This window comes from Alosa alosa, chromosome 5 (assembly GCF_017589495.1).
Source record: "Alosa alosa isolate M-15738 ecotype Scorff River chromosome 5, AALO_Geno_1.1, whole genome shotgun sequence".
NCBI lineage: Eukaryota > Metazoa > Chordata > Actinopteri > Clupeiformes > Clupeidae > Alosa > Alosa alosa.
The window spans coordinates 13282280-13354368 of record NC_063193.1 but is presented as its reverse complement, the minus strand read 5'-3'; the positions used below and the strand labels follow the sequence as shown (position 1 = coordinate 13354368).

Below are 72089 nucleotides of genomic sequence, written 5' to 3'. Positions count from 1 at the left end.
GCAAATATGTTATTGCCTAGTCTGGCTTGTCAGGCTATAATTTTAATGTTTATCACAGTGAACTACCACCATTAGCAAGCTGGTGTCTTGCAGATTCACGTGTTGTGCATGTGGCCACTGAGTGAAGGTAATGTAGCCTACTGTAAACAGAGAACGACGTGTGGAGTTGGGTTTGTTAAACAACTGCAGTAGCCTATGTCGTCGGCTTATGACTATTTAGAAAAGGTTTGCCTACTCTGTTTTATGAACTAGGTCTACTAACCTAAGCTATAACATAGTAACCTAAACAGAATATGTTATGAACGTTCAGCCTTAGATTTTCGAAGCTGCCAGGTTATTGAAATGGATGGACCATGACATGGTTAAAACGGGTTTGATAGCCTACTTCATTAAACATGAAACAACTTTAAACATTTTATTCTCTAAGCTGAATACTATTGCATGTTCAGATAGGCTAACTGCCAAGTGACCTTACCTTGCTCCCAAACGTCTCCTGCAGCACTGTGCCTGCGTGCACCTTCTGAGAGTTCACTGAATGTATGACGTCACGGATTGGTGGCCGCAAGGCATTTCAATTAACACAGAAAATTGTTATTTTTGTAAATTTCTAATTTCACAAACTATTAATGAGACATTTTAGTATAATTTTTAGTATAGTATAATATTCACGTTGGAACTAGCGGAAGTATTACAAATTTTAACAAGTAAAAAACGGGTCTTGTCAAAAGGGCACTTGGACATCAAAGGGGCAAAATGGCAGGTGCTAGAGCCCCTGTAGCCCCCCTTCTCTGCGCGTGCCTGCCCTGAAATGACTACAGTGACTTTATGTATTAAATACATACTACACAACACAGGCTACTGACAATTTGCCTTTAGTTTGTGTTAGTTTTGTGTGTATAAAAAAGTAGCTCTAGAAAGTCTGTTATACCTGGTGTATAGTTGAGGAATCTGGCATGTAAAAATTGTCTCTGTGGTAAAGCAAGATGGATGTTCACATATTCTCCATTTGTTTTGCAGGTCATGGAGGAGCCTGTAGCAGGCATTAGCTTGGGGCAAGCGTCTCATCTCCTCAATGTCTCGCAGCAAGCTCTGAGTGAAACGCGCAAGCCCCTGGAGCCAGCAGACGTGCTGTCGCTCATGCAGATCCTGTCTCGTGCAGCTGAAGTGTCCACCGTTGCGAACGAGAGCCAAACAACCATCGAGCAACTGAGTCAACATTTCGTCACAGTGGCGGACAATATCATTAGCTCTGACAATGCCCGTATGTGGAATGTGGTCAAAGAGGTAAACCTCATGATAGAAGGTTCTGGCATAACAGGTGTGAAAGGGATCACAGTGCTATGGCTATCAAAGTAGGCAGATAGCTTTTTGAGGTCATTATAGTTATTTATATTATCTACGTATATGATTTTTGTAGGTGATTCATGGCATGACTCTGTATTGTTTTTATATTACATTCTCAATGCATACAGTATTTGAACCTAGTCAAGTTAATTACATCAAAGACAGAATTACACAGGCCTAGGTCTGATTAAGTTTTTGTTTTATTAATGACAGTGCTTTGAATTATCTTACATTATCTAACTCTTATAACTGTAAATATCTGCATTATTAATCAAAGTGTGATGCCATAGTAAAACACTTCTCTAGGATATTATATAGAATGGTGACAGCGATACATTTGATGCTTGGTGTCCATGTTTGATTTGGCAATTATTGTGCTTCAGGTTGCCAGTGGGCCAATGTCTGTGGTCCGGAGCATAGACCGCATGGTGACCAATCTCAACCCCTTGCTGATAGCTGATAGAGATGTTGTTCAAATCCAAAGCGACAACATCAGTAAGTCAGATCACTGTTCTTACTTCTGTCTGTACAGATTGTTTAAGCTTGTATGTATACAGTTGATCAAAATAGTGTTTTAATTTATTACTGCATGTGCTTCGTTTAGAGCTGCAGGTTCAGCAAAGGAGTCTGGGAGAAGGCACAGAGAGTTCCAACTTTTGTGGTCCACTCTCAGAAAATAACACAGGCCTGGACTGCATCTCCCTGCCATCTCAGCAAATGGAAGAACTCCACAGCAATGGTACATCTAAAACAAGTTGTAATAAAGAGTATGGAGCTGCAAGATCTTTATCTACTGTACACCAATGAATAAAAAAGAAAGTTGACAATTAATAAAAGTCAAACTCTGTTTCACATTTCAAAATGATTTTCTCTTTACTTGTCTTTATTAGCTAAGCAGTGGTATATTAAATACCTCCATATATTCTTGTTTGCAGGGTTCAGGAAGGTCACATTCTTGAACACCTGGTATGGTTCTCTGCAACAGCTCTTTAACACAGAGGAAAACATCACCACATTTCCTGAAATCAGTGATGGAACACAGAGGTAAGCCTGCCTCTATTAGGTTATATTAAGGACTTTTCGGAATTGCACTTGCACAATTTGTAGGCTTCTGATCAGTCAGACCTCAGATGAAGGTTATACTGACCGAAACTTCAGTTCAATAAATTGGATGCACCGTGAAGGATGCAGTGTCACGCTTTTCTATTCCCCTTTTCCTAAGTTGCTTTTGTGAAATTGCTACACCTGCAGTACAACCTATCAAGGTGTGCAGACTCCTCTCTACAATTTTATCTACAAGGCTCATCACAGTTTTAATGATCAAGGGGTAAGTCTACAAGTCACACCAGGGTTAATTCTTCTAAGTCTTATTTATACACCAGGTTCCTGGGCACCATATTAGGCTCATCAGTCATCTCCAGCACTGTTCTAGGGGATGGGCAACCCATCAGTATGCCTGTACGCTTTCAACTACAGCACAGAACACAGGCAAGGACATTATGTGTATTCTTCACCTCAAATACTAGAGAACATCTACTCTCATAGCAACACTTCACCTCAAATACTAGAGAACATCTACTCTCATAGCAACACTTACAACAAGTCTTACTGATCCTAGCACTCACCAGCCGTTAAACTGACAAGTAACTGTTAAAATACAGCACTCACCGACGCACTTATTCTTACTGTACTCTAATGTGTTTTTTTTTTAAACTGTCCTAAAATTGTGAGAATTGTTCTAAAACTTACTGTTTACCATGTTGTTAGTCGCTTTGGTTAAAAAAGCGTCAGCCAAATGTAATGTAATGTAAATGTAAAAATACTGCTGTTGTGTGCCCTAGATGACTGATGATGGTGATATTTGTATTGGCTTAGCCTAGCTTACTTTCCTGCACTGAAACTGAATACTGCACTCTTTTGTTATACAGAATCCCACAGGTTTTGTATATGAACCCATATGTGCATTTTGGGATTTTAACCTCATGTGAGTATGAGAAATAGAAATAGCTTGAATACTGCGGTTGTGTGCTTACTGCTCACGTGCTGAAGATGTTGTTGGTTGACCACCCTCCCAGGCCAGAGGATGGTGGAAGCTGGTCCTCGTATGGCTGTGAAGTCCTCTCCACCCAGGAGGACTCCACTACCTGCTCCTGCAACCACACCACCAATTTTGCCTTGCTTCTGCAGATCTATGAAGTCGAGGTGAACTGTGTGCATCCTCGCAGCCTTTACACACTATATCACAACTCATCTCCTTGATCATTATCATTTCAGATGACTTGACATGGTCTTGTGTGTTACAGAGAAGCCCAGGGGAAGAGAAGACCCTGCAGATGCTGACGTTCACTGGATGTGGCGTGTCCCTGTGTGGCCTTATTCTCACTCTCATCCTCTTCACTGCAGTTGGGTAAGTGTATGGAAAAGTGATCCATCCATGATGTGCTTATTAGCCATTAATATCAGCAGATCTTAATCCACTTAGATAGATTAGAGTCAAATAGCAATCATTAGTACATTACAGTACAGTACTTTGCTTTCTATTATTCTACTGGCCTGGCTTTAAGCTGATGGACACCTTTTTGTTTAGCCTGGGCTCTTTTCAAGGTTAAATTCTATTGAGGGGGAGTTTTACCTGCCACTGACAGTTATTTGCTTGTTTTGGGTTGGTTTGGGCCTTGAACTCTGTAAAATGCCTTGAGCTAACTAAATTGAATTATTTAGATTACTTCCCTTTCATGAGCAGAATTTATCATAACATCTCTTGTTCAGAGTGCCAAAATCAGACCGCACAACAGTCCACAAGAACCTGATAGTGGCTTTGGCAGTGGCACAGCTCCTCCTGATGATAAGTGACTGGGCGTCCACAAACCATGTATGTCTTGAATGTTTGGATTTGCATTACTCTTAAATGTGTGTTTGTAGAGAAACACTTATGTTGTGTTTTATCCTACAAATCAGATCCCACATCTGTGTCAGCAATTCTTGCCATATGGTAGAACTGAGTGTATCCAATAGGATGGGTGACATTATACTTACAAGAGCTTAAAATGAGAGTGAGTATGAGTATCTTTTTGTCCTCATGCACTGTGCTCTGTGGCCACTAGGAGGCGTGCCTGTTGGTGACAGCTCTGCTGCATCTCTTCTTCATGGCTTCATTCAGCTGGATGCTGGTGGAGGGGCTGTTGCTGTGGAGTAAAGTAGTGTCCGTAAACATCAGCGAGGAGAGACGTATGCGCTTCTATTATGCACTGGGCTGGGGTATGAGTTTCCATGTCATGCACTTTGTGGGAGTGATTACTAGCACATTTTCATCAGAATTTTTAAAATGTAAATTCCAAACCTGCAACCTACTAGTAATTTTAATTTGTATATTTTGCTCATATTTACACACAATGTATTTCACAAACGGAGAGAGCAGTGGTGCAAGGGACAGCAGTCATACCAAATTTGAGTGTTAAGAGTTTAAGATTGATTCCTTTCAACCCATGGTCATTTCCTGGTCCCACGCCATCTCTTTCCACTCACTTCCTGCCACGCTTGACTATCCTATCTGCATAAACACAAAAAGCCCCCCAAAATACACTCAAAATAAATTAGTAAAACATTTCCAGACAGATAAGCATTTGTGATCATTTTGTACACAATTGTATTCTCTCAATTATAATTGTTTTCCCGTGTAAAATATGAATGAATCATTTTCTCTACTTCTCTTGTCTCTCCACTTCTAGGTTTACCTGTTGTGATTGTCACTTTGACCTTGACAATATCCCTCAACAAGTACAAAGCAGACAACCACTGTTGGCTCAACATAGAGTCTGATATAATATGGGCCTTTGTGGGACCTGTTCTCTTCGTTTTGACAGTATGTGCTTTTGTGTGTATTTAACAATAACTGTGAACATCTCTTTTCTGTTGAATATAATATATTATAAATTATTTGCAAAAACATATTTATGTCAGAATGAAATATGTCCACATCAGACTTCTCTTTCTCTCTCTCTTATAGGTGAATACTGTTGTGCTTTGCCGTGTTGTCATGGTAACTGTATCCAGCGCTCAACGTAGAGCAAAGATGCTCAGTCCAAGCTCTGTGTCCAAGCTCCACACATTTGACCTCACCTGGTGAGTCTCCATGGCTGTTAGCATATATGTGCCTCTCCGTACTGAGTTTAATGATATCTGTGTGATGCTCTTTACTAACCTGACCCCTGGTGGTCGTTGGCCAGGGCTGCGACTCGTCCTGTTCTGATTTTGCTGCCTGTGTTGGGCCTCACCTGGCTCTGTGGAGTCCTGGTGCACACGTCTGTGGTGGTGGCCTACATTTTCATCATTCTCAATGCCTTTCAGGTTAGGCCATTTTTTTCTCAATGACAATGTGATATGTTATACAAGGGAAGCTGTTTAGCTGAAGAAGGCAGTGTTTCTGTGCATAAATGCACACTGAGGTAGAAGGTAGAATCAACCCCATGTATCTTCATCTTTATTTATGATTTAGTAATAAGATCAGAATTTGTTAATACATTTTAATCCTGGGGTATGTTGTAGGTTCTTGGGACTTTTATTTCCATTACATTTCCATTTATTTCCATTATTTCTTTATATTTAACATTTTAACCTGACATGAAATATTGCATAATACCATAGACTGCTTTGCCTCGGTTCTTTGCCTTTTCCTTGTCCATTAACCCTTAAAGGAGTACCGTCACACCGGTGTGACGGGAATGTTGGGAAATGAACGTTCTAAAGAATATCTGGGTTCATTGAATTCAACATAGAATTTTAGAACCTTCAATTGTTGCGGAACTTAAAATGTTCAAAAACCTACACCTTTAAGGGTTAATTCCGTATTGGGACACGTCAGCGGTTGTTACCCCTTACATATTATATATTCATGGAGTGGTTCTTGGGATTTGATCCAACCCAATTCAGTAAGCAGAACACCTGTGCATCTGTAGTGTTTCTGTGGAAAGCTCTGGGTTTTGAGTTTTGCACTGAGGTGAGAAGAGAAAACTAAAAAAATTAGGGTCAGGGAAGCATTTGAAGGACAAGTCGGGACGGACATGACTTAAGGGCCATTCACACCAAAAACGATAACTAACCATAACGATAAAAGCATCCACACTGACCAACAATAAGCAAAGTCTCTCCTTGTCTTAATGAATGCGATTGCTCAAATGTGATGGGTTTTGATTGGCTATTAGCTTTTTATCGTTCTACAAAATCGCTCTGAAAGTGATCCCCAACGATATCGTTCTTCATGTTGTTATCAATATAGTTTATGTGTGAACGTAGTCATTATAACGAGAACGATATTTGTTTATAGTTATTGTTATAGTTATTGTTCTTGGTGTGAACAGCCCTTTACACTTTGACTCTCCATAAGGCTTCTTTGGTTTTGTCTGGACCTCTGCATTTATGCCTCTGCTCATTTCTCTTTCAGAAAACATGGAAACACACGAAAACCCACACCTACACAAACACACACACACACACACACATGAGAGAGAGAGAGAGAGAGAGAGAGAGAGAGAGAGAAAAATCAGTGCTTAAAAGCTCCCATCTAGTGTTGCTTTAACTAATCATGATGAAATGGCCTTTGATTGACCCGTAGCCAACTGCTCATTATTTCAGATTTACAGTAGACCTATGTGGTCTCAGGAGAGAGGAGGATAGGAAGAGAGAGAGAGAGAGAATGATAGAATGAGAGAAAGAGAATTTATGTCTTTGAAAAATCTTGGTAAAGAAATAAGTCTGATATGATTAGCCTGTGGGAATCCTGGTGTTTAAATCCCATTGGGACCATTCAAAAGTTATCTTTGTACTCAACCACTGGAAAACCTATTTATGTGAACCTTTACCATATCTATCCCCTCTACACAGGGCCTGTATATATTCCTGGTGTATGCCGTTTACAACAGTGAGGTATGTCACAAACTCAATAACTCAAGGAAGGAACCCCAAATAACCTGTAACAGCTTATCCCAACTGCATGCGAGCGTCCGACTGTGGCCTAGCAGTGTTTGCTCTCTGTCCAAACTGAATTCCTTTAAACATTCTGTTTTATTGTGTCATATTTCTCGTTCAAAATAGAACAATGCAAGTGGCAGACATAAAATAGAAACAGGGCAACGACAAAAGTTCTGCTCAAAACGTTGCGCAATGCATCTAGTTCGGACATTCCTTTTGAAAACAATGTAGTCTAACTGATTTTCACTCGCATCACATGCAGCTAGGGCATGATGTAACACTCATTGATGTTAATAGGTGTTTCTATCAACTGTTTTGTGTGTGTGTGTGTGTGTGTGTGTAATAATGTAATAATAATAATAATAATAATAATAATAATAATAATACATTTAATTTGTATAGCGCTTTTCAAGACACTCAAAGACACTTATTTCAGGTACGAAATGCCATAAAGAGGATTCAGGAGAAGAGGAAGGCGTTGTCCTTCACGGTGAGCACCAAAGTTGTAACCAAAGAAATTTTACCCCTTTACTTTTCTTATGAAACATTTCTGAATAAATTAATGTATTAATAACATTGAGTGTGTCATCAAGCTGTCTGCAATATGTTCATAGGACATTCTGGTAATAGTAGACAGACCGAGAACAAGTTGAAAATGTAGTGCAAACTTTGGATATGTTGCTGTAAAAAAATAATAAAATAAATGTACAGCTTTTCAGTTTTTTTTTTAAAGCTTTTTTTCTTCTTAAAAAATAACAAAAAAACAAAAACAAATCATATTTCAATAAACAGACTTCAGCACACGTTAATATTTATATTGTGTGCCCTTTTCCCGAAGAACTGTTCTCAGCCCATCAGCTTCCTCCCGTCCCAGAGGACTCCCACAGCCTTCTGGGCCCAGAGCCTGCCCACCCCGTCCAGCCTGGAGAACAGTGATGCATCAAGCCCTGTCACAAGCACCACCTCCAGCTCACTGGTCTTCAAGAACGGTGGGGGCATAGTGCACACTAAACCTGTTTTTACACATAGCCTGAATGGTTTTCTGTTCACACCTGTAGCACAAAGACAGAGTTTCATTACAGCCAGTGGGAAAGGCGTGTGGGTATGAATAGGCATTTGAGTGATGTATCTTTATTAGGCATTTGCCATGTCTATTGTCGTTTTTGGGGGGCATAAATGCTTAGGAAACTCATACATGGGGTAAACATCATGTGATTGCACACTTTTGACCACCGTTCCTGTAATGGCAAGTGATTAGGAGTCTGTGAAACTTTCATTATTCCAGAGTTGCTTCCATTATTCCAGAGTCTGCTTAGTGCTATTTGGCTCAATAGTCCGGAGTGAACTAACTATCTAACTTTTTCTTTTACAGAGAGTTTCAGAAAGGACAGCTTTGTCAGTTTTTCTCTAAAACCAGCTTCTGGGAATCAGGTGTGTCATCTCCAGCAGCATCATTTTCTCAGCTGTTCATGTTAGTCTTTCATGTCTTACAAAGCTTAAATAAAACAAGACTATAACCCATTTTTATGATTGTTTTAAATAATTGTTTTTTGTTTTTCAGGTGGTTGAACTGACTGCCTTCAAGCCTTCAGGTAATGCAAGTGTTTTGTATTTTATTAATTAATTTTTTTATGTGTGGTGTGTGGAATTCATCTGCCATATAGATGTTAGTCATTGTAGTTGTGCTCCCTCTTCTTTGCCAAGGTTGCTGAGATGAAATTGTGATAGTTGCTAAAGACCTGGACTTCACAGAAATATGGACTTCTTTATGGGATGAAGCAAAGGACACAATTTAGCCAAACATTAAAAACTATGACATGCACACTCTCATTATTTCACACTCTTCCACCCAAACACACACACACACACACACATGCATACGCACGCACACACGCACACACACACACACACACACACACACACACACACACACACACACATCAAGCCAGGAAGCAGCTGGATAGATAGCTGCCTCCCCCACGATGCGCCAGAACTCCTCCACATTTTGCACAGCATTCCCAGGATTCAGTCCAGAGAACACAGAACAAGGTGAATGCCCAAGCCTGTCTACTACAGAGCCAGAACACCAGTATCATGAGCCTCTACCATTGTTTGCCTCAGTATTAAGTGCTGCAATTAGTTAAACATACTTCATCAGACTTGGCATTATTGTAAATACTACCATTGCATTTGTCTGCATAATACAATCTCCAATGAGGCATATGCAGAGACAAAACTGTGAGTTATTGCCTTTCATTTTATATCAGAGTATGTAACGCACAAAATCAAACTAATTAGAGGTAGTATTGTAAAACATTATCAAAACGCATGACCAGACAGCACTGTTGTATTGTCAGTGTACAAATGTAGATTTTGATTGAGGTGGATCTTCCCATCTGTACCGATGCTGTTCTGTAGATTCTGTGCAGAGCTCAATGAATGCACAACGCACAATGAAGTAAGACAACTGTGTAAACCTATCACTAGCTAAACACCTATCACAGCCTCTGTCTGTTTAAAGGGACATCCTACTGGGTGAAAAACATAACGAGCTGCTTTATTTCACAGAATATTCCAGAAACAAAACAATCAAAAAACAGTTGGGTCAGTGTACTGAGTACTGCATTCGGGTTTAGAACTTAAATGTGATTTTAGGGGAGGGTAAAGTTACTGTAGTAACTTTGTTTTGAGATGTTTTTTTTTTGTTGTTCATATTGTCATAGTTCCAGAAAGAAGAGTCTGTGGAAAAGCTTTGTAGGGGCTTGTAATGGGTTTGGTATGTACATAAAATATTTGTTGTGATCTGAACATTGAAAGTTTGAGTGTTTTCTTTTAGTCTCAAGAGTTTCAATTGTCTTGTGATCTAAAACATTTTCAGCTGTTTGCTAAATAATAATAATAAACACAATAATTTATTTATATAACAATTCTAACAATTTATATTACTAATGAAGTGCTCTTACAACAAACAAGCAAATAACACAGTATTATATTTGAAACACTAACTGGTGCCTTTTATTGTTTTATAAATGTAGATATAGATTTATGACATATTTTCAGATAAATAAAGAGATAGGGATTCATCCTTTGTTGCCAGGTTGGAGTACAAACAAAAGCTCTGACTTTTAAGGAGCTACAATGCTCATGTTAGCCAGAGTAAAGTGAAGATCATCATGTCAGAATTGAGGGAATACATCTAAAACATACGTCTATGTGATGAAAATGCAATTAAATAATTCAATGTTTATGGTAATGACTCAAACCTTTATTCGCTATACGTGGCCTATCTTTCAGGGTGATGAGGACAATGCAAAGTATTATAGAATGAAAACAGCTCTCTTATTGTTCATCGATTTTTATTAAAAACGCCTTACAATGATGTTAATAAATAGACAACTCTCATAAATTGTGATGATTACAGTAATGCCTTTTAATTACATTGAATTACAATTATTTAATACACTATTTTTCCAACATGCTGTACATGTAATCCTCAAAAGAAAAAAACAGTCTGCATACCATAAGGCACTTTTTAAAGTATAAAAATTAATTTTGAAAAATGTGCACTACTGTAAAACAGCATATAAAGTAGCATATATGAAAAATAGTACTACCTTTTGTTATATAAATACTTCAGCTTTCATTTACCCTAGGACAAAAATAGTGTTGTAAAAGATGTTTAAAGATATACAATAATTATTTTTTAAATAATACACTATTTTGAAATAACACAAACAATCAAAGTGAGTGAAGGCAGTAGCAGGTAAACATGTTTATGTTGGGGGAACTAACAAGGACTGACCTAAGTAAAAAGAAATCCGCCAAAATACTGCCATGGTAGAAAAGTAAATATATTGGCACAGACCTATGTGCTCACACATACATACATGTAGGCAACATGACATAAAAAGTTAATCTTACAACATAATTAGCTTATCTTGTTCTTACTTTAGTGTCTGTTGCTCAGTGCTCTCTCTCTCTCTCTCTCTCTCTCTCTCTCTCTTCTCTCTCTCACACACACACACACACACACACACGCCTGTGGATCATACCATGGCTCTCTTGGCATGGAGCATTTCTACAAGCAGGTTGTTGCAGGGCACCTCCCCGCTCAGGTGTTTGAAGAGCAGGTAGTCCTCTGCCTGTGTACTCAGGGCACGTAGCTCTGGTAGGCGCAGCAGCAGCTGGCTACAGCGATCCACTGTCTGGGGGTAAGAGCAGAAGGTGTACTCCTTCAGAGCACAGTTCACTTGCTCCTGAACGCTCTCCACAAACGCCTGGTTCTCCAACAGTTTCACACCTGGAGGGAGAGCCATCTCACGTTAGTCATAACAGGTAAATAGAGACTCTAGGCATGCAATGGGTCACTGACAGGAACTTTCCAGATGCTGTGTTATAAGCCTCTCTCTCTAGAAAGTACATGCATAAGAAGGGTGGCAGAGTAATGTAACATTGTACAATTATATTTTGACTCAGTGTTTGGATAAATCAGACTAATGGTGGGCTGTGGACTGAATCTTTTTCTACCTGACTGATTTTCCAGTTCATTTCCACCAGAAGTTGTGGCTTCAAGATCCAACATAAAAATGACAACTCATTCTCCACCTCATCTTGTGTGTCTGTGAGCACAAATTTCTTACTCGGATTGAAGAGGATGAGAAACTTGAAGCAGGCCATCTCTCTTCTGTCCATCTGCAGAGCCTGTAGTCTCTTTACCAACTCCTGGGCCCTCTGTGTAAGGCTGATCAGAGGTGGCCCTGCTTGGCTCAAAATGGAGGACATCTCAAGCTGTAACCAAAATGTAAAGCAAGTCTCAGCTAGTGTTAATTTTGTCACCTATTTTTAATTTAGTCATAGTCTTAGTCTTGTGACGAAATGTCCTTTTTAGTCTTTGTCATATTTAGTCATTCAAATATCATTTTTGTTAGTCAAGTTTTAGTCAATTAAAAGTCTCGTCATTTTAGTCTAGTTTTAGTCAAAAGAAAACTAAAGGTATCTTAGTCTTAGTCAGTTTTAGTCAACACATTTTAGTCTTTTTTTTTTTTAAAACAAATTATTTCTGATTACCATTTGAGTCAAATAGTGTTTCACACATCTCAATTTTCCAACAATATTGTGTGTCCACAGGGCTACTCGTCTGTTATAATTACTCATTCTGATTTTTTGTCAGTCCATTATGTTTACATGCACAGGTAAGTCGAGCTACAGTTATAGCTCGGCTGGGATTTGACCATAGACAGAAAAAGATTTGACTGGACCACTGTCATATTAAGTAGACCAGTGTTTCTCAAAGTGTGGTCCGGGGATCACCAAGTGGTCCTTGAGCAGGCGTGGTAAAATATAATATAGATGAGTTGTTTGCCAAATAACTTGTAGTTAAATCCAAACAGTTCTGCAACACTGTCTATGTAAGATATGCCAGTTTAAATCATACAGAATGAATCCTCTGACACAATAAGCAAAGTGCAAAGACAATAAGCAAGGTGGTTCAGTGAGTAGGCCTATAGACTAATTATAGGCTACTGTTGAAGTAAGTCTAATCTTTTTTTTTTTAGCTAGGGTTAGTTAAGTGGTCCTGAAACTGAAATAGTTTGAGAAACACTGTCAGAGGGCCAATGTATTAATGTTTTACTCCGCTAGATGGCGATATGTGCTCAAACACAACACATTCCCCAAACAGACTCTCCATCTTAGCCATAGCTAACTTGCTAGCTTAACTTTCTATATTAGCTTACTTGCTAGCAAACTTTGCATCATCAGTCTAACTAGATGAATAGTTGACATTACATGCTGAACATTTTCGTATGGACATTCTGGGGGATGTTAATTTGTATGAGAGAAGCGTCAACTTCTGGGTATGTAGCAGTGGCATAAAGCTTAGGTAGTTAGCTTGCCAGTGTTCTTGTTCCATGTAGTTTCGTGTTGCAGCCACAGGGTTGCAGCAGCAGCACGTAGACTAGCCTACAGGAAAGCTGTTGCGTATGAACTCATTCGAATATTTTGAAAAACGTGAACAGCTAGATATTCTGTCTTCTCATTTTGTAGACGAACATGAAGGGAGATTTTATCTTAGTTTTTATTTCATGCAAAACATTTTAGTCTCGTCTTTTTTCGTCAACAATAATACATCTTAAGATAGTCTTAGTCAGTATTTCAGGACATTACTGACGTCTCGTCATCGTCTCGTCTTAGTCATGAAAAAAAAGGTCGTTGACGAACATATTTCCTCTCGTCTCGTCTGACGAAATTAACACTAGTCTCAGCTTAACAGCAGGATAACCTAAACATACCGGACAGGAGCAATTTGATTTGCCAAAATAACAAAACGTGTGTGTGTCTACCAGTTGATCACTGCTAGCGTAGTGCATCTTTATCAAAAGCAAACCAACCTCCTCGCCAGTCACCAGTAGGAGAGTTCCCTCCTTCCCATGGTGCACCTGTCTGCAGATGTGATCCAGCAGCAGCAGCTCACTCCAGCAGTTATGGAGGAGCCTCATCTGATCGCCAACCTACAAAGAATCCAAGATGACAAATTGTGAATATTCCTGCATACACAAATCAGCATCACCATCCTCCACAACCATCCAATCATCCTTTCAATCCAAGGTGGTTTTACAACCAAAGAACTACCTCTATGATGTAGTGTACACCATTAAAACAATCCTTTAATCCAATTTCTTCTTCACTTGCTTCTAGCACCTCTCGTCTGTCCCATGAGTGAAGCCAAGCACACCAAATATACAATCACAAATCCTCTGCTTTAACCCTCTCTGATACAGTATATTCTTGGTAGATCTTAAGGCTGAGCATGTCAGTAATATTGTAGCCAGTATCACACAGTTTGTTGCCACGGCACCCCCATAGTGCTACACTGGTTTGGGAGACGACACTTATCAAGCACAAGGCTGATAGAATTACTGCCGGCTGAATTAAACAATATATATCTGTCTGGAAGGCTCTCCAATCTTCCTCCCTTGGCCATGGAAGCATGCACAAACGTTGAGTCATGGTGTGATGTGAAGGAAGTGTACTATTTGTGTGTGTGTGTCTGTAAGGGAGGTCATAAAAGGAAGTTCAATGCTCACACACGCACACACACACACACACACACACACACACACACACACACACACACATAAACTATTAGTGTATTTTCAAAACAAAGAATCAGAATCCTCTGCTCCAAACACTGTTGCTAACAGTAGTAACAATATCTCAAAGTAGTAACAACCCAAAGGAGTGACATTTTAAGGAGACTTCTAAACTCAAGTTAAGGGCCCAAAAACACATAGAGCATGATGTCATTTAAGCAAAAAAAGTCTCATTGTTTTGGTCCTTCTCTATTACATTCACATTACAGTGACAATAAATAAAGCAAAAAACCTCAAGTGTTATAACTAGCTCACATTCCTGAGTTATCTGCTGTTGGAAAGAATGCAATTCCAAGCGAGAGAAAACGGTTCAGAGTGGGTGAAGCCCGGTGCACTTAGCAACATTTAAGGATCTGGCATTGCCTTGCATATGGTGTTAGACTCACAACTAATGCCTGCTAATCTACTATAGAAATGTCAGGGATGATTATACTACAAGCACACACTGGTTTAAAAATGCAGTTGTTGTGGGAAAAAAAACCCTCTCAATAGGAAGATTGAGAGGTTTGGAATGCGAATAACATTTGGAATACATGTAAGACATGGAATAATGGAGCAAGAGCTCTGAATTGTAATGTACATCTTTGTAGCCTGTATTGCTAGTAACTCAAATTCAAATGACACTTTATAGGTGCAATCAGAGGGCAAACACTATTAAAAGCAAACACTAACATGTAACCAGAGTTAAAGGTTACGATATGTCACGTTGTTTTCTGTTGTATCTTGTCAGAGTGACAATGGTTCCATTGTCTGCATTATCAGCTTATCATTCTCTGTGCATGAAACAGAAACAAAACTATCCCCTACAAACAGTGTTTCAGTAAACATTTAGTCTAGGCATTCATGAAAAATGCCTCAACAACAGTGCCTCTGTGTCATTGTAATCATCTCTAGTTCCCAGTCATCTCACAAACTTGTGATGGCTTATTGTTTTCTTTTTTCAAAGGGATAGTTCTGTCAGATCTAAACTGAAACAAGAAATTTGATAGTAGGATGCCACTTTTTGCTTCACAATAAAAGAGGGAATTTTGAGATTATGATTTGTAACAAAATTAGGCCACAATCTGTTTTTCAAAATTCCCTCTTTTATTGTGAACAGAAAGGGTATAGAGTATTCACAAAACGTTATATCAGTGTGTCAGGAAGCAGCATTTGTACCTGGAGTTCCCTGAAGAAGATGCAGCTTCTGGCCCAGTCCACGATGGAGAACAGTGTCTGGTCGGCCATGACGCAGAACAGCTTGAATGAGCTGAACTTCTCCTGCTTTGCCCGGCCGTTCTGCTCCTGGTGGAGGTACGTCACCACCTTCAGCCGCACCTGAGCTTCATCTAGCTCACAGTGCAACAGGTTCGACACCAGCTGCGGTGGCATGGTGGGGGGCAAGCTGGAGGTTTGTGGGGAGCCCGGCAGACACCCCTCAGAGTAAGTGTACCCGGGCGAGCAGGAGTCGGAAGAGTAGGTGTACTGCTCAAAGTACTCAGACTTGATAGACCTGGAGGGGAATGGGGTGGCAGGGTATTGGTACTGACCGGGAAAGGAGCCACCATGACTTTGAAGGGCAACACCTAGAGAAGGGGGGCAATATGGAGGGACACAGTCACAGTCTGGAGGGGTTAGCGGGGGTAGAAACCCTGAAAGGCCGCCCGGAAAGCTGCTCTCGGTCTGGAGGCCTGGGGCCAGGGAAGGACTTGGCTCCAGTTTGAAGTTGCTTACATGGACCAGGGCTTTTTCTGCTGCTTCAGTGCCCTGTCACGTTTGTACATGGGGCCAAATTTATTCCTTCCCCCTCGCATCCGGTCAGCACGTACCGCTAATGAGAAAGAGAGATGAATGGATTGAAAAATGTCCACAAATTTCTTACATCAACTTGAAGAAAATACATAATGCCATATTAACTTGTTAACTAATGTTTCAGTCTTAGCCATGTATTTGCTAAATAAGGGCAAATATGTTAGATGTTTGTTATTGTAACCACAAAGTTCAGGAAAGCCCAAATTAAGAGAGAAATTTGGGCTTTGGCAAGACCCCTGGACAAAAACATGCAAAGGAGTCGTTTCCTGAACTTCAACTGAACTTTGGTACAGTAGTGTTCCTACATATGTTACAGGTCCAAATGGGGTAGCATTCTTTCACACTTGCAAGGTATTTTGAGAGGTAACACATTTTAACAACTGTTGCATTAATGACTATGGCTCCACCTTGTAGCTTTCTGTCAGATAAATGCATTCGAAACTAGAGGACCTTATCAGAAAGTATGGAATGTGTCATTTCTTTGCGGAAACAGGTGCTTTCTGTATAACTGCCTGGGAATCACAAATAGTTTATTTCCCAGATATTGCCAACAAGGGGAATATTTATGGGTGGTGGATACATTTATAGCACCATAATTATATTGAACGGTTTAAACAATTACTTAATTTGTAATGTATAACATTGATGATACATAATATAAACTTCCTCAACTAAAACAAAACTAACTGTCAACTTGATGGGACAAAAATGTAGCCTACCTTCTAATCTCATCCCAACGTTTAGGCACTTTTGAAAACGACAAAAGGGACATCTCTTTCGCTGAGTTTTGTCGATTCTGCAATTCTGGTTTTCAGCGCAAGTGTATCTCTTAGTATTTTGAACAGTCCTCTTGAAAAATCCCTGTAAGAAAGACATTTAATTTCAGAAAAAAAAAACCATACCAACAAAACAACCAGTTTGCACGTAGTCCACTTACATCAATTTAATTATTCGTTTTTCATGAAAAAATACCTTGCAGCTTTCACATGTCAATAAGCCGTAATGGTACCCTGAAACTTTATCTCCACACACTGGACAGAGATCTTCGAACGCATGGCTAAACTCCATCACCTTGAAATGTCGATCTACAAGAAAAATAAATAATACCATGCTTGAAAACTTATTCTAACTAATTTTTAGGCATTCATAATTAGGCTTATTTTTGCAAAAAAGAGGCAATTCCTTTTTCTCAGTCTGATAACACAGTCAAAATATTTTCCATTTTCCAATGAAAAATGACATTTGTAATAGAGCTAGTCATAAAGTCAATGATTTGCAAAGCATTTGATGTGCAACTAGTGAATTTCGGTCGAAATAAAATACCAATAAAGACAAGTTTTAAAACCACTTCCATAGGCCTACAGCCAGACTTACAGAAAGCGTCACTTATTAATACTTCGCCTCAATAGTAGTCTAACAACAAATAACATTAAACATAACCAAGACTAATTGAATTGCATAGACGAAGAATCACAGTTGATCATCTATCTATATTATCCAACATACCTGGGAATATGCAGCTTTTTAAGTAATTATTATCCGCAGAATAGGTTCAGAAGGCTTTGAGTGAATAGGTCTACCACCACCAGAGATATGCGCACATCAGCATAACACACGGGACAGCATGACAAGTGAGATCAGTCATCTTCACATTGGCGGCTTTAATAGTGCGCGTGTCAAATGTGTCCATGCCCCTCGCGCACACCAGGTCATAGCCTAACTTCCCACGTATCTGCAGCCCGCCAATCAACTACTGGTATCTAATCTGAGGGCCCTAATGCTTTCTTCAAGAAAGAAAAAACATCAAGTTGGGTAAGTCTGTCCGAGCAAAAAGCGGAGCAAATTATTTAGCCTAGGCTACTCTTTGATAATTTGGTCTGTTTTTATCAGTCGTTAGCTAGGCCTAAAAGACTGGTTGCGCACGGACGCGAATTGGCAAAGCCACCTGAAATTCTTTGCTGTCCAATTATATACAAGTCTATCAAAACTGCCTTTTGAAAGTGGCATTTATCAGCGTACAGAGACATGACTTGTGTTTCAGTAGTCAACGAATATTCGCCTTTATTACGATAGGTAGGCCCTGCCTGTGGCGAAGGCACCATTTCAAGTCCCTTTACGAAAAATGAAGTGGTCCGTCATGGATAAAATCGCGCCTTTAATGAAAGTGTAGGTTAACTGTCCAAGTCGGTAACCACACTGAAAGCTCCACTAGATACTATAACACTATGACACTGCTCACATGACACTATAATGAACAAATTCTACACAGGTCTACATGGTATTGTTTACATTTAGGTTACATTTATGCTATTACTGCTACTACTACTTCGTATTATGCATCTAATGAAACCTAGGCTACATGGGTCATTTCGCTGTAGGAAGATGACTTTGGAGTCCCAAACCATGACAGCCACCTTTTAAGAAGGTATTTCAATTTAATGCATTAGTTTAGTTTAATAGATTAATATAGCCTATGCCTAATCTGTAGGTTAGTTATGATGCGTTTAATAGGCTACGGTGGTTTTGCTTATTTTGTAAACATGATTCAAGACGACAAATGACGAGTTTGATATAGCAACATTCCATATCCGTTAGTGAAATAGTCAATAGGCTACCACTAGGCTACTTGATAAATAAAACAAACACCGGTGTCAATACAATCGTTCAAGACAACTGTAAACACATGTGTGCTCAGTTGTAGACCTAGCATGTGAGTCAGTTGACAGCACTTACCTTTTAAAAGTTTCAGCATGAATATTATCAGATCAAATATTGGAGACTTCGACGGTAGAATGTAGATTTAATGGACTATACAACATGTAAAACTAGGGGCGTTCCACTATAAAAAGTATTGTAAGATAATTGCCGTAACACTTTCATTTTTCGGTGTGTGGTAGTTTGAAAGTGACTGTATTGGACAAGATATTCTCATGTGATGCTGTGATGCAAACTAGGGCAGGGCAGGTTGATTAAAGTAGCATAGTTGGTTACAAATTATGGAAGTTTCTATACAACATGTAGCCTATTAAAACATTCACAACGTTATTCTATAGAATTTATAGTATAGTCATGAATATAAATTAAATGACTGACATATGTTAAAAAGAGCTGCATAAACTACTCGTGCAACAATATGCTTAGCTACAGTATGTCCAGAAGCTGACTATCTATCTCTGATATATTGTTTTATATGGTAGGAAAGAATGAAAACCTCATGCCTCATGCATGCAGTAAAGTAAACACTCTAAACCATTTGAACATCTAGCAGCATATCGCTTCATCACCCTAAAATATATAAATGGCATTCTGTGTCTGCTGTGTGACCTTAGTGGTCATTTGTTTTACCACCTTGCTTTGGCTACAGAGCCACAAGCTCTTTCTCTGTGGCTGCAGCGATATCACAAAGACTAAGTGATGTCATGGTTTTGTGCAAGCTCCATGTTGCTTTGTCTTCAGTTTTGCTATTTTATTTTACATTTCTGCTTGCTCTGCATTCAGCAGGGATCAACATCTAACATTCCAAACCAGCAGGGCTTTGACTTGTGACACTATGTGAATGTCTTCCTGGGCTTGAGTCATAAGCTCATATTGGTGATTAGGTGCATTGTAGCACAAAAGTTTCTTGACATTTTGTAATGTTGATAGTTTGCCATAGCTAGGCCCTGCCAGCTTGTACCTCAGCTAATTTTTTTTTTTTACTGAGTCAGGCTAATCTCAATGCACTTCAGTGCACGGTTCAGCTAGTGAAGTGAGACTAGGCATCCCTGTGATAATGAAAAAATCACATTAGAATGCATGCTGACATTGTAACTTTTGTGGGTCCTTTGTTGGATGCAGGTGTTCATTTTAGTCCACTTAACTGTAAATTCAGTAGAATGCCCGTTAATGTTGTGGTATATGGCATTAAAATAGTTATGCAAGTGATCTATTGCTTTTTCCCTCATTTTCATTGCTTATTTTATTAGGCTATTTGTTTGAATTGACATTGTTGTTTATTATTGCTGTAACGCTTTAGAATAACATGTGCTTATTAGGTATTAACAGTGCATTATAAGCAGTTAACAATTCATTACTAACAGTTAGTTAGCTGTTATTATCCTTTAATAATATGAACTATCTGTTAACATGCAGCTCGTAAGTGTTAATAAGCAGCCTTTTAAGTTACTTACAAGCATATTTGTTAACAGTTGTAAGTGTTAACAAGCAGCTTGTTAATGCTTGTTAATGGTGTACGGTGGATAACTAATACGCTTATAAGACCTTTCTTACCTATTTGTAGTAAATTTTGGAGCTCCCAATCTAAAGCGAGGACCATGTAGCCTATAGCTCCACAAGCCCTTTTTCATGGGTTTTACGGGGTTTTACAGGTTATAGTAATGTTGTCAAATAAGCCATTACTTCAATTCATCGTGTTTCCTTACTCTCTGACAACATATGGTGATCATTTTTGGAATGGTTACAGTTTATTTTCCATTATTTCCTACATACTGGACCTTTAACCAACCATTTTGACGCATATATTACAACAGTGGGGTGTGGAACAGTATGGTATGCAATGGGACAGAATGTGCAGCAGCTTTGTCATGCCCTTGAAGGATACGGGAAGCTGGTGTTGTTGCCATTATTTTTTCTTTATTTATTATATTTGGTAAACTATATTTGAAGACAGTCAACAGTATTGCAAGTCTGACACATTTGAGACCTTGCATAGTTACACATGTGCTGTATGGCACAATTATTTTCCAATTACAAAGAAGTCATGAGAAACTAATGAAAGCATTATGTTTTAATAGAAATGTAAGGTTAAATTGATTTAATTTTATTTTGTATGAGAAATTATAACCATAAATGAAATTGTATAAATCTATCTATGGCTATTCATTCCAGAAACTATGTCTATGGGTGTGAATTTGACAGCGAATTTTGCTGATAGTGCCTGCACACTGTGGCCAGAGCCAAGTCAGTAAGTGGGTTGAGTCAGGCTTAAGTTAACTAGATGTACCGCATAGCGGTACAAAATATGACCGCCGCTCAGTCCTGTACATCCGTTCCGCGAAAATAAATCACACTTCAATTTGTCTCCATATTTTACTCCATCCCCCACTCTTGAAACTTTTGTGTATGCTTGTTTGGCATGCCTGAGTGTGTGTGTGCGGCTGCACAGAAAGTAGCCTACTGGTGCTGAAAAGGTGAATAGATTGTAGAATAGCCAAAGAAGATGTAGCATTGTTATAAAACCTTTAAAATCTCTAAACAATCACAAGTAGGGCAGTTCATCACAGTTCATCCATTGCAACTGGATTGATGAAAGGTCACTTACACCTGTAGGCTACATTGTATTTGGGAAAAGCAAAAGGTATCAGCATAATGTTATTTATTTATGTTTTTATTTTTTTTGGTGTATTTATAAACAAAAACATCTCTGTCAGTTCCATGCCGTTTTCAACAGCTATCAAAAAAAAAGGTCATTTTGGATGGATGGATTTTTGTGAATGTTTCTTCTTCTACATAAGATTTTAGTCATCTTTAGTTCATGTAATACTTTTATTGTCAATGCACAAATTAAGTAACAGTAGTCTGAAACGTTATTGTTAATGCACAAATTAAGTAACAGTAGCCTAGTCTGAAACGAAATGCTGTTTTACATCTAACCAGTGGTGCAAATAACTGACATGTCCAAATGGGCCTTGATGAAATGCGTCGCTAGACTGTTCATACACATTTTAACGGGCCAAAGTTGAAGAGCTTTTGTCCGTTATTGTTCGTGCAAATATAGGCTGATTCATGTTCCCTTGCATTGTGTAACTGAGGTCCATGGCTAGTCTGGCTTTCATCAGACCAAGCTCAATCTTTTAAGAAATCAAAAAATAAATAGCGGGCAGATCAGGCTGGGTTCACCCAGCCTAGTCCATAGGCACCCGATATTGTTTAATTTTCCGATTGAGATATACACGCTCTGGCTATTCTAAATGCAAAAATGCATCAGGGAGTTATGACAAAACGGTAACTAACAAACTAGATCCTAATAGAAAGCTGTTAGCTTCCCTAAGCTACAGGTAGGATTATAAGGTAGGCCTATTTACAACATAAATTGTCAATAGGCTATGCTGGCGACACAAATAAAATCTCCTTGGAAACCAATGGCTTACGCCTTACAGTATCAAGCGGACTTAAACTGCCATATCGTGGGCTAAAAATTGTAATAACATTCAAGCAGCTCCATGAGTCAAGGAAAGCCTTGAAGTAGCCACTTCTAGATGGGACCCACTACAGTAGCTTAAGGTGTGTTGCTAAAGCAGCCATAATGAAATGAAGGTGTCATTGTTTGGATACTTCACACACACGCGTGCTTTTTAATTTCACAAGACTACAACTACCAAGCTGTAATCAAAGCACATCGATTCCCCTCTCACACCATGCACGCACTTAAAACTAAATAAACAGGCGCCTCAGTCTCACGCATGTATAGGCAAAACTGTATCAGACCGGTGTAACGTTGGTAAATCTTCCATTGCACAGAATGATTTTGTAGCACGCAATAAATGACAGTCGAAATATACAAACAGTGCTGCTATCAATTTGCTTGGTATAACCGCATTTATAGTTTTCTACAAATGCAATCAATCAAATGCCTCCATCACTCAACTAACGCTTAACGGTAACATTACCTAGGTCCTTATTGATATTACAAGATTAACATACCTGCAGTAAAAATCAAGCATGTCCGATAAACATCCTCAGATTTATTTCGCTTCAAGAAGAAATGGGAATTACACTTCATGTGAACATCGTCCTATCCTTATTAGATGTCCGGCCATGTAAATTACAGTCCTTGTAGGAAGCGTCCATTGTTTTTTCCAACCCACTTTTAACTTCCAACAAAATTACGCTCACTGCAACGATCGCCATCTAGTGGACAAACGACTACTTATCGCCAATACTGAAAAATGCAGCCATGATGATGATGATGAATATTTATTTTGGCTTTCTTTAATCCTACTGAATTTGTAATTATGTATCGGCCGCTCTAATACCGATGGTATGTGGGTGCCTGTGTGTGTGCATGTGTATATGTGTGCACCGCCATTTACAGGCCAATGAGTGTACAGTCACTTAATGTACACATAACCTAATTTTTAGACCCCCATGGATGAAATTCTACGAAAACTTGGCATACCCCCAGAGAATGCCAGGTCAATCATACACATAAAATTTGGTGCAGTTCTGAACATCTTAACTGAAGATAGGGGCAATTAAAGCAGAATAATATTGCATTTTCATTTTTTACCGGGTGGGGGTGCAAATCACAAATGAGTGATTATGAGCCAGGTTGATGTGGGCCCCTTGAGACCAACATACCATAAAAGATTCTTCATCCTCAGTGCCACGGTTCAGGTAGTTATTTAGGAAAAACTGGTTTTTTTTCGGGGCTCCAGCCCGGGGTTTAGGGCTGGTGGTGGTCCCCGGGATCTAAATGAAATTTTCCCGTAAAAGTCTAGTGGGGCTACATACCCATTAGTCTAGGGTGGTTCGGTGTCCCGGTATCAATGACCAAAAATTCAGGGAGTAGATGACGGAAAAAAATCTTGAATTATGTGCATGTGTGCGTGTACAAATTTATGTTTATGTGTGTGGGTGTGTGTGTGTGTGTGTGTATGTGCGTGCTTGTGTGTTTGCCTCATATGTGTGTTTGTGCATGTGCATGCATGCGTACATATGTCTACTGTGTGAGTATGTGTCATACATTATGATTACTGTAAATGTATGTGTGTGCGTGTGTATCTGTTTATGCACATGTGTGCACATGGAATGGGTTAACATGACCCCTGGAGGCAAACATCACGGAAAAAATTGGTCATCCTAGGCCCTACAGTTCTCAAGATATTCACAGAGAACTGTGTCTGCCCTACCCTCCTTTCGGGGGTCCAGTCCAGCAGGGGGCTACAGATCAAAACGAAGAATGACGGTTCCATGCTATCCATGTGGGGTACATGCCCACCAAGTTTTGTGTACCCGGTCTTTCAGTGTCCCGAATCCTTGTTGGTGTCGCCACTAAATGTACACATAAATTATTTTATTGTAAGGCCCCCATGAACGAAAGTACACAAAACTTGGCATGCATTCGGAGGGTGTCATAATGATCCTACACTTTTAATTTCGTGCAGTTTTGACCTTGTCAGCCAGAGATATTGTGATGAAAAAACACCTAATTTTTTGCTTTTAATTTTTTTTAACTAGGTGGCGCTTATACATGAAATAAGTGGTAATGGGATGGGTTGACATGCCCCCTTAAGACCAACATACATAAAAAAGGTGGACCTCCTAGGCCCCACGGTTAAGGTTCTCGAGATATTCACAGAAAACTGTCTCCGGCCACCTACAGGCCAGTTGGTGTATAGTAACATAAATTAATTTATTGTGTGGCCCCCATGAACGGAATTCCACAAAACTTGGCGTGCATACAGAGGGTGTCATAATGATCCTACACTTCCAATTTCGTGCAGTTTTGACTATGTTAGGTCACAGATACCTTCAATTACAACACCTCATTTTTACTTTTTGTGTTTAACTAGGTGGCGCTATACATGAAATGAGTGGTTATGGAATAGGTTGACATGGCCCCTTGAGATCAACATACAAAAAAAATGGTCCTCCTAAACCCTACGGTTTTCAAGATATTCACAGAAAACTGTGTCTGCCCCCACCCTCCTTCGGGGTCCAGTCCAGCGGGGGGCTACAAATCAAAAACGATGGTTCCATGCTATCCATGTGGGGTTACATGCCCACCAAGTTTCGTGTACCCCGGTCTTTCAGTGTCCCGGAATCATTGACGGAAATTTGGGCATCAAAAAAAAAAAAAAAAAAAAAAAAATCTGATCTAAACCTATATGACCGCCCGCTTAAACTCCGGGCGGTCATAATTACTAAAAAATAGATAGATAGATTAGAATTTAACACTGGTTACATGTGATTGGTTTATTCAATTTCACTTCACCGGAGAGGTCTTGCCCATTTCAGAGTCCCTTCCTTGACGTAGCTTCCCTATATCTCTGTCTGTCTAAATATCTCTCGAACCGTTTGCCTGACCAACTTCACACTTGGCATGTGCCTTGCTAAGGGCACACACAGTGACTGGCCGACTGGATTTTGGGCACATGTCAGAAGGGCTGTGCATCAAATGGGCTACTCAGAATGCTGGTGAACGTAGCATTTTATCGGCCTTATATCAGCATGGTGCAGGATCATATAACATCCAGTTGTAGGCAGGCCCTCGTCTACTTACTCATTTCCCCAAGTTATCCATCAGGATTTTTAAATGGATTTGGTAGCCCAATATAACTATAACTTGAATACTATTGCTACTGGACAGCTGACTGCTACTTATTCATGGGCTTCATCAGGTCCCTTACCACAGGTGTATTAATCAAGCACCATACACCGTACATTACATTACATTGCATTACATTTGGCTGATGCATTTTTAACCAAAGCGACTTACAACATGGTAAACAAGTTTAAAAGTTATTTAAAAACAATTCTCCCAACAATTCTAGAACTATTTCCCAACAATTCAAAAGGTAGAGTAGGCCTACAATAAGAGCAAGTTAGTGCATCAGTGAGTGCTGTTTTTTTAGTCAGGTGTCAGTTCTAGTCAGGTGATAAGTGCTAGAATTAGCAGGCTAGTTGTAAGTGGTGCTACAAGAGGACAAGGGCCAGGGACCTGATGAAGCATTATTTGACATGGAACTATACTCTCATTCCAGCGTAATAATCAAGGAACACCATGGGCACAGCAGCACAATGATATCATGCAGCACCTGAAAATAGTCCCTGTAGGATAACTTCCAGCAACAAGGTTGAGCTGCAGCAGACAAATTGGTTAGTTACTGGATTATTACGCCTGAATGAGAGTATAGTTCCATGTCAAATCAGCCTAGAAAATCGCTATGTTTCATTTTCTGTTGTTCTTATTACACTTTATAACTTGAGAGGAGACAAGTTTTAAATTGGAAAATTACCGGAAATCTTAGTCACCTTTAAATGTGATGCTAGCAGGCGAGAAGCTAATGGTCTAATCAGATTCAATGATCTATGCGCTAGGCTGGAGCTAAAACCGGTATCGCCAGACTCAGAGAACGGCTGGATGAACTGGAGAAAGGTAAAAATCAATTGTTTAACTGAAGGGGAGGTGGCAAATGAGTGTAATTCTCCAAATGGTGGAACATCCCTTTAATTTAATTGGCATGTGTAAGTCACTTTGGATATAAATAAATGCAAATGTAACCTTTAGCCTACAACTCATTTGTAAATGCGTTGCAAGGCATAAAAAGTCCTTACTTTAGATGAGCTCAAAATATCATTAACCAACCACTTGCAACCATGCTTGGAATTTCCTAATTTTAGGGGCATGGCCACTTGGCCTCAGTTGGGCATATTTAGGGGCCACAAAGGCCATACGTCAGGACACCAAGGCCAAAGTTAACAATACAGTAGGCTACATAAAAATGATCAAAGTTGTATTTAGCCTATTCACAGCAGTAGACCTGCATCACTTTATGAAACATGACAAAAACATGAAACATGACATATTACATCAGTGTTTCCCATACATTGACTTATTTGTGGCGGCCCTGCCACCACACAATGATTTTCTATGTTGTACTACTTAAACTGGATGAAATCCTTTCATTGTAGAGCTATGTGCACCTTTGCAAAGCCTCTCCTTGTGTCTCTGTCCCTCAACAAACCTGCATGCACATTTAAAGAAAACGTTAAAAATCCGCAAGGATTGTTGTTGGCAGAGAAGACGACTGGCTAAATCTGTTAGCAATCATAACCATGTTGCGCAAAATTTGTTCAAAACTGAACACCCCCATCACCTACCACCACAAATAGAATTTTAAATTCTGTGGGAAACACTGTACATAGAACTGTAAATCGTCTGATTTTAATATTAACAGATATCTAGGCTATATTAAACATTTATTTTCTATTTGGCCTGTTATGAAATCATGTATTGAACAATTTAAACACACCGGATTACTCTGGAATGGCTAACTGTACAGGGGAATGCTTTACACCCTTGTGTTTCAGTAAGGTTATTCTGATATGGTTTGTCATGTGTTGAGGGAAGAGTTTGTGAAGTATTTCACCGAGATGAATGGGTTGGGAGATGGTCGCAGAATAATATGATTAAATTAAAGTTACTTTTGTCAAACCGTTTACCACAGCAACTAGCAGCTAACGACGTTTAAAAGCTGAGAAAAAGCTCTTTCATGTGATGTGATACATGTAATGTCTGTGTGATGAGTAAGCTACTTCGCGAGTAGTTCAATAGAGGAGAATGGGTGAATTTGGACGCACTTTCTTTCTTGCGCTGTCACTTTCTCCACTATATAAAATACTAAATTAATTTGCGCTGTGAATTCTAAGATTATTTTGACAGGCCATAGGGTAGATAAAAATTAACGCTATTAGTGGGATACAAAGCAGAATATAGAAAGAAGAGGGCACCAAGGCCACAGTGGCCTATGAACCTCCGATTTTCAAAGGGGCATCACGGCCAACACAAGGGGCCATTCCAACCCTACTTGCAACTCCTGAGTTAATCATGAATTATAGTATTAGGAAGTGGTTTATAAAACATTTATGATATCAACACCCTTACTAATGCCTACATGTAAGTGTAAATAGTTTCCTTATACAATTCCTTAGCAACTGTTAAATAATTAAAATATTCCTTCATTAACAAATTATTATTGCATAATTTATTAAGTATTAAAATCAATGTATAAACATATTTTAGATATATGCTTATTGACTATGAACAAACCATTTATAACTGTGTGTACAAATGCTTTACTGATGAGAAATAATGTATGAGCAAAACTTTACAAATGATGAACAAACCATTTACTAATAGTTTACAAATGCTTAATAAATAATGAATTTAGTGTAGTTATTATAAAGTGTTACCGAATGCATGTAAGAAGAAAGTGTAATGAGTACTTTTGTCATTCAACAGGAAGAACATGCTGTGCCTAGCCATTTATATGAAATAAAAAAGGTATATATGACAATATTTTTGAAGAAGCAGATGCTTAGGGTCACTACTATAAACCAGGCAATCAATGCGCATAAGTCTTGACATTTTTGTTGGTATACTTGAATTCAATTCAATTGAATGAAAACTATCTCCAGCACACACAAACAAGTAATTTACATAATTTTCACATCAAAAAGCATGTTGATTAAATTAAATTATGATTTTCTGCTGCAACATTTTCCTAGGTGCTAGTCAGCTGACTGTTGACAAATTGAGCAGCCTTGATGTGGACAGGCCTATCACTGTCCACTCAGCCCTTATCAGCATCAGGCGCGTGTGTGTGTCCTCTCTGACACACTCCTGGAGTGTGCCGGCTTCAGGTGTGGTCTGACCTCTCCAACTGTTACTCTCTCTGATCTCACTACCCTTGACCCAGACAAAAAAAAAACAGGATTCTTGATGATAGCCAGTAACACCACTTTCAAAATGTTCCATCCTGAGATTTTCAAACACCTATGTCACTCATACACACGCACACACACAGACGCTTGCAGGCACGCACACATGTGCGTGCACGCGCACACACACACACACACACACACACACACACACACACACACACAAAGACACACACGAAGACACACACACACTTGAACTTGAGAAGCAAATGCTGTATTGACTTAAGACAACAGAAAGTAGTAACGTTGTAAGACAGATTAGATATTCGGGTAGTGGAGATAAAATATCATAATGTTGCCTGATAGGTCTGGATGTGACACTGACAGAGACAACTTGAAAAATAATGTTTATAATGTTAACCAGAAAAAAATAGAAACAATCCTGTACATGTGTCAGTTTTACCGCTACATACTTCTATAGACCTAAGACGATAGATTTGTTTTTACAACAAATTTGGTTTTGGAATTTATATCAAAGTAGAAAAATACCTCAAGCCCTCAGATCTTGAGCACTGGCTTGTATATGCATTTTTTCTTCTAGGAATAGGATACTATGCTTTAAACATGATAACAGAAGCTCAAAGTGCAGTAGCCTTTGAGAATTTTCAAATAACCTGGAGTGGACCTCACATCATGCATGTCTATCCACTTCCCCCCCAAAAAACTTTACCTCCTCTTTTCTCTTTGGCAGTCACACACAAAACATCACACACACACACACACACACACACACACACACACACACAAGCATAGCTTTCTGCTCTGTATATTCTGGGATGATGGACTTTAAACCCATTGAAATAGAACACATCCTCAGCCTTGAGGAGTGGTGACGGTGGGAGGTACTTGAATTGAAGGTCAGATGTGAGAGTGGGGGAAGGGCATCGGAACAGATTGTTGAATAAAGGGGAAAGAGGGGGGTGAGAGGGGTCATCGCCTGCATGTACTGTTGGAAATATCTTGGCAACCTTGGACTGATAAATGATGTACCCAGGCCCACCCCTTAAGCACGCAATGAATTCTGATGTAAAAGGACCTCTTTGCTGACATCCATGAACAAAAACTGCTCAATAATATAAACCAAACACCACAGCTCCTACAAGGGTCAAATTGGGGTATCGTCAAATCAGCGGGCGTGTTCGATCGAACCTGCTTTGCGAATATCTGGCTAAACGTAAGGAATATTTGTATTGAAAGATTCAGCAAGATCTGCGCAGCACTGCAAGATCGAACACGTCCGCTGATTTGACGATACCGGACCAGGAAGCCATGGAATTTTCTTCCTACAGATACAGGTCTTGTTATAACCTCACTGTACACTTTTAAAGTTTACAATACTTTGGTTTGTCTTTAGAAACCCTCACCACACTATCAAAGAAGTGTAATTATACTTTCAGCATTGTTGGTGGTATAAAATATAGTGGTGGGGGAAAAAATCAATTCTGTTCAGTATCGCGATATTTTGTGCACGCAATTATATCGATACAGTAGCACAAAGTATCGCAATATTAATGACCGCTGCTAGCGAAGCTAGCGAAGCGGTCATATAGGGATTGTCAAAGTTTTTTTTTTTCCCCCCCATCATCTACTTCCTGAATTTTTGGTCAACGATACCGGGACACGAACCACGGGGCACATGAAATTTGGTGGGTATGTAGCCCCACTAGACTTTTACGGAAAAATTTAGTTTCGTCCCCGGGGGCCACTCCCCCTGCTGGGCCCCCCGAACCGCAAAAAAAGCAGTTTTTCCTAAATAACTACCTGAACCGTGGCACTGAGGATGAAGAACCTTTTATGGTATGTTGGTCTCAAGGGCCCATATCAATCTGGCCCATAATCACTCATTTGTGATTTGCACCCCATAGGTAAAAAATGAAAATGCAATATTATTCTGCTTTAATCGCCCCTATCTTCAGTTAAGATGTTCAGAACTGCACCAAATTTTATGTGTATGATTGACCTGGCATTCTCTGGGGGTCCAAGTTTCGTAGAATTTCATCCATGGGGGGGTCTAAAAAAATTAGGTTATGTGTACATTTAGTGACTGTACACTCATTGGCCTGTAGATGGCGGTGCACACATATACACATGCACACACACACAGGCACCCACATACTATCGGTATTAGAACGGCCGATACATAATAACAAATTCAGTAGGATTAAAAGAAAGCCAAAATAAATATTCATCATCATCATCATGGCTGCATTTCCAGTATTGGCGATAAGTAGTCGTTTGTCCACTAGATGGCGCGTCATTGCAGTGAGACGTCATTTTGTTGGAAGTTAAAAGTGTGTTGGAAAAACAATGGACGCTTCATACAAGGAGTGTAGTTTACCGCAGAGAACGTCTAATAAGGATAGGATGATGTTCACATGAAATGTAATTTCCATTTCTTCTTGAAGCCGAAATAAATCTGAGGATGTTTATCGGACATGCTTGGTTTTTACTGCAGGTACGTTAATCTTATAATATCCAGGGCTTAAATTTCACTGCGGGATTGCGGGTATTGCGCATAATTTGTTCAAGTCCCGCAACTCTAGCCATCATAATGCGAGAAATTCCCGAGATACACTTTTACAGCCTGTCTGATGACGTTAATATAGCCTAATCATTAAGTGGCGTGAATGCGGTGCTATTGACCCGGACTGATCAACTACCGAGTTGAATTGAACATAGCCTCATGCAGACTCACATGGGAGAGAGAGAGAGAGAGAGAGAACCACTTTATGCTTACGCCAAATAGGCTACGCTTACCATGGCAAACTTTACATCTGGAAAGAGCTCCTTGGTAACTATCCTGCTAGCTCAGTCAGGTCACGTCAACACTTGATCCCAGAAAGATTGTCTTCGACATGTTAGTTTTTTCAACATTTATTGTATCTAATGACATAGAAAACATAATGATTTGCATACACATACCACACTGTGCACAACTTTTATTCACTAGCGACTATAGCCTAAAACCGTCAGGTTGAAGGGGGGCTAATTACTCCATAGAATTAATCTCACGTATTTTCTTAAAGTGACAGGCACTCAATTACACCTACTCATCAGCAATGTGCACTCAATTGGACCTACACACCACATTAAAGATATGCCTAAGTGTTAAAGGTTAAACGTCAATATGAGGCATTCAAATTACTAAATATGTTTAGCTACTAGTAATTACTAGTAAAATGCTATACTTTAAAAAAATGAATTATTAAATAAATACACTCTATATGAATTCAAAAATATATGATAGAAACATATCACATAAGCTATCATTTTCAGTGTGTGTTTGTGTGTGTCAAGCAGAATCTAGGATGTCCACTGTTGTGAATGATCCCACTACAGTATATATTACTGATGACGTCAGGGTGGTGGGGGCCCCAAAATCAAACACTTTTTTAAAAAGTATCGAAGTATTGAAATGCAATTCTTGACTTGGTATCAGAATCGACCCCCTCCCCCCAAATTGTGTAAATCCCCCCCTACATGAATAACCTAAGGGGGGAATTCCCCCCCATTTTGAAAAATGAATTTTAAGCCCTGATATCAATAAGGACCTAGGTAATGTTACTGTTAGCGTTGGTTGAGTGATGGAGGCCAATTTGATTGATTGCATTTGTAGAAAACTATAAATGCGGTTATACCAAGCAAATTGATAGCAGCACTGTAATTGTATCTTTCGACTGTCATTTGTTGCCGTGCTACAAAAAATCATTCTGTGCAATGGAAGATTTACCAACGTTACACCGGTCTGATACAGTTTTGCCTATCCATGCGTGAGACTGAGACGCCTGTTTATTTTGTTTTAAGTGCGTGCAGGGTGTGAGAGGGGAATCGATGTGCTTTGATTCCAGCTTGGTAGTTGTAGTCTGTGAAATTAAAAAGCACATGTGTGTGAAGTATCCAATGACATGGCTGCTTTAGCAACACACCTTAAGCTACTGTGTAGGCCTAGTGGGTCCCATTTAGAAGTGGCTACTTCATTCGCGCTTTCCTTGACTCATGGAGCTGCGTGAATTTTATTACAACTTTTAAGCCACGATATGGCAGTTTAAGTCCGGCTTGATACTGTAAATGTAAGCCATTGGTTTCAAAGGAGATTTTATTTGTGTCGCCAGCATAGCCTATTGACAATTTATGTTGTAAATAGGCCTACCTTATAAGCCTACCTGTAGCTTAGGGAAGCTAACAGCTTTCTATTATGATCTAGTTTGTTAGTTACAGTTTTGTCATAACTCCCTGATGCATTTTTGCATTTAGAATAGCCAGAGCGTGGATATCTCAATCGGAAAATTAAACAATATCGGGTGCCTATGGACTGGGCTGGGTGAACCCAGCCTGATCTGCCCGCTATTTATTTTTTGATTTCTTAAAAGATTGAGCTTGGTCTGGTGAAAGCCAGACTAGCCATGGACCTCAGTTACACAATGCAAGGGAACATGAATCAGCCTATATTTGCACGAACAATAACGGACAACAGCTCTTCAACTTTGGCCCGTTAAAAGTGTGTATGAACAGTCTAGCGACGCATTTCATCAAGACTTGTCAGTTATTTGCACCACTGGTTAGATGTAAAACAGCATTTCGTTTCAGACTACTGTTACTTAATTTGTGCATTAACAATAACGTTTCAGACTACTGTTGCTTAATTTGTGCATTGACAATAAAGTATTACATGAACTATAGTCCGGCAGCCAAATGCCATAATTTAGGTGAACCTGGTTTTGTCGGTTAAAGTTTTTTTTTTTTTCTTTTCTTGCTGTCAAGGGGTAACTCAATAAGATTAGAGAGGGTGCCCGGTGATATCCCTTGGGCAATTCTCGATATTAAGCCTTTCTTGTCCAATGTGTTGAATATAAGGTGAGGCACCACAGGTGAATAGGGTAAAAAAATTAACTAGCAGATATCACTATGAAACTTTCCCAGTTGATTACTTACATTAATATGGAAAAGAAATGTATTACAAGTTATCTGTAATATAAAGTTTAAATATGCAAATTAAGCATAATCTAATTAAATATGTGCTGATTTGCATAAACTAAAAAAAAACTAAATCGGAACATTGGATGATGCCAGGTTCAAAATTACTTGTTCATTGTGTTGACATATTAGATGAAAAGTCTTTTACACAGGGAATTTTAGATATCTCTTAGATATCTGTATTTATTCCGTAAATCAGAAAATACTGCCAATAGCCTTTAAAAAAATACATTTTCGCCATGTTTTTAGGAATAAAATGTAATATAAAAGGCTAGGAATAACATATCAACAAACCCCTCTGTAGTAGCCTTCTAAATATAGTTAGGTATAAGACTGGAAAGTTTGGTATATGTAGGTGCTTCTGAAATGCCGATTTCATTCTCAGAGTGGGAGAGGAAACTAATCCACGGGTGCTACGTGCTAGCATCTCTCAATAGCACGTCTCTTAGGTGTGGATGGAGGTTTACCAGAGACTTTCTAATGAGGAGTCACAACACTTAAAAAATCCTCCATAGAAATGCATGGGGTTAGTTTGTAACACCAATATGGCAGTTGTCTACACATATCCGACCCCTTTCATGTGTTGTGATCTCACTGCTGGAGCAAGGTTGGTGTTGTGAAGTCTTGCGCACGCCGAAATAGATGCCCGATAAGTGCCCAAAAAGTGCTACAATATGGCTGCTGAGTGGAAGGACTTACTGCATGTATGCTATGTAAATGATTACTGTTAGCCTAAACTGCCCTCTTTTAGCTGATTTCTACAGGGTCTGTTCTACTGTTCTAATCCTATGTATAAAATATACATTTATTTTTTATTCTTTATTGCAGTAGTAGTCTATGCTCAGAGCCTAAACTCGTCATTCAAAAGAGAATATTCATTTTTAAGTAAGTAGGCTTTTGAAGTATATGGAGCCTGAAGCGAAGGAATACTTCAGTTGGAAATTCAACTGCCATTTGAAGAAAGATTCATTGATTAAGTACTAAGCCCAACCAGTCTACCAGAAAATGTCAAACTTGCACCAAACTCGTTTTTTGGAGATGATCAGATGTGGCTGCAAGAGTGAAAATCCTTGTAGCTCTAACAGATGCAGTTGCCAGGTTGCAGTTGCCCAAGGGATATCACACTGGGCACCCTCCTAAGTATTAAAGAGCCACCCCAAGTCAACAAGTCTAAGCAAAATGAATAAATAAATAACCCACAAAACAGGTCTGACCCCATGGCTCCCCAGGACTGGCATTATCTGAAATATAGAAATTCATTAATTCACTTAGTAAAAAATGTTAAATTGTCCAAATTTGAATGTACTGTCTGAAAAACTATCACACAGAACATTGTATTTTAGTACATTTTAATTGAGTTGATTTGCATTTAATATGAGTATGCCTACTCATCTTGAAATTAGAGGTATATCCTATTTCATGATTTTGGCACATTGGGCTTTTTCATATTTAAACATTAAATTAAAGAAAACTTTAATACAAATTTCCTATGTAAAAGACATCAATGAAAAAATGAAAAAGTAATTTTGAACCCGGCTTCATCTAATCAATCAGATTTTTTCTTTTTAAACTTTATGCAAATCAGCACATATTTAATTAGATTGTGCCTAATTTGCATATTCAAACATTAAATTTCAGATAACTTGTAATACGTTTTTTTTCCATATTAATGTAAGTAATCAACTGGGGAAGTTTCATAGTGATATCTGTTAGTTATTTTTTTTTACCCTATTCACCTATAGTGTCTTACCTAGTATTCAATACATTGAACAAGAAAGGGTTAATATACAAAATTGCCCAAGGGATATCACTGGGCACCCTCCTAAATCTTAAAGAGATACCCCTGGTCTACAAGATTCTGCAAAAAAAAAAACTTTAACCAACAAAACCAGGTCTGACCCCATGGCTGCCGGACTACTAAAGATGACTAAAATCTTATGTAGAAAAAGAAACATTCACAAAAAATCCATCCATCCAAAAATGACCTTTGTTTTTGATAGCTGTTGAAAACGGCATGGAACTGACAGAGATGTTTTTGTTTATAAAAAAAAATAAATAAATAAATAAATAACATTATGCTGATACCTTTTGCTTTTCCCAAATACAATGTAGCACAGGTGTAAGTGACCTTTCAATCCAGTTTCAATGGATGAACTGTGATGAACTGCCCTACTTGTGATTGTTTAGAGATTTTAAAGGTTTTATAACAATGCTACATCTTCTTTGGCTATTCTACAATCTATTCACCTTTTCAGCACCAGTAGGCTACTTTCTGTGCAGCCGCACACACACACTCAGGCATGCCAAACAAGCATACACAAAAGTTTCAAGAGTGGGGGATGGAGTAAAATATGGAGACAAATTGAAGTGTGATTTATTTTCGTGGAACGGATGTACAGCACTGAGCGGCGGTCATATTTTGTACCGCTATGCGGTACATCTAGTTACTTATATAATGATCTATTTTACTTTTATTTGAGTCAGGTTTACTCAGGGTTTACTCTCAGGCCCTAAATTTCAGCACGGGATTGCAGGTATAGCGCATAATTTATTCAAGTCCCGCAACTCTAGCCATCATAATGCGAAAAATTCCTGCACACATTTTTGCTATCTGATAACGTTAATCTAATAATGGAGCGACGTGAATGCGGACCTGACGGACCAACTTCTGACTTGAATCGAACGTAACCCCATGCAGGGATCCCCCCCCCTTTTTTAAAAATTAATTTTAAGTCCTGACTCTGATAACATTAAATTAGCTTATTACGCCCACAAGGTGGCACTTGTTGTGGCGCTTTGTTGTTGTGCATTCAATGGCAATTTCAAATGAAAATGGCTTCACAATCACAAACTGTCATACACAACGCTCTGCCTTCTTTCACATCGAAAGTGTGGGTGTATTTCGGTTTTCAACAAAAGCTAATAGAAAGGACCTTGACATGCACCATGCCATGACAAAGTTTTTGCTCTACCCTCCTACTAAGTTTTTGCACTTCAGCTAAAGTGTAGAAGATAATGTTCACAGAATTAAATGTGAAATTTGAAGTGAGTTGAAGTCTTATTTTCCTTATTTTTTGTAATGCCTTTGAATAATATGGGAGACATGAATCGCAGTATATCACAGTATCAAATCACAATACTTGTATATGTTAAGAAGTAGTTAACTACCGTAAAAAGACCCTAGGTTGGTTTTACTCCGGAGTTAACCTTTAAGATAACTGCCCATATACTGTTGGTGCTACTGCCTAAAATAAAGCACAAATGTGTGTTGCCTGAAGGATATTAGTTTAGCCTACTCAAAGGTCAAACCTGCTTTACTACTAGAAAAAGACCTTACACATATAAATACTGGAAACCAATGATACTGATATTTTGCAGTTGGAGACAGGATCTGTATTGAAATTGTATTGAAATTGCCTATCATTTACAAAAGCAAACTTTTTTTTCATATACTGATATCAGTTCATGTGATATCACTTCACGCTGTGTGACATGCAAAAATGCTTTCCAATGAAGCACAAAATTGCATTTAATGTTGCCAGATTGCCAACTATCATACGAGCATTTACCTTCTAGTGAGATTTTATATATTACCTAGGAACACGCCAACTTTTTGGGAAGTTACCTTTTTTTCATCAGTGGGTTACACCAGTTAGACTATAGCTCCCTTTTAGTTAAAGGCTAGCTAGGCTAACTTGTATCATGCCATGTCAAGCTCACAGTAATTAACCCAGCCATGGGCGGATTATGAACTTTAGGGCCCCCTACTAATTGTCGTATATGTGGGAGGGTGGGTTTGGGGGTCCTCCCCCAGAAAATTTGTATGTGTTTGATGTGATTTCCTGTATTCTGGTGCATTTTGGCGATGACCAATACTAAATTCAATCAGATTCATAGCCTACATCCTGATTTGTTGATATTGAGGCAATGATTCCATGCAAAGGCTTGGGCTTCAGGGCCCCCTGACCCCTTGGGCCCCTGGGCCCGGTAGGCCCGTGCAGTAATCCATCCCTGAACCCAGCCTCAAAATGTTACCAGTCAACTGAGAATTCTCTGCATTAAATTATGTTACAGTGTGAAGCATATAAAAAATATTATCAATTCATATCCAAGAATGACATGCATTTCCAATATATTATATAGTTTGTGTCATAAATGAATGAAGAAATAAATTAAATGATAAACGTTTCACAGTTGCATAAGATTCACATTTATTTGGTTTCAAGTTCTACCACATTTTAAACATGCTTTAATAACACATGGATCACATTCTTCACAGGTAGTCCAATAGGAGCCAGAGGTCCAGGCTGACCACACAAAAGAAAACCTGATGTTCTAAAGTGAGCTGTTTCAGTTAAACTTGTTTCACTTTACAGTTACCCCGTGGGGGAGTTTCTCTATATGTTGTCAGCCCATACTGGCCATCTCTCTGGTCTATTTGGTCTGTCTAAACCCCTTACATTTATAATTGTGGTATGTGTAAAATCTCTCCTTTGTAATTTAAGAGAGAGGTGCAAGGGACCGACCACCATCTGTGAAGGTTATATTTCCATAACATTGACATTACTAATGATAGTCCTTCAAAAAAAAACAATCAGCATATACCCGTAACAGTTGATAGAACAAAAAAACTGATTGGCTGAGAAAGTGTCATAGCCTTGAGAGGTAAACAAATTAATGTCACAAGCTACAAAAAACGTAAGTCTGACAAGAATTACATTCTTAATGAAATGCCTTCACAACAAAAATACTGGCATTAACTTTGCTGTTGCCACTATCCTTGACATTCTTGGATACAGCATGCAGTTACAGAGAGATTAACTGTGCTCGTATACACTTTACAGATTTTATTTCTGACCCTGCTGGAAGAATACTGCCATGTAGTTTTAAAACGATTCTGTATTTCAGAGCTAACATGACAGGGATGGTAAAGAGGATATGAACTGCTCAGTGCCTGTTTAAAGGATGCTGCACAGAGCTACCTGAAAGTAATATTCTCCTGCAAGGGAGTCACAGAACCAATTCGGAAGAATGGAGTGACATACAGTAAATGTGGGATGTGGCAAATAATGAAAACAAACACTGAAAGAAGGCTTAGGTTCAGTCTGAGGTAGCATAGTATTGCATGTGAAGAATATATATATTTTAACAAATGATTAAATGTTAAGCAACAGATACAAAGGTATGACACATAATCGTGAACAGCACTGATGTAATGTAACCAGTGGAAAACACTTCTTTCTATCATGGAAACATGCAACATGATGAGACATAAAAGGAGGTAGTTTCAATGTTGAATGTTAAAATAAAAATCGCAAAACAAAGGTAAGCTCTGCAAAGACAAATGTAAAAACATAATAAAGAAAACATTAAAAAAAAAAAACGTTAAAAAGCATGTGAGTGGCTTTCAAGATGAATTGGGTTAAGACCAAAACACAAAGCTTAGCATTGTGCTGGAAGTATCCTTGGACATTAGCTGTACCCTAGCTGCTTTAAGGTTACACATAATCTCCAGTGTTGAGTTCATAGGTCATGATAGTCAGTACAAGCGTCAGGCCAAGGTCAAAAAAGGTCACTCTAACAGCATATTAATCCCTGAGAGTTAGAATGCCTCATCAAATAAAAACCCCTAAAAAAAACATCAGGTCGAAGCTTAAACACTGTTCACCTCGTAAGCATAAATCAAGTACATTGTAACAACTGATACATGTGAAGGTTTATAACAGAACATGGATTACCTTAATTATAATTCCCTTTAGTGGCACATATTGTTGCCATTAAACCAACAGTTTAGGAACTGAATTCACAGTTAATTAGCAAATAAGGCTGGAATATTAAACTGGATCAGTTTCTGGAGCTGTCCCAATAGTGTGGTGGTACTGTGGACTACAGTCCTTAGGATACTTGAGAGTTGTCTTAATGAAAGTATGAAATTGTGAAGGATCTTCTCCAACAGTGTTTGAACAACTGAAAATGTTTTTGAAAGAGTTTTTGTGCAGAATATTAATGACTATAAAAGGATAAAAAAAAAAGGATGTAGGAAAGCAGCTATTAAGCAGGAAGCTTAAGATGGGCCTAATAAGCCCGAGACTTGTCCTCTCTTAAAGCAAAACTCTCGCCAAAATGCAACCTAGGGTCTTTTTGTGAATGTACCCGAGTCAAACTCTTGTTTAAAGGCATAATTACGACGTCAGCGCCACTTTTGAGATTGACCATATTTTAAATGGCCTTTTGAATGGGAGTGCTAGGGGCAACAACTATGATCGCATCAAAATCACCATAACCGCTTTTGAACAACTCACTTCTGGCAAGATGGCAGCAAGCGGAAAAAACAACTGCTAAAGTGAGTTGTTCAAAACCTTTCTTTTTAGTCAACTCTTGTGTACACAAACAATGTTCTCAATGCTCGAGTTCATGTGTGAGACCCTGGTGATTCTTCGAGCAAAGTTTCATGTTGTGTCGAGCCTTCTTAATGTTTTAAAAATAGATTTTAAAATTTTTATGCGATCATATTAGTAGTGTCCCTAGCACTCCCATTCAAAAGGCCATTTGACCCGAAAACGAAAATACGGTCAATCTTAAAAGTGGTGCTTACGTTGTAATTATGCTTTTAACCGAAAGTTTGACTCGGGTACATTCACAAAAAACCCTAGGTTACATTTTGGCAAGAGTTTTACTTTAACATGCATATTGCTCCCTGCTAGTCATTGTCTGGTGCAAATTGTAAACATTTTCATTTTGCATTCATTTTTGGAATGTTAACAATGACAATGAGGAATTTTGTTATCATACCTAACAAAGTCGTAGGCTGTAGTAAACCATGCAGCTAGATTGCCACTCATTAGTAATGCTGTGGCTAAAGATATTGGTGATCTGATGAATCTCTCGGGGTAACATTGTGATTTGATTCATGTGTGAAAATTTCAGCTGATAATCACAGTCTCACAAAACACCCTCAAAATAAATCTCCTTCAGTACAAACAAAACAAAATAATAATAGAAAATGTCCAAGAAAACAAAAACACTAAAAGGACCTACAATGTCCATGTTTCTACAACTACAAAACAACAAGTTTGTCAGTATTGTGATATCTGAGTAACTGTAAAATGAAAACAAAACAACAAAATTGGTCATTTTACCCTGTTTAAAGCATGAGTCCAATTGCTGGTCCAACTGCTGGTCCTGAAAAGGGTTTGACCTCTTGTCCATTGAATATTCACACAAAAGCTGCTGAATTGCACCTCAGAAAAAGGAATGACATTTTTCTTTCAAGCAGCATGTAAGACTAGATACATTTTAAGACTTCATTATGTCTCAAAAAGTAACTGAGTCAAGAAGCCTATAAAATAATGTTCGTTGCTTTTAAACAGTGGAAATAAAAAAAAAATTACTCCTTGTCGACTAGACAAGAATTTACATTTTTTGCATCGGTGGCAATGGTGTACCAGATGGCAGCTGATTTGAACTACATATAGTCCTCATCGAGAATCAAGTAAAGGCCAGGGTAGTATTTCCCCAAAAGCATGATTTCACCACCATCATGAGGCATTTTCTTAATGTCTATCTGGATCTGCAGGAGAATGGTGAATGGAGAATTAGGCCAGTACTGTGCATAGAAGAGACTTTGAGTGTTATATAAACACTGTCTCCCTGTAATCAAGACAGCAGTTGGAATTGACTTTGTTTATCCCAGCAGTGGGTGTCTACACCTTCATCAGTTTAAAAATCACGTATCTGTGAGGTCAATGGTTTGCATAAAATTGATGTTCAACAAATGAACATAAAGACTAAAAAAAAATATTTCCATAAAATGTCTTGCCCTCAGTCTATGATTTCACCAACTAAAACACCCACATTATTCCCCCTAAGGATTAGACCACTTTGTAGTGCAGTGTACAGAGAGAGAGAAAGAGAGAGGTGGTGAGAGAGATGGAGAGAGAGCAATACAGTTACCTACAAGTCTGCCTGACCGTTTATGTAACCATTCAAGCAGTTACTCAGAGGCACTAAAGAGTCTAAATCCTCTAGTTTGTGGGGTTAATGTGGGTTGTTTTAAATAGACTGGGGAGCATATAATTACAAGCACAGAGAGAAGGTACCTGAATAATAGTAGAATCACATTCCTGAGGTAGTATTTCAATAAATCAAAAATATAATTTCACATACAGTACTGTCAAAACTAGCTCTACCGATGGCAACACCGACACATTTTACAATTGAATACACACTTGTAAACTCCGAAGAAATATTATTTTTTTTGTGCATTTGTTTTAACAGAAGCATTTGCACAGTGTGGATCAGTATACATTCAGCTCTGTCAGGTAATAAATATATAAAGAAACAAAAGTAACATATAGCTGCGTTACACATTCATTGGATGTCATCGCCCTTCGACCCTGTCCGCTCACTGTCTCCCCAGAGGTAGGCCTACAGGGTGCCTTTGTGCTGATCGAGGACGTGTCATGGCGGGACCTCAGTTGGCAGGGGCAGTGCCCTTAGGAGGACATGGGGAGGCTCCCGTGCTGCGGTATGTGCCATTCAGGCTGGACTTACAGGAGTGTAAGACTGCTTTGAACAGCAAGGGCAGCTGCTCCAGGGGAACGTTTACTAACTTCCCTGAAACACAGACGTTTGGTTTAAGTCGTGTTTTGGTTAGTGCAGTTGGTATGAAAGTGAGTGTGTTTGAGGTTACTTACCTGCAATGCAGCGAATCTCAGGCAAACACATCATGATCTCTGGGAAGCGTTTTGGTTGGTGCGGGTACTTGCATTCGGTGTAGTCCTGGCAGACATACCAGTACCGTTTATTCAGCTGCTCCAACTGGGAAACACTGGTGACACCACGGATATCTGCAAGTGAAAGAATCATTGAGAGCAATAGTATGACAGCAGTGTTGCAGTTTTCAGTAATTTAATTTTTAATTATGTTGAAGAGGCAGGCTTTACAGGTGCTGGGGCTGGGTACCTTGGTTGAGGAAGTTGATGGCTTTCATGCAGGCATATTCTTCATTGCTGACCTTCAGTTGGTGGAACTTGCGGAAAAGATATATAAGCTTCTCCATAACCTCCATTCCATCCTCGCTGAACCTAGATAGATTAGGCTAGATTTGTAAAACTGTTTGATCTATGGTACACTTATAGTTAGAAGCTACTGTATATAGAAGTTATAGCATTGATAAAGTGATAAATCACCATCTATTTGTTACTTATGTTGACATACAGTAAAATGGAAGTTGTATTTGTTTCTCTGTTAGTGTATCTTGCTATTACTTCCCATTACTCTTAATTCTGTTAGACTGGCTGATTTACCAACATCTACATCAGGGCAAAATTTAACTGTACATCCATGTGGAGATTAAAGTGAGAATCTGTAAGAGGACATATTTATACCAGTGCTAATTTACACTCCACTGTGCCCCTTTTTCTAGATCTCTGGTCTGTGATGAACCTGTATTTCAAAATGTGCCAAAATCTGTCTTAGTCTATAGGATGTTATTCTATACAATTTGTTATATTAATATACAGTATGTAACATTAATATATTACTGCACTTTCCTCATGATATGAAATTGTTACAAAGTGTAACTTTTACATTTGTTGTTTAAATACAATGACTACATTCTTGTTCCTAACTGTATTGTTGAAGTGCCTCTGGTGGAACAGAGTTGTAGTTATTAAAACCTGCAGGAAGTTCCATTCAGTGGAGACCAGCCCAGTCTGCAAGTTTTTATCACACACTGTGACATATTTACAACTTAATACCGCGCCTTTCTTACAGTGGGCGTCAGACATAACAATTATTTTAGGTTCTCCCTGTCTATGTCAGGATTACTCCCGCACATCCTGTGAACCTTCCCTCAAATAAGAAGGATGAAAGGGTCCATTTGAACATCTGTTTTTGTCCAGAAACATAAGGTCCAAGTGTGCCAACTAAGCAGCCTGTCTATACTCCTTAAGTCTTTAAGGTGTACGGGAATGTTGGGAAATGAATGTTCTAAAGAATATCTGGGTTCATTGAATTCAACATAGAATTTCAGAACCTTAAATTGTTATGTTATTCAGCGTTCACAGTGCTCAGCGCCCTTGGCAGAAAAAAGCCCTTGGCGCTGACCTTTTTTTCCGCAGCGCTCTGAGTGCTGAAAGTTGAAATCTGTTCAACTTTTAGAACAACGCTGGGCTCGTCAATGTCACTTCTCTCTTGCAAGCCAACTGAAATCAAGGAAGGGGCGGGATCTACACTGTCAACAATATTGGTAGTGGCAGAGGAAAACTCAATCAGCCAAGTCCCATCGTGACTAATATTAAACCACTACTGCAAACTGAACACAAATTACAAAGCCTAGAGGGATGACCTATTCTATTGTAATGCCAAATGAACTCCTTTTGTCAGTCGAAGTCATATTTAGCGAGCTGAGTCCTGAATGATTGCTGCTATTTCAGTTAGCTAGTTAGTTAGCATTAGGCAACGTTCCAAAAAGACATGCAACAAATTATTCAGTCAATCACCAACGAGATGCACGTTCATGTCAGTTTCAATTGCACGGGAGGAAGGGGGAGGGAGGGGCGAGCTCTCAATAGAACCTTTAAAGGTTCCAACCGTGCTAAGAGAACCTTTAAAGGTGATTTGACACTAAACTATACTGAAGTCATGAAGTTAACAAAGAAGGATCAGCTTACATCTTTGTATTATTACTGGGAAAAGGCTTACTATGACAAGTTTAGTAAGTGAAACACTGTATACTGAATGTCTGTGCTTCAAGTAAATTTAATTTTGCCACAAGCCTTTTCTCATCCTGTTGTGCTATACGATTGCACCATGTCTCTTAATGGTATGACCACTTTTCCTCTGTTCCTCTGCTTAGTAGTCTTGGATATCAAGCTGGCCCTAATAGTTGAAATGCAACTAATGAGTAGCATGTCTACTCATAGGTGTAAAATACCCCAATGTGCTAATGCAACCCCAAATAATCATGTCATCATGATGAATGAAACTATTTCACCCTTGTGTAAGACATCGAGTCCTCTGTAACTCACCCCTGAAGTTCCTCATCCGTTGGCGTGTACTTGGTGGTGACGTCGGCCAGGTCCTTCAGCACCTGTGCACTGTAGATGGTCAGGCAGGCCAGCAGGATGAGCTCCTGCCAGGTGGAGCTGAGCAGGCACGTATAGTCCTCGATGGTGAGCTCGCAGAAGAATGGGAGCTTTTTAATCCATGCGATTTGCCTGAAGAGCAGCTCGTCAGCCAGGCGGCACAGCAAGGCAAATAGCTCTACCTGGGTCACCCTGTACCTGGGGGGACAGTGGCTGTAGATATAATTTTTGTATATTGGATATATGTGAGTTGTTTATATCAAGTCACAAAGATTTTCTATTCTGCAATCGTGGACCTCTATGTCTTATCATGTGGCTAAAAAATTGAGGCAGATTGCAATTCTCAGTTTGCTTTGAAATGCTGGAAAGTAATTCTCTGAACTTGGACTCCAACAAAGTGTACTTCCCAAATGCATGTACGATTTAGAGCTCTTACCCTTCCTCGATAAGCATGGGTGTTTCCAGTGGGGCTAGCTCCTCTGCAGCCACCAGCTGGGTGATGAGGGTGTGGGATTGTGGATAGAGGCTGCGTGGTTGGGTAGCATAGCTGAATAGATGCGGAAGGAACTGGTAGTGTGTGGTCATGGCGCTGCCAATGTACTGGTCCCTTAGTGCAGTGGTGTAGCCATTCATCTCTACAGAGCGACTGCAGGGGCATAACAAGGCAAAATATGCTCTTTGAATTGTGGTGACAGCAAGCAACAGTGGACATATTGTGTCTCTGAATGCCTATGCAAAGAATGTGGTGAAACATTGCATTTTCCTAATTTCTGTAACTAGCAAAGTTTTATACAGACTGTGGAGATCCGCACTTGAAACAGTCATTTACATTTCTACAGATATGTTAATATTCATCATCCTGAGACATTTAGAGCATTTTATGTCCTTGCAGTATAGTGTTTTATGTAATGAACGAAAGCTTGAAAGGGCAGAACCTACATGGACGATAAGGTGGAAGCTGGAGATGGTTGGTTGCCTTCGGAAACACCATTGCCAGGGGAACTGTGGTCACTGCTGTCGCCATTGTTGCTCCAAGTGTGGTCTGGCATGTTGGCCTCCTCCTTGAACTCCTGCCCTGACATAATCCTTTCTATCTCCTCATCAGTTATCTGTTTGGGGGATGGGGTGCAAATGTGAGAGTGGAACCATCAGACAACCATATTTAGAGATTCAAACCAAATCTCTTGTGAGGTTTACACATTTTTATGTAGGCCTAGGCCAAGTCATAATTCACAATTAACAGTTAAAAACTAACACAATTGACTCTATGCTAATGTTCTGTTCTTAATGAGAACTGATTTTCAAGAGACAACATTTTGAGAATTACAATTTATACTTAGAATTTGGCTTTCCTATTCTAGTCGACACATTTTGACATGCAAGATTGTAAGAAAGTATTTTCCCCCTCTCTGTCTTGCTTAACTGAATTGAAATTTCAGCTTTACTTCTCTGTACTTTAACAGGGCACAACAAGAGGTAGGCTAGCATGGGCTTTGTATAAGGATTGATTAGGGAGAGCAGAAGGACACACACACACACACACACACACACACACACACACACACACACAGGCACACACACACACACTTCAAGGACATTACCCCAATGAAACTGCTCCTAAACCCAACCCAAACACCCACACACATAGACACAGACACCCGTACCCAAACAGTGAAAGTTAGGATAAGTTTTCAAGGTCAAATGTGTCTAAATTACAAATGTGTACACATGAGCTGTGCATAAAATGTGCAACCTAGACAGACAACATCAACTAAAGTATCTAAGAAATATTATCAGTGTGCTCAGTCTGTACAAATTCTGCAGGATATACAGTATGCTCGGCAGAGAACCAGACATACAGAACATATGCCCTCAATATATTTCACAATGGCTTTGCTATAATGATTAGGTATTTATTAAACCTTTACAGACTTCATCACAATGAAACAATCTGATTCCTGTCTGGACTTACCTGTACAGGCCCAATGCTTTTGTTCCTCCCTCCTGGCATGCCATCCTCCCTAATTGCTGTGAAGTAAAGAACAAATATGGTCAGCAAAGGTTTGAGAAAAAGTTCTATGCAAAGTCTCACAAAAATCCATGTGCACATACAATATTGCTATAGTTTTGACATTATAAAGAAAGAATACTGCATAAGATTATTTAAACACTTATCAACTGAAATGACTTTGGTCAAGAAGTGTCTGCTAAATGTAATGTAATGTAATGTAAAAACTGATCTTGACAGTGACTGCAACTTGTCATACACTACTATGGCCACTAGATAGTGCCATGTGTTAACCAAAGCTCGGTGCTTTTCCCAAGTTGCCTGCATTATATTCCAGTTCCATCTCTCATCACCACAGATTGTACTAATGAGAGAAGATCATCCAAAAGGAATACATCATTTGAAACCCTGTAACCAACATGAGCTATGATACAAATTTAGTGCATAATTAAATGTAATTTGGTCACTAAAATTCTTCTTAAACTCTGGGCTCACAGATCAGCCTCACCTTTGCGGTTCATGCCCATCTGCAGGCACTTGAGCAGTCGGCAGTACTGGCAGCGGTTCCGCTGCTTGCGCGACATTTCGCAGTTCTTGTCACGGCTGCAGCGGTACACGCGCTTGTTGCAGATACTGCGCTTGAAGAAGCCCTTGCAGCCCTCGCAGGAGATGATGCCATAGTGCAGTCCAGTGGCGCGGTCACCACAGATGAGGCAAGAACGCTGGTCAGCCTGATCATCTGAGGGAGAAAAAAGGAGGGGAAATAACATCACTTCTAGGGAACTATTGCCAAGGATACCTTTGTGTTGCTATTGATTTTAGCTGGCATTTGCCGGTGACATTCACTTTTTTTCAACAAAGTCAAGGAACAAGAGATAACATATCATATTCAGAATACCAGCTGTAAAACAGGCAGTATGAATTATAGATAAACCAAGACAGGCCGAGGGTGGGGGGTGGTTGGGGAATAGTGCGTGAGTGTGAGAAAGAGAGAGATACACATATACATGTAGTCAGTCTTAACTAAGAAATAACTACAGTGGAAGACTATATCCTGGGGATTCTGATATTCTCAAAACCAAGACCTGAACTAACAAAAATATTATTAATTTTAGTAAAAACCTAAAAATAAGCTTTTATCTTATTTAGCACAATATGACAAACAGTTAGGAAAACTGTTACTGTCACTTGGTTTATATGTCTCCACATCTGTGAGCATTGATCAAAAAATATTCTACATATCCTGTTGGAATTTGTATTTTGAAATGTTCAGTGACATATCTATAGCATTAACAGCCTAACCTCCCTGTGTCTGATAAAGGACCTTGCTTAGACAGTTTGATACCTTGAAATCATGTACTAGTGAGCTAGTACATGCAAAACCTTGCAAACACCCAGAGCCTTAATTGTCACTGCTAAACATCTAACATCAGTTGGATAATAATACATAAAACAGATCATGATTATGGTCTTGGGAAAATGTCCTGCACCTCTTTCCACAAATCACTTTCTGTCCTAAAACCTATTCTTTTAGGCCTGAATATATGTTTTTGCATAAATATTACTACCATCAGCCACCTTTTATTGTTTGAGACAGTTGAACATGCAGTTACTCATTTGGACATGTGTTCCTTTGATGAAGTTATCAATAAATAATATGTTTATTAAGTATTAGTGGAATCTTGGCATGAAGTACCTGAATGTTGATGAATTGTTCTTTCATCGCAATCCCTTAATTGTAAGTGTGATCCACTCAGTGAGTGCCTGCTTTAATTACACTGTACTTGCCTAACTTGCTTATCATATTACATAAGTGCCATAAAAAGTAATCAGTGCATCCTTCCACACCTGGGACGTCCACACCTGGAACGACTGTAACTACGATAACGGCAAAAAAAAATTGACCGTTTCAAGAGAGTTCTATTATCAGCATCATAGTTGTTCCCACAAGGCTTCCGTTTTAACATTCCATATGGAACACTAGCAGAAGTAGATTGGGAACAAAATAGAACGTTTATCCTTTGTTTTTCTTGTTGAAAGGGTCCATTGCTCTAGCTCATATCAATTACAATGTCCACACATAAAGTATAACAACATAAAGAATGATACCATTGCAGATCACTTTCAGAACGATTTTGAGAATAATAGAAAGCTGACAGCCAATTGAAATCCTTCATATTTTGAGCCATCGCATTCATGTAACTCCTCTCCTAGTTACTCTCCATTGGCTCCCTATAGTAGCCAGAATTAAATTTAAATATCTCACTTTGGCCTATAGGACACTGACTGGATCTGCTTCTAGTTATTTTAATTCAATAATCAAGCCTTACATCCCCAAGCGCCCACTGCAGTCTTCTGATGAGCGTCTGTTAGGTTGACCAGTCATAACAACTAGGTCTTATTCAAGACTCTATTCCTCAGTGGTTCCATGTTGGTGGAATGAGTTGCCCAGTGCTCTCCGTTCCTGTGTAGTTTTGGGTCGTTTAAGAGGGGTCTAAAGACATTCCTGTTCAACATGTACTTAGTTGTTTAAGCGCTTCTTATGTGTTATAGTTTGTATAATATTGTTTTATTTTCATTAGGCTGTTGATTAATTTGACATTATTGTTTATTACTGATATTCTCCTTAATGTAGTCTTACCATGTCATTGTTTTTATATTATTGATTGAATGGACATTATTGTTTTATTATTGCTTTTCCCCTCATTTTCATTGCTTATTTTATTAGGCTATTGATTTAATTTATATTGTTGTTTAATATTACTATTCTCCTTATTATATTTGACCAACATTCTAATCTGTTCCTTGTTCAATTTTAAATGTTATGTTGTTTTGTATTTGTGTGTCGCTTTGGACAAAGGCGTCTGCCAAATCCATAACCATAACTATAACCATCAACACCGGGAGAGACTTTCCTTATCGTTGGTCAAGTCAAGTCAAGTCAAGTTTATTTATATAGTGCCTTAAACAAAACCAAACAATAATAACAAATTAAAGCATAGAAGTGTAATATAGTCAAAGAGTAGATCAAAAGGTAAAGATCATAATAAAAAGAAAACATAAAACACACAAAGTAAAATCATTTAAAAATAGAGAATGATTAAAAAGACAAAATAATAGACACGGGTAGAATAATTTTCAAGACAGATTCAGAAATTATAACTCATTGCAGAAAGCATCTCAGAACAGTTTGGTCTTAAGTCTAGATTTAAAACTGGCTACAGTTGTTCTGTGACTTACTGGAAGGCAGTGCAGGGACTTAAGAATTGGAGTAATGTGGTCAGTTCTTTTAGTTTTTGTGAGAATCCTAGCTGCTGCATTTTGTATCACCTGAAGCTGTTTGATAGTCTTTTTAAGAAGGCCTGTGAAAAGTCTATTGCAGTAATCAATCCTGCTGGAGATAAATGCATGAATGAGTTTTTCTAAATCATCCTTTGACATCAGCCCTCTCCTTTGCTTTCAACTCTTTTGTGTCAAGGACAGTGGCAACCCTAAGTCTTTCCTCCTTTTTACCAAATATAATACCATACTCATAATACCAAATATAGTTTTTTCTTTGTTCAGCTGAAGAAAATTTTGAGACATCCAGGTGTTGATTTGTTCTATACACTGACACAGAGATTCAAGGGGGCCATAGTCGTTTGGTGACAGAGCTAAGTAAATTTGTGTGTCATCTGCATAGCTATGATATGAAAACAAATTATTTTGGATGATTTATCCAAGTGGGAGCATATAGAGGTTGAATAATCGTGGCCCCAAGATCGACCCCTGGGGAACACCACAGATCAAGGACATTGGTGTTGAGGTACAGTTTCCAATGGCAACAAAGAAACTCCTTTCTTGTAGATATGATTTCAGCCAGTTGATAGCTATACCTGTAAATCCAACCCAGTGTTCTAGTCTGTGTAATAAAATATTGCAATCAACAGTGTCAAATGCTGCACTAAGGTCCAGTAGCACTAGGACTGATGTTTTACCTGAATCTGTTTTGAGGCTTATGTCATTGAAAACCTTGATGAGAGCTGTTTCAGTGCTGTGATTTGCCCGAAAACCTGACTGAAAGTAATCAAAATACCCATTTGATGTTAGGAAGGTGGTTAGTTGATTAAAGACTATTTTTTCAATAATGTGGTCAGTGTGGAAGCTTTTCTCGTTATAGTTACAGTTATCTTTTATCATTCTCGTTCCTGGTGTGAATGGCCCTTAAGTGCCATAAATAAAAAATGGCAATGGATTCTGTATTACCAAGAATGTGTAACTACTTAGATCTATTTACTCCCTCAGACACATTCATTCTTCATTCAGATTCCATAGAATTGTGGCCGTTGTATTAATTATGCATTCAAAAACTTAAGTGAAGCTGTGCCCCCTCCCCATTTTGTTAATCTATGTCTTAAAATCATTAAAGGGGATATTCAAGAGATACTTATCTCTCACCTGCATTTAGCTTGAACCATTCACAGAGCACTATCTACAAGTCGGTTGGGTTCCCAATACAGAGTTGAAACAGGAGGTTAACTGATGTGGAAAACAAAAGTTCTGAATTTGGGCTCAAAGTCACTGGCAGAGACAGAGCCTTGCCTCTCATAGATGTGCTAAATACAGAGGAGTATTACCATCTAAATAACATTGGCTTGGAATTCCTTGGAGTCATACTGTAGTATCACAATGGTATTTTGAATGACAATAGAATTGGAGTTTCACCATAAATTGGTGGTTCTGTTGAATGATGGAGAATAGCTTTTTGTCAAGGTTACTGTGGGACCTAATCTCATGGGTATGCCTTTTAATTCATTTTTTGTTTTGTAGTGATTTGGACAATGTAATGTATAAAAGATGCATATAGTATATACATGCAAAGAATATCAGTATTATTTAGTAGTAGTAGGCCTATACTATGTAGGTCTGGAAAGCAATGTGACGTTACATGCCTTTGTGTACATTTCTTACTTTGTTGTGTTTTGTTTGTAATGTAAAAAAGGCACTGGTGGATATAGCATATTGAAGGGTGTCAAAGCATGGCAAACACCAATTTGGTATCACATTTGGACTTTTCAAAACTTACAAAGTAATCTCCTGCCAACAGCTACAACTAAGATTAAATAGAATTCAGACATACTGAGCACCAAAATGTTACAGATGAGATAACAGATTCCTTCCTGTTTGCTTTGCCATTTGTCAGTAGCTCACAACACATGTTGAAATTCAGAGGATTTAAAACTCTTATTAACTGTGCCATGTGAAATGGTAGACTTCCTTCAATGAGAAAACATTTCAATGAAGGTAAGCTTCCTTTATTCACACCATAGCTTCCTTGATTAGCCAAATTTGCCACCCTCTCTTTCAAGTGCATGGCCACCATATAAGACCCCGCTTCACACCTTCACACACTTGATCTCAACGTGTCACCTCATTCCCCACTCCTGTCTCCTCCTGCCCTGTAAATGCTACAGCTTGACAACAGTTGCCAGGTCTATTACAGTAATCACTGAATGAGGGTTACACTAAAAAAAGGAAACTGGGGAAATAAGAGAGAAATTGAGCTACTTTAAACCAAACCGAAACATACAGTAATGTCCTAACTGGTCTACTGGGTTGAGGCATTGTTTACAACATTTAGATTTTAACCCTTCTGTAAATCAAGTGCAATTCACCAAATGAATATGCCTGTCATATGACGAAAAACTGATATTATATATAATTTTAACTCTTTTTATTAGAGACAGGAGCCTATGAGTCAGCCCTAATCTTAATTTACCCTCTCCCAGGACAGACATACTGCTGCCCCTTCCCAGTCCTTGGGCAACACCCTTTGGACATATTCAAGCCTTCAGGGTCAGGATTTGGTTGATTTTCAGGAAATGCCAATCCAACAGGACCTGTCTGGCAAGAATAGCTCCCTTTCCATTCAGTAAAACACAATAAACAAGTCTTTAGTAACACCCCAATTTTAATTACTAAGTATGCATTATCTGGACATTCCTTTCCTCAGCCAATCCTCTGCATGTTAACCGATCTACCTGCCCTAGTGTGTTGTTAGTAACAGAAACAATTCACTCTCGCTCACCCACCCCTGTCATGTACGAACACATTTGACTACATTGACTACATGACTTAATTTACATTGTAATCTCATACTTGTTTTCTCTGTCCTTTAACTTAAGCAAATGCTCAGCTTTGCTGAGTGTGTAAGTAACTTCAACTTCACCCCAGTCTCATGGAGACACATGTTGGCTGACTGACTGACTACACCAAATTGGCCTGCTTGGTGGAGGATGGGTTTGAGGACAGTTGGTCGTGAGGAGCAGTGTGCTGAAGAGGCTTTGTCTTACGTTTCCATTACAATCAAGCCAGCTGAGGGGAGCCACAAGGGAAGGGGAAGGGGGGGGGGGCTGCTGCTGTACTTTTCCGCTAGAGCCTCCTCCGGTATCCCCCCTGCTTTTCTCAGCTCTGTGGACATTCCTCTTATTTTTTTCCTCTACCCATGCCCTCCTTTGAGAGTATTTACTCTCTCCCTTGCACACACACACACACACACACACACACACACACACACACACACACACAAACATACTCACTCGCTCTCATTCTTGCTAATGACATCCACTTTAGCTAGCTCTTCTCTGGATACATGTTTAATTCTAAAGATTGCCTGACTGGGAAGGAACAGTCTGCTTTATATATTTTTAGCCATTTTCCACTGTCATCCCTCCCCTGCTGAGGACATGTGTTATGTTAATTGTGTTTTTCGATACATTTGCAGATTTCAGCTATATTGACAGTGTGCCTCTCTTACTGGTAAAATAATGATGTATATGTCCCCTCTCCCCAAGGTTCCTCTGTATAGATTTTGAAAGTGGATAGCTAATGCTTAAGTACAAACAAAAGTGAGAATTATCAGCCTTTAATTATGCACAGAATGTTAATGTTAATTTTGTGAGTATTGCACACATATTGTGCATTAGCATGCTTTCAAATTAAAAACAAAAGTACACTACTTTTTTGTTATCAGCTTTTTCAAACTGACAATAAAGTAGTATTTATGTATCTCTCCTTTGACTACAATTTTCAAATTAGTCTTTGATGACATTTGCATTTCCCCTGTTTTTTTGTTTTGTTTTGTTTTGCTTTCTGACCCCATTACCCTGCTTGTTCTCATGGAACATCCAACACTTGTAATAGATAATAAGCCATGTCCTTTTGTTTACCTAAATGCAATAACAGCAAATGAAACACTAGGCCAGCTTTACTTGTCTCCATAACAACTATGATTGGATAGGACTATTGACCCACTCAAAGCAGACCTATTGTTTAGCTGCCATTAGCGTCAACAAATCAAATCAAATCTGATCAAATCAATAAAAGATAAGCAATCGCCATTGATACATCAAAATATGTACACACATAATATGTGACCTATTGACTCTCTCATCCAAAATGAATGACCATATGGAATGTGCTCTTCCTGTTGCAAAAGTTTCTTATCTTTGTCTTGATGAGCACATGACAAATAGCAGAAGATTACTATGCACAACTGCTTTAAATCAACACTGACGATTTTGTAATGCTAGAAAATGTTGAATGTTTTTTTTCCCCCAAACATAATCATAAATCTGCTCCACATCAGTAATATCACAAGATGCTAGAACAGCTACCAAAATCAACCTAATTTATATCGCTTTCTTTCCCATAGTAAATTTAAGTTGTGTAAGTTATTCAAGTACAGGGATTTGTTATTCAGATACAAGGACATTGCAGAATTTTAAAGAAGCAACTCAAAATCCTTGTGCAATGTTCTATAGTTTCTGGATACAGAATCCCAACCAAACCATGTAATGTGCAAAACACCTCATCACATGTAAAAAATTTGAATGTAAATGTAAATCAAAACATATAATGAGTTTGGGTCTAAATCACTTGTAGGCTATTTGTCTCTGTGCTTGTTCCTGGTGGAAGTAGCAGCTCTTGGTTACAATGTTTATTCTTAAACTTGTGGTTAATGTGGTTACAGTGTAAATGTGTGTGAAATTAAATCAACATCTGTGTATTTTAACACTTCTTTCTGGAAGGGATGTCTCAGTTTATTTGAATTTAATGTTGAACAATGTGGATGCCAGATAAATAACTTGAACATATACCATTTCAAAACAGACATTTTGATGGTATGCATTGGCTGGCATTGACGTTACTATATCTATGTATGTAAATAGAGGTAGCTAGTACAGATAGGGAAACCTATGTAACGGATAGAATTAGTCAAGCAGTAACTAAGAGGTTGAACAAGACTTCACAAATCAATCAAACTTGACACAGACAAAATAAATCCTGTCTTTGAAGAGGTATCAAATGTTTTTTTTACATTTGTGTTTACCAAGACCTTCTGTTTGTAGGCTCTAGGCATCACCAGGGGGGGACACAAAAGCCAATATGGGAGAATTGAGGCTTTAACTCATTTGACACACTAAGCACAGTTTCGACCATTACAGAGAAATTGGAGGAAAGGGTCCTTCGTGTCCATTATAAACAAGCTTAGGGCACGACTAAATTTAGACAGCATTATGGAACCTTGAGTCGCTGACCTCCTCTAGTGCTATTGATCTTCACACAGCTTTAACCCCCATCCCCGGCACCACACACACACACACAAACACAACACACATCCCACCCCTGCCACATCGCACCCTCCCCCGCCTATTCGAGAATGCCAAAGAGAAGGGACTTCCTGCTCGGGAGAGTGACGAGTTGAGGGGAATAGCAGAAAGGGAATGCTGAATGCCCTGACGGAGATAAACTTCCCCCCACCCCGAAACAAAAACACTGCCATGGCCAGCCACTCAATAGGATTATCATGGAGGTGGAGCCCGGTACAGTAACCTTTTCAGGATTTCTCAATCAGTCACCTTCAATCCTCTACAGAACAACAATGGCATTTTCACCCCTTCCCACTGGGTCAAACTCAGTCTGGCTCACAATGCAATGGCATCTTTACAGATGTTGCATTCGCAACTCAATTTAGCAACAGCAGACAATGCTACTTTCACAGTATCACTACCATCTAGGGCAGCATTACTGAAGCTTATAACATACTTTAGGTGATCCTCCCCTGATCAGATGCATGGTGTAATTACCAAATCATAAAGTCATTATTAAACTCAGATAAACATATATACTCTTCTTTTTTCAACAATGTAACATTCTCTCAAGAGCATCACAAATGTGTGTATGTGTTGAATACAGCTCCTTGAAGTCCAACACATTAAACCCAGCAATTGATCAACACATTTTTGCATAGAAATACATCTGTACTGCATCCACATCTATAATTATTTTGGAAATGTATCAAGGTACGTTGATACATTTATAGAAACACTGAACAGCTTAGATACTTATTTAGAAATTAAATAAATGTATACCTACAGAACCACTTTTATCAGTCTTTTCTGTCAAACTGTTTCTGTTATATCTCACTATAGCAACCAGTGTAACAACCAGGAGTAGTCATACAGGCCTATATCAAGAGTATACAAAAACAGGTTTAATGCAATTGTTGTATGTGGTACTATTACAGGCTTTATTCGGTTTATAACCTCATATAAAATATTGTTTTTTGAGTTACTTAATAAGAGAAATATTAGATACATCGGTTGAATTCTAGTTTTTGGGGCAGGTGGTGTACAGAATCAGAAATTCAACATTTCTAAACTTGCTTGGGGGACTGAGATACAATGCTGAGTCTGAGCTACAGTGACACCAGAGGGGGTTGGCCTGCCAACTGGTCAGATCTTAACCAGATCTGGTCAGTTCAACTGACCAGATCCTATTGACCCCTTGTATCACATGAACCATCCAGCTTTGCCTGCGCAGCACACAAAACCTTTTCCAGATGGACCAGAGAGCCACATACCTCAGGTCAGCCACACACTCACCAACACCAAACAGAGCTAATCAAGGCCTACATGGTGTTTTTTTCAACCTTACATTATAGAGTTATACATGTGCACGATTGCAAGAAATAGTAGGTGAAAGGCAGTTTTACATCTGATTAAGCATAGGCTACCATTATTATTATAAAGACAAAATGTGCCCCAATTTACATAGTTCATAATAATGAATATAGGTAAGTGAAATCCAGGCATGGTCTGTGCACACGTGATGTTTTAAATATTTGAAAACGAATATGCTTAATCAACATGATACTGTTATCATTAAAACAGTACAATTGCACCCCATTCATAAGAAGGGTATTTGTAAAGCCTTCTCATATTTAATGAATACCTCCTTGATTTCTTTATGATTTCAAACAGTCCCCCTATTTGTTTTTTCAACTGTAGGTAAACAATCAAGCAGCCAAATATACTAATATGATTTTCCAACATTGGTTCACACAGAAACCTGTTCTTCTACAATAAGCACATAAGCACAGAAAATTCAATATCAACTCTATGAAATGCAATCAATTATAAGTCCTAACCTGTTTTACAGATATCCTAATAAACATCAGACTTTTGTCCAGATCTGTACCTTAAACCTCATGTATCTCTCTTAGCATTAGCTAGGGTTCTTAGCTGCCAATGACAAAAAATAAAAACAGCTCATCATCATCTGCTGCCATTTCTCCCACTCCATTTTCCCATCACATCCTCATCCTCATGTCTCTTACCTTCCCATGCATCCATTTCATGCTTCTCCCAGTCTGCCAGGCAGACATTCACTCAAGTATTCTCCTCAGGAAGAGCTTAGGCCTCATGACTCTTTTCTGCTTCCCTCTCCCAGCCTGCAGTCTTCCCCTCTCCACCTCCAGTGCTTGGCTCTCACTGAGCTTCCTCTCACTCAGCCCTGCTGCTGGTCAGTTTACAGCCTGGTCACATGACTCTAGAGTTCAAGCCCTGGGGTCATGGCTTGGCTCGAGGTCCAATGGCAGTGAAGGGGGTTCTGTGTGGAACTGATAGCCCTATTTTTCTGTGTGGCTGAACAATGCAGAGTCTGCTAACACTAGCCTTCTCTCTCTCTCTCTCTCTCTCTCTCTCTCTCTCTCCCATAATAGCCACAGAGGTAAATTCAGTGACAAAGCACCAAGAGAACACACTTAGTGTGGTGCTGACTGTCTCCATCTCCAGATTTCCTGACTCAGGTTAAAACAGGTTACAGGTACATAGTGAGTAAGGCCCATATCTGTGTATTAGAAAAGGGTTTAAGGCTAATGAGGGCTGTTCATTTCAAATACTCAGCCAGTTAATTTGACAATGTTATTGTTATTTGCTTGTAAAGACAATCTTTTATTTTCTTTTGGAGCCTTGAGGTCCAGCTTCATCCAGCAACATCCTCAACATTTACTATCACTGTGCTTTGATCATTTAAAAAAAAAACAATGGCTGCTTACACTGTTGTCCACACACAGGACTAAGAACTGTTGCATATGTAGAATGCTCCCAATGCCAAAGCCCACTCCCCCGACCAGTCTAAACCAGACCTGATCCCGGTGGCCACCAGAGCACCTTCCCTGTGAGTTCTCCAGTTCCGAGACTCCCCTCCCACTGACACTGCCCCCCATACTGACACTAATGACCACCCCCTAGTAAGTCACACATAAGAGGCTTTTTACATTCAAATGCAACAGGGGAGTCAGGCAGGGGAAGGGAGAGGTGCTGTGCGTGTGTGTGTGTGTGTGTGTGAGAGGGGGGTGGCAATTTAGAGAAAGGTGATGGACTTTGTCGTGTGGATTTGATGGATTTGCTCATGAGTCTCCTCTTAATTTACATTTTTTAATTTAACATTAGTTGTTTTCTTTAACGTTTGGATTTCCCTTCAGTGGTAAAACAGGTCTTTTGTGGATTCACAATAGTCTTTTCCATGCCTGAATGTTTCAGGTTTTCAGGTGTGTCAGAGAAGTTGATCAAATATATGTCCTTAAATTGTATTTAAATGCATTACCTATTAGTCTATAACACATTTATTTGATTAAAACAAAGAACATTAACACAGAATTATATTCTATACATCACAACTAAATCACACATTGATGCCAAATAACATATGAAGAAATTAGTCTATGGTTCTTCATGAAATCTGAACATTGAGATTTGTTCTTATGCAAAGCAAACATTTGTCACCCCAAGCTAAGGCGGTTTAAGTGTGGGAACTTGTTTAAGCTCTTTGACAATGACATTGTTACAATAGAAACAAGACATACAGTACTTTGAACTTATGGTATCTAAATTTTAGACTTTTTAGCTTTGGTTCTATGTTTATTGAGAATTAATCCAAATGTAATTATTGTTAAAATCTTCAAATCTATGATAAAACACTTGAATCATCTACATTTCTGAAATCAATTAAGCTATCATCAAGATATTTCAATCGTCTGTAAATTCAGTCACAGTAATTTCAGTAATAGCCAAGCCAAATAGATTTAATCAACCATTTACTTGTTACATTGTTCTTGTTGATTTCAGTATGGCTTTGTTTGCCTAGGGTTTTTTTCAGCCAAAAGATAAAGGCCTTATCAACTAAACTATGTCTGTTGTTTTGATACATTTGTGGATGATAACAGGTAAAGTTCACAAACTGTAGCAACCCTCCTGGCCCTTTAGATTACTCCCCATAATGCTTCCTTTTCTAAGCAGGGTATAGGCCTACCATCTGCTGCAGGCCAGGTCTGCTCACGCCCACACACCTAATTACGTTTCAGTTGCATGTTTTCTCTGTGCTCTCTCTGTGCTCATTCACACATGAGGAATCAATAAAATAATACGGTACATTTAGGTTATTTTGTATGTTTTGCCCTTGTCCAGAGACTCTTTCATAATTTTGTTATAATATTGTTGCTGTTGAGATACCAACACCCCATGGGTGTGTTTATCATTTTTGTATTGCTTGACCAAATGTTCAATGTCACAAGTGTCACTTATAAGGACTAAAATATGTTTTCTGTGGATTTTTGTATCTATATTTTGGTCATTTTGTAACAGTCATACATGACATTGAAATGTTGTATGCCCTTGTTCCCTTCAGAGGCAGTTTTCCCTAACTGAATGTTTATACAATAACCATGGTGACATAAAATGGACGTGGTCACAACATGACATTATAACTTTGGTATACATAAGACACCAGAGACCAGAGCTGTAAGTAGTACCACTCTGTTTCAGTTTGAACCCACAAGAGATACAAGGGACATGACCTCCTGTGTCATTCTTAATAAGTGATCAAACTAGATGAGCATAGATTAGCCTGTGAGCCATATGTCATCCTTGACCTTGGAATACGACCTTCCCTAACCTGTGCATGGTTAAGGCAAATCTGTTTTTTTAAAGCCTCAAGGTCAAAGTTGGCAGAAGTATATAAAATGTTGTTGGCTATATTGTTAGCACAAAAACAATTACACCATGACGAATGCTAATCATATGCTCCATCTAATGTATGTCATGGAACAACCCAAATTACGAAAAAGTTGGGACGCTTTGTAAAAGATTTACAAATCATATCAACTCTATATTTAATTGAGAATAGTTCAAAGACAACATATCGACTGTTGAATGAGTCAGTCTGGGGTCTTCTTAATCATTTTTTTCATTCCATGATGCACCCAATTTGACAGGTCTGGACTGCAGGTCATTTTAGCACCTGGACTCTTCCTCTATGGAGAAATACTGTTTAAATATGGGCAGAATACATTTTGCCATTGTTTTTTCCTGAAATATTCAAGGTCTTCCCTGAAAAGACATTGTCTGGATGACAGTATATGTTGCTCAAAACCTGTATACATCATTCAGAATTGATTGTGCCTTGCCATATGTGCAAAATGCTCATGCCATAGGCACTAATGCACCTCCACAATGTCATAGATGTTGGGTTTTGAACTGAGCACTATGACAAGTTGGATACGCTGGATAGTTGAATAGTCCCTCTCCTCTTTAGCCAAGAGGAGTCCATGATTTCCAAAAAGAATTGCAATGAATTGAGGCTCAGATAAGATGGTAGCATTTCTGTCACAGAAATGCATCTTAAATAAAATGTCTTCTTTACATGGTAGAGTTTACACTAGCATTTATGAATGGATCATTAAACTGCTCATCGACAATTATCAGAAGTTTTCATGAGCCCATACAATTATATTCTTTACAGAAAAATGTCTGGTTTTAATGCAGTGCCATCTGAGGTCCAAAAGACCACGGCCATCCAATATTTATTTTTCAGCCCTGTTCCTTGTTTAAAGATCCTTGGATTATCTGAAAATTTTAATGATATTATGCACTCTATGATTCTCCTCGTTCTCCCTCTCTTTTAATGATATTATGCATTATCCTCAATTCCTTCGTAATTTCATGAAACATTATTCTTATATTGTTTCATAATTTGTTCACATGAATACCTCCACATCTTTACTTCTGAGAGACTCTCTCTGAATGCTCTTTTTTATTCCCATTCATGGTTCTAGTTCACCTAGTTAGTCTAAATCATTACACAACTTTGTAAGCCTTTTGTTGCCCCCGTCCCAACTTTCTTGAGACATGTTGCTGGCATCAAAATGTGCTTATATTTCCCATGAAATAGTAATTTTTCTCTCCTTCAACCGTTGATATGTTGTCTTTGAACTATTTTCAATTAAATATAGGGTTAACATGATTTGTAAATCATAGCATTCTTTTTTATTCACATTTTACAAAGCGTCCCAACTTTTTTGGAATTCGGGTTGTATGTTTACGTCCGTTGAGAGCAGCTCCATAGTATTCCAACTGAAAAGCAACAAATTAGGGCAGAATAATCAATTATTACAAATACAACTTTTCATGTCTTCGATATACACGTTTTGCCTTTTTGTTAGAAGATATTTGTGCTTTTGCAGAGCCATTTATATTTAGGTATTTTGGCTCTCAAAAGATCCAAATATAAATATTTTAAGTTGAAACCAATGATTCTATACAGTCATTGGTTGAAACAAATACACATACTGTACAGATCACCCTGTTCCGATGCTGACCCTTGCAATTTGCACTCTACACCACTAGAGGGAGGCCACACACAAATTTAGACTTTGCCATGTTTGACTTGCATGCAATCGTAACTGAGTGTAGAGGTTATACTGTTTCATACCTTATCTGTTTTCCTGTAATTGTCTTGTGGTTATATCTAATTGTACTGTATGCTCTTTGATGGCTGTTACTCAGTAACCAACCGGAATGCAGGTGGTTTTTAAAATGAATAGGCCCCCAACGCATGAATAAATGCAAGGATGAGTCAACATTATGTGTCATCCCAGTTGAGTATCGGTTGAAACCCGACAAGATAAAAGAAACTGAAATGATAAATCATGACTCAAAAACAGGCGCCATTCACAAAAGTAGATTACAATCACAAAATGAATTTAAAATCTATGGTCCTTAGCCAACAACAACAAACGTATTGCTGTTCTCTCTCTCTCTCTCTCTCTCTCTCTTTCTCTGTCTCTCTCTCTCTTTTTTGTCCCTCCCTTTCAGTCTATCATCTGATCATCACCTTGGTGGATAATTCACAGCCATCCTAGTCAATGGTATGTGGGCGTGGAAGGTAGCCATTATTCTTAACCTCCCCAAAACTTAGACGAAGCCACAGGACACTCACATAAATCACTCAGGGTGCCGAATTCAAAATATGGAGGTTTATCCTGCTACTCTGGACAGCACCGCAGAAACCCAGCACCTGGATAGATTTTACCACCTCACCTGCAATTAGGCTGTACTTTAAATTGAGGCTAGAGAGCTGTCTGTAACCCTTAAAGATCCAAACTATAAACATTAAAGCTAAACCTTCACAAGGCAAGGCAGGTTTATTTAGCAGACTTCATACACACAGGCAAAATGAAAAGACAGGCAAAAAAATGGTTAGTAACAATAAAAGAGCATAAAAGGTCATTGAAATAATTCCCATACAATTATAGTATACATTTAGAGTCCAATCATAGGCATACGAAAAGAACAATGTTTGAAGTGTCTCACAGTGCAATGTGTATTTCACTTGGTATCCGGCGTAAGAGTTCCTGTAATTGCCAGGTGTCTGTATCAGCTTCGGTTGCAGATCAGAGCTGGGGATAGCCTGGTGAAGTGGTGAGACCTTAGTGAGTCACTTAACGTTATTTTTTAAGCGTCTTTCTTAAGGGCTTTCATTCTGCTTTAATTATTGCACTGGCCATACTTTGTAAGTCACAGCAGGGAAAGCATAGATACATGGTGATTTTTTTATGGTGGTGATGAAATTTGAAAAGAGAACAATGCCTCAATGAAAGATTTCACTCAAAGATATATATATATATATATATATATATATATATATATAAATAGATGAAATGCCACATTTGTCAACATGGCATTCCATCACACATCCTTGATATACAATTGAATTAGAGGGCAGTGTTTCTTTAGCACATTCACTGACTCTTTAAGATCATTAAAATGAGAAATTCCTTCACTGAGGTCAAAGATTAAGCTCTCACCCTCTCTCTCTTGTGGCCTCAATCTAACCACCCACTCCATTCCCTCAATGTCTCTCCCTCCCTCCCTGCTCTCGTTCTCTTGCTGCCTTTCCAGAGCCGTTTCTCCTCTTCCTCCCCTCTGTTCACTTCCTTTCTCTCTCTCCTCCCTGCCCCTCCTCGTTCTCCCTCGTTGCCTCCCTCCTCTTCCGTCCAGCGCTTCTCTTCTTGCTCCAGAACTGTCAGATCACATTAGTGCATTTCACGCTCTTCGCCTGCGGAAATAACAGCCATGAACCTCGCCGCACAGCACGATTCTCCTGCTCCAGTTAGCTCCTTGCTAAATACCAACATTATTTTATTCATGATGTGGCCCTTACTCATTCAGCATGCCTCAGTAAAGGCCAAACTGCAGTGCAGAGATGTGTGTATGTTGGTATGGCGAGTTCGGCTCTCAACAAAAGCTTTTATCGACAAGCATCCTTTACTAATAAATGGCTTCAGATGACAGGGATCTATAGGTCAGGTGGACGCTAATGTGTGTTAATAAAACATTATCTCTGTACGTATAGGCTGTAATGCTGTATAGATTATTCGGCTGATACTTGTATCTAACCATCATCATTGTATGCATTTTAAATCCCTGTTTTGGAGAACTTTTTTGTGAAATTGTATTTAAAAGTATTGTTTAAAATGGTTTAACAGATGGGCATATTTGCACAAATACATTTATCAGCATGAAACTTAATTTTTGACTGCACATTGTTTTAAAAAGGTTATATTCCAACTCACCTTTCTCTTCAAAGATCATCTAATCACCAGTTGACTTTACAACCATATTTGTGGGTCACTCATAAATAAAAATATATTTGCACCAAATATGTTATGTGTTTAATACATAATTTGTTAACATTATTTAGTTTTTGAGATGCAACATTAGATTGAGGTATTGTATTGTATAATGTGTTAGTGACAAAAACTGCTGTTAAAGCATGGTAAACGATCAGCATAAACACAAGATAGAAATATCTCTGTTTTATCCTTTTTATATTTAGTCTTATATTTATATTTAATGTACTTGGACTGAACTTCCTGTTATAGAATTATATTTTAAAAACAAGATATCCACAAACATTCCAGCCCATCAACAATATTGCTTCAGGAGCATGTGGGGCGTATTTAGTTGATTTCAACTGTCAGCAATCTTTTGGCAGGATTGACAACCGCACACACCAAATAAGCACAAATGCATTTTTTTAGGGATTACTACAGTTATAACAGAGCATTGGAATAGACATGTTTGGTCTCCATGAATTTTACCCATTCGTTCCTCTCCATCTCATTCTCATTCAAGAGAATAGGTGACAACAGTGTATCAGAGCCAGCTCACACTGTGATTTTGGACTAATGACAGGTTCTGTATACTCGGGAACGCGAGGGACCTAATGACACAATGTGCCATGTGCCACCCCCCCAAAAAAAAAGACATCTCTGGATGACCCCCAGCACCAGAAGCTGGCAGGAGCTTTGGCCTGTCATTAACATCCAAAGACGTCCTGTAATCAGGGGGGCAGGAACTGGGCTGGGGATCTATAGCAGGGCTGGTTAGTGTGGGGAATGCTGAGTTCCCACCATGTGAGCACTTAAGGGGCTAAGGGGCTGAGGCATTGAGTTCAAGTTCAGCATCATCCACTAAGATATAAGAAGTATAACTTATCATTGCAATGAGATTAAACTAATATCGGTTTTGACTTTATTGTTTCTTTTGTTGTAGCATGTCCTCTGTCATTATTTTACATTGTCTCTATTTTAAAAATGATCTTATGGGTTATAATGGTGTAAAGTATTTCTACACAGTAGCTTAAAGACATGAGGTGCGTTCAAATTTGCAAACATAGGCGAACGTTCACAAACAATTTTCCGTTTACCTTGAGTTTTCCGGTAATATTTGCGAACACTCGCAAATAGTTTGAGGAGGTAGTTTTCTACAAACATGTGGAGAGTTGGATGGAGAGTTACCATTGAGATGGAATGTTTACACAAAATCGTTCAAATTTATCTGTTCTTACAAACAACGTTTGCCTTTGTTCAATGAATTTGAACCCACATGTGTTTTCAAAAGTATTCCACCTTGTTGCCATACTTGTAGATAACAGTGTAGATAACAGACCAATGAGCCATGAAGCGTTCTGGTTCTTGACACTATTTTCACAATACCTGAAGAAATGATGTTCTGAAGACGAGATTCAAAGACACAGTGACCCACCCACATCTCATGCCTCACGACAGACAGGCACGTAGACTGGAAAGAATGTGTAATCTGCTGATAATCAGTCTCTAGATTATGTCCCAATGAAGGCTTACCTGTGTAGAAAGTGATGCATTTCAGTGAAGCGGTTAATGAGTACTGTCTTAGTGAAAAGGTGTTTAGCTTTTAATGGCACAAACATGGAACATGTTGTTTTGATGATTCATTAGTAAGTTAGAAGTTCATGTCATAAATGCAAGAACTAAATCTTTTGGTGGGGAAATGGCCTTTCTTGCAGGCCAGTCAAAGCACCCAGGGAAAAAGCAACTTTTATGTCCAGTGAATATATTAGTTCATAAAAGCATTTTCTTAGTACAAATGAATGATTGAAATGAATGATCTGAAAAAGTGAGATTGAAAATATTTCAAACACCCTGTTTTTTATCAAAAGAAATGCATGAAGACAAAAACATTTGGCCAGAAAATGCAGTATTTGGACATGAACAGAGTCAAACTCCTGCTTTAGTTCCATCCTGGAAATGTTTATATCTTTGTTGAATCCTCTCCCAGGAGTGAACAGGCCTGTGCTTTCTGACCAAATCCATAGGATCTAATGCACTCGAAGGCTTAAAGCTGTCCAACTGGATGGTTGACAATTCAAAGTTACATTTTTTGTATTCTTTTTTTAAGCCATCAGTTTGATATGAACAGCAGACATATCTACTGTTTCATCTTCATCATCTGATTTAGTAAAAAAAAAACTCCACTAAAATCCACTAATCCACTCCAGTTAAATCCGCTAAGCTACACTAAACAAAATTCTTTGAGAAAGTACACTTATAGTCAGTGGTTAAAGTCTACTTTGTACAGTATGATTTGGGGTGCTTTTAATAATGCCTTATGCAGTGACCTTCAGCACTGCTCGGCCAACTAAAAAATAGCAGACAGACATTAGATTTGCATTCAAGAACCATGAATGTTACACTGTGGGCCCTAATTTGAGGCCCAAGTCTTGGGCATGAACTGAAGCTATTGTATGCATGTGGGAACATTGTAATGACCCACCAATGTTTGTGCCTATATAATCATGCTCGTATTAAATTAGGAATAGATTTTGACTAGTTACAAGGTTAGTTTGAGTTAAACTTAAGATGTTGCAATTTACCTATCATTTAAATCAGGGATCTCTTGTGCAAAACAAAGCAAAAAGGAAACAATATAAAGGAGAAAATTAGAAAGGCTGTACAAACCTTCCCCGGTCTCTGGCCTGATGCTCACCTGGCATGTCTAAATCTGTAGGGTTTGATAGCATAATCCTGACAGCTGTTCACTCAGGTATGCCTTTCAGCACAGGTATGCAGAGTGTACTCATATTCAGGATGCAATCTCCTGCGCTCAGAAGCCCCACGTGACAGTAGCCTGAGCAGGGTGTGTCCACTTAACCACTTCAAAGCAAACTGTTGCAGTATGTGTTTTATGAAAGGAGCCCTCTTGGCAGTAAAAGCTCAAATATTGTGGGAAACCGAAGAAGGGTGTGTTTGCACGAGAATCTTTAAGTGTGACATTATGGCTGAAATTTTAGATAGGACTGATTTTCTGGTTTATTGCTCACTCGTGGTTTCAAATAAGGTTTCATGGTTGATAAGGCAGGCTTTTATATTTTTACCCAATGATACAGCTTTTGTGACTGTAAACTGATCCAGAGCCACCATCTTAAGGTGAAACAAATGTTTCTATTTGCCATCACTCATCCATTGCCATTTCCTAGTATTTGAACAATCTGAGGTTAGAATCTAACAATGTGAAATTAATCACATATGCATATAATTATAAGTGTGTTGATAATGTTACTGTTGATTGGATGGTAGAGACAAGGAGGGGGTGGGCATGATGTAAACAAGGTCAGCAGCCCCCCACCCTCACCCACCCTCATCCCCTTCTCACCCCACCCCCATATTTCCCTCCCTCTCCCTCATGGTCCAGCCCTTGAGCATTGTTTGACCCCCTTACATATAATAATCCCAAGGCTACAATCCCATCCTCTGGGTGGTCATAAGCTATGACAACCTTGCACACTGTCCACCCAGTGTACCAGGAATAGCTCAGCCTTACATGGCAGAAATGCTAGGAGTTGGGAAAAGGGGGGACTGGGGCACATCTGTTTAGTTCTCTGGGCTAAGAATTAGACTCAATATGTCAAATGAAATTACATCAGAGATAAGGATGGCCAAGTGCTGTCCTGTTTAGCGATGTAAATGCATCACAGAAGCACATTTTCACATCCGCTTCCATGGCTTTGTTCATTTCTGATGCGTCCTCTCTCCATCTGTGAGCTGTGTACTTTCATGTAATTTCATGAACAAAATGAAAATATGAGAGGGGGGATGAACAGTGGTGCTGTAAGAAGGAAAGAAATTATGAGACACATATTAAAAATGGCTGTTAACAGCTCCTGCTGTGTCCTTCTCATTCAGTCAGAAAAGAACCCTCCGAGAGACAGAGATTTCCTGTACTGCTATGACAAACTTGCATCAGAAAAAATAACAAATGCAGAGCATCAAAGTCAGCAAAGTCTCTAGCACTCAAAATTTTCTTATCGCACCTTCTCGCACCTTTTTGTGTGAGAGAAAAAAATTCTGTGGGCTTCTGTGGATTCAAAAACATTTCAAGCATTAAATTATAAATTGCTGGCGGATTAAAACGGACAACATAAAGAACAGACAAAGCATCTTACATTTCAACCTCTCACATCACATAGGAAGTTTTTTATTTGTTTTGTTTTCTGCACTCTCTCTCTCTCTCTCTCTCCAGACAAACTCTCTTGGGAGTGCTTCGCTCAGACGCACATCTAGGTTACCTAGTAACCCAGTGTCCCATCCTCAAACATTTCTCACGTGAGCCAAAGGAGGAAATGGAGAAGGAGAGGAGTTTGGAGGAGAAACCCATGAGGGAGTCTCTTTTACAGACCCCCTTTTGCAAGCTAAAAATATCCGATTTTCCTCTGCCGTGTGCTGGGCTTCCCCAAACCGACTAAATAATTTAGACAGAGCTAAAAGGGAGAGAGGAACCCTTATAATCTGACTCAATGATGGAGCTTCTGAATTCAGCTGTAACATGTTGCCTCAGATGTTTGAGTGAATGCCCTTCAAGTGTTTTTCCACTTTTCAAACATCTAATTAGCACATCAAAGGACTGTAAAGGCAGACCAAAAAAGCTTTCATTTTGTTGTTTGGCCTGCTTTCCGTCTGTTTTTAATGAACCACTAAGGGACCGAATCCAGAGAAGTATGAAAAATGCATCAATAGGGAAGTTGGATAAATCCATACATTCATGGGGGTAGATGGACACCCTGAAGTCATAATGCTGCTCTATTTCTTCCAATAATATACCAAATAATTTCTGTCGTGCCTCATCATAATTAATCTTCACAGTTTAAGCTGCTACTATCAGATAACTCCTAGAATACCCAGCGGAGATCCACACCATATTTAGACTTTCTAGCAGTAAGAGCTCTTTTAACTCATATTGTTTGTGTAATCTTCAAAGACAAGTGAATCATGGAGGACATTGGATGTCTAGTAAAACATACTGTTTGTATCTATAAATATATCAGTGTCTTACTCTTTGTGATTCACCTTAAGACATATTTGAGTCATCAATGAGTAAAATGTAATGTAATGAGTAAATGTCCAAAGGGCTTCTAACTCAAATTCAAGGAGAAATTACACAGATGTTCTATTATTGATCCTAGAAAGGACCGTAAGAAAAAATAAGACAATGAGGAGAAGAACTGAGAAGGAGAGAAAGAAAGAAAAGAGTCTGAGTCAGAGTGTGGGATAGGGAAAGAATACATGGACGATGACTCGCTCAGTAGAGGGCATGTCCAGACAGACACCTGCCTGCCTTCTGCACTGTTTTTGTTTGGTCTAGCACCTCCGCACATCCCAAGTTGCCTTGCAACAGAATCTGTGTTGGAGGTTGGAGGGCTCATCACTCTCCAATCGGACACTAAGGGGGTCCCATTCCCCATGCCCCAGTTAACCCCAATGCCATGGGACCACCACACATCAGCAGAATGGAAATCCCCCTGCTGACACCCAACACCGGCGGCTTCAGACCCACATTTCCAGAGTTCAAAGAGTTTGAGCGCAAGACACCAACTGAGGAGATCAAAGGTTTGCAACTATGGCACCCAATTCTACAATCTGCTCCTCATCAAATAGTCTTTTCAACACTTCAGAGTTGGTTTACTGCTATGAGTCAAACAACTTGTGATGATTCCTTTCGTTGTCCAGACAGGGTTAGCACAGAGTTGGTGGGCAGAAAGAGGAACTGTGAGACGTTTGGACAAACAATGAGATGAAATTACTCCCTTGACCTCAGGAAATCTGAGGTAAAGTTGAGTCTAATGCTGAACAAAAACACTGAATGGGTATAACCGTCAATGTAAAAGTAAAACATCAGCAAGTGTACAACATAAGAACATTTCATAGTATTTCTATTCTGCACATATAGAGAGGAGATTTCCAGCCAGTCCAGAAATCTTTACCATTTGGATGAGGAAATTCCATCTAAAAAAGCTATGTAAAACCACTTTTTAATAGCTTCCTGTTCGAGACATCCCTCTTTTTCATTGCATTGCCATACATACGGATGTGGATATGACACACACAAAGGATGGAAAATATACTTCAAAGGGGACTTCTGTTTAATCTCTCCCTGCTATTCCCTAACTCAACATTCATGATTATAATAAGATCCCACCGCATTTCCTCCTGTTTGAAGGTGCTGTGCCAAGGAGGAAAAAAATACAATGTTTTCTCATTCTGTTCACAAATGCAGTCTGGGAAATTCTCCCCCTACACAAATACCTACCCCTCCCCCCCAAACCTTCTGTTATATAAAAGCCCTACTTCACAGCTTTAGAGAGAGAGGGAAGACGGGAAAATGCTGCCACAACTGGCGGCACGCACAATGACCTAGTTTCTCTGTGGCCCATACAGGGTCGAAGAGATTCCCAAGGTTTGTTGGCTGACTTAAAATGAGTGTGTGGTTCACTATTCAAGATGTATGTATTGGCACATTTGGCAGATAAATCATGCATTCATCATCTATACATTTCTTGGTGCAATGATATAAAATGTATTGAATGGCCATATGGGGTGGTCTTGCAGGAGTGTTTTCCCCATTGAGTGTGTTTTCCCCATCTTCAGTGTGCATAAAACATAAATATGAATAATACTCCATCAACATTTTCAATCAATGAGCTATTAAGGTGTGAAATGCACACAAAATTGAATTTTTCACATATTGTTCCACTTCAACTTCTTATTTTTGTTGGTAAATGATGGAACTTTACTATTCCATCTGTGTTGACTTGGAGATTTGGTGTCATCAGACAGGAGGCCTCATGCAAGACAAGTTTCCTCTTATAATTGTTCGTATCCACATTTATTACAGCCAATTGATATCTGGGATTCACCAATGTTTTCGCAACAGAGACTATTATGAGTGGTGGGAAGATAAGAGAAACATTAGTAGTAGGCTACTTTGGAAACACATGCATTTGTGTGGTGTGAACACCGTCAGAGTAATTGCAAACAACACAACACATGGCCTTATACAGGGTTTGTAATCGAATAACAAAGAGTTGGCCATGTGGCTCCAGATTATGATCGAGTGGGATGCATCATTCAACACACAACTGTAAGAGCAGAATTTGCTGGTTAAGAATAATTGTTGCTTCTGAACGTGACTTCTCTTATTATCCTCTTACCAGGAAGGAATAGACAATATAACAGCAATTTAAGAGAATGTATGATGTCCATGGCCACTTCACTCCACAATTTTTGTTGCTTCCAGACAAATGTTCGGGATGATTATTTCACATCTTTATATGTGACCATTCACTGATCATAAGAAACTGACATACGTCATGCATGGTAGTTAGTTTTTCCTGTCATTTTTACTTTCAGCTATTCAGCTCCTATGTGTGATTTTTTTCCCTTTTGGAAAATGTAACATTAATTCCAGGTTCTCCCATTCAGGATATCCTGAGTTCTAATGTAATTTACAAGGTGAAGCATGAAGGCAGGTGCATCCTGCCTTGTTTAAATGATTGAGATGATCATACCTTAGTGTTCTGTTAGTGAAAATGGGTAGCTAGGTATATATATATGCGCAGGTATTTGCATCAGTGCATCAGAACAAGTTTATGTTCCCAATGTTATGTTGTAACTCATTTCCTAGTCTCACCACATTGGCTTCCTGTAGCTGCCAGAATTATAGAATAACCATCTTAGCCGAGCACTATGATTCAGCTCTATTCCCCCTTTTGAGGCAGCCGTGGCCTACTGGTTAGCGCTTCGGACTTAACCGGAGGGTTGCCGTTTCGAACACCGACCAGTAGGCATGGTTGAAGTGCCCTTGAGCAAGGCACCTAACCCCTCACTGCTCCCCGAGCGCCGCTGTTGTTGCAGGCAGCTCACTGCACCGGGATTAGTGTGTGCTTCACCTCATGGCGTTCACTGTGTGCTGAGTGTGTTTCACTAATTCACGGATTGGGATA

General features: G+C 39.0%; 3 protein-coding genes across 5 annotated transcripts in view; 1 reads left to right on the top strand and 2 right to left on the bottom strand.

Annotated features, from left to right (window-relative positions):
* adgrd2 (adhesion G protein-coupled receptor D2) overlaps window positions 1-10119 on the top strand; it is a 14767-nt gene extending 4648 nt beyond the window's left edge. For 2 of the 3 annotated variants that reach the window (XM_048243794.1, XM_048243793.1), the window contains exons 8-26: window positions 1018-1284; window positions 1728-1839; window positions 1949-2083; window positions 2280-2388; window positions 2727-2832; window positions 3273-3328; window positions 3420-3546; window positions 3648-3751; window positions 4114-4216; window positions 4449-4602; window positions 5073-5206; window positions 5351-5466; window positions 5571-5691; window positions 7225-7266; window positions 7748-7801; window positions 8150-8300; window positions 8684-8742; window positions 8873-8903; window positions 9016-10119. In XM_048243794.1, coding sequence (XP_048099751.1) covers window positions 1018-1284; window positions 1728-1839; window positions 1949-2083; window positions 2280-2388; window positions 2727-2832; window positions 3273-3328; window positions 3420-3546; window positions 3648-3751; window positions 4114-4216; window positions 4449-4602; window positions 5073-5206; window positions 5351-5466; window positions 5571-5691; window positions 7225-7266; window positions 7748-7801; window positions 8150-8300; window positions 8684-8742; window positions 8873-8903; window positions 9016-9023 — 1989 coding nt within the window. In that variant the 3' untranslated portion in view covers window positions 9024-10119. The remainder of the gene's footprint in view (window positions 1-1017; window positions 1285-1727; window positions 1840-1948; window positions 2084-2279; window positions 2389-2726; window positions 2833-3272; window positions 3329-3419; window positions 3547-3647; window positions 3752-4113; window positions 4217-4448; window positions 4603-5072; window positions 5207-5350; window positions 5467-5570; window positions 5692-7224; window positions 7267-7747; window positions 7802-8149; window positions 8301-8683; window positions 8743-8872; window positions 8904-9015) is intronic. The other variant, XM_048243795.1, reaches the window with a different exon arrangement.
* A 638-nt stretch (window positions 10120-10757) lies between these two features.
* nr5a1a (nuclear receptor subfamily 5, group A, member 1a) lies at window positions 10758-17334 on the bottom strand. The gene is given in 7 exon segments (XM_048243796.1): window positions 10758-11611; window positions 11952-12099; window positions 13701-13820; window positions 15621-16186; window positions 16189-16272; window positions 16973-17114; window positions 17226-17334. Coding segments are annotated over 7 exon segments (1410 nt in total). The 5' UTR covers window positions 17322-17334; the 3' UTR covers window positions 10758-11357.
* Window positions 17335-40366: 23032 nt separating this feature from the next.
* nr6a1a (nuclear receptor subfamily 6, group A, member 1a) lies at window positions 40367-57623 on the bottom strand. The gene is made up of 9 exons (XM_048244597.1): window positions 57490-57623; window positions 47338-47568; window positions 46794-46849; window positions 45761-45930; window positions 45258-45467; window positions 44765-45019; window positions 42696-42817; window positions 42428-42580; window positions 40367-42347 (listed from the first exon to the last, which is right to left on the bottom strand). The coding sequence occupies exons 1-9, from the start codon at window positions 57503-57505 to the stop codon at window positions 42205-42207; spliced, it is 1356 nt and encodes a 451-aa protein (XP_048100554.1). The 5' UTR covers window positions 57506-57623; the 3' UTR covers window positions 40367-42204.
* Between the last annotated feature and the right edge of the window lie 14466 nt (window positions 57624-72089).

What these genes read in the sequence shown, in the direction of transcription:
- nr6a1a (XM_048244597.1), bottom strand. An exon ending in ACGGATGAGGAACTTCAGGG is followed by an intron (nt 42,818 to 44,764) that starts GTGAGTTACAGA and finishes TAATCTATCTAG; the next exon opens with GTTCAGCGAGGATGGAATGG. An exon ending in CATCAACTTCCTCAACCAAG is followed by an intron (nt 42,581 to 42,695) that starts GTACCCAGCCCC and finishes TTTCACTTGCAG; the next exon opens with ATATCCGTGGTGTCACCAGT.